Source organism: Homalodisca vitripennis, unplaced genomic scaffold (genome assembly GCF_021130785.1).
Source record: "Homalodisca vitripennis isolate AUS2020 unplaced genomic scaffold, UT_GWSS_2.1 ScUCBcl_6446;HRSCAF=13664, whole genome shotgun sequence".
NCBI lineage: Eukaryota > Metazoa > Arthropoda > Insecta > Hemiptera > Cicadellidae > Homalodisca > Homalodisca vitripennis.
Window position 1 is genome coordinate 1 of NW_025782567.1, and position 52,643 is coordinate 52,643.

At 35.4% G+C, this 52,643-nt stretch overlaps 1 protein-coding gene across 1 annotated transcript; it reads left to right on the forward strand.

Annotated features, from left to right (window-relative positions):
- Positions 1-1,286: 1,286 nt before the first annotated feature.
- LOC124373800 (eIF-2-alpha kinase activator GCN1-like) lies at positions 1,287-42,787 on the forward strand (the record flags this gene model as incomplete). The annotated part of the gene is given in 20 exon segments (XM_046832135.1): positions 1,287-1,515; positions 2,725-2,904; positions 3,516-3,805; positions 4,220-4,415; positions 6,127-6,266; positions 7,575-7,723; positions 9,291-9,402; positions 9,717-9,932; positions 10,899-11,101; positions 13,132-13,255; positions 14,005-14,238; positions 14,413-14,682; positions 18,440-18,553; positions 19,301-19,473; positions 20,799-21,050; positions 21,305-21,516; positions 23,506-23,654; positions 24,732-24,836; positions 41,146-41,361; positions 41,880-42,787. Coding segments are annotated over 20 exon segments (3,693 nt in total), but the record flags the coding sequence as incomplete, so codon positions are not given.
- Positions 42,788-52,643: the final 9,856 nt, after the last annotated feature.

A 52,643-nucleotide genomic window follows, 5' to 3' on the forward strand; every position in this document is an offset into this window, starting at 1 on the left:
AGCCTTCTCCAACATTAAAGCTCTGGTCAAAGATTGGGAAAAGAGGACAAGACACAAGAACTGGAGTAGAGCCTCAGGTTTAAGACTATCCAAATTGTTTATCTCTCCTTACGCTAAAGGGTGGACAGCTCTCCTAGACCAGAATAAAGGAGGATATAAGACTGATGTTAGGAATGTTGACAGGACATGGCCCTCTGAGGAAGCACCTTATGAAAGTAGGCCTTAGAGCAGCGAATGTAGACTCTGTGGAGAAGAGGAGGGGTCAGCGGAGCATATTTGGTTGGATTGTCCTGCCATCGTAGAGACTCGGAAAAGATACTTGGGAGCATATCTCTTAGTAGAGTTTTTTTAAGTTCCAGGATTTATTCTATATTGAAATGCAAAAGTGTTTGGAACAAATGAGTTTTAAGATTTATTACTTAAACATAGAAATTATTAGTTGTCTGAATAAATTATCTTGATATTTTAAGGTTCTAAGGATGGGTAAACTTAGATATCAGAAGTTCTTTATTCATTATCGTAAGATTAGAATACAAGTCAATTTTCTTCTTAAAATGTAATTAAATTTAATATACAAAAATAAAAATATTTTCTTCTTTAAGAGTTTCTCAAAGGTTCTCATGCTTTCATTGTCTTGGATGTAGCTCTGTATTGCCGATTCCGATGTGAGTTAGTACGTGGTAGGGACGTCCACAGGTATGATACTAGAGGTGGGGACAGCTACAGGATGCAACATCATAGAACACTGGCATTTGAATATTTCCTTCACAAGCTGATGTCAGATTAGTTAAAAAAACTCTCTGAGAGCATAAAAAATGTCAACAACTCAACCCTGTTTAAAGCTCGATTAAAGGACCTTTTAGTATCTGAAGTGTTTTACTCTGTAGATGAGTTCATGTTACGCCGCTGGCACCACTCATTTTTGTAACTTAGTTCCGATACTGAAGCCATGTATGAATGAGAGAGAGAACGTAATTTAATGTATGTATGCGTACAATCAATGAATCTTAGAATAGTAAACTACAGGCTTTTTAGCTGTATTTATTGATGTTAATGCAATGTAAAATAGTGGAAAGTGATAAAAATATGATAGATTGATTGTCCTTTCGATTGAAGGACTCACCCAGCCTGTTAAAGATTCTGTCCGGAGTCCTTCTTCATGGTCTATGGGCTGATGCTCTTTAAATTCTCAAGCATTGCATCGTACATCTTTATGAATTTTTGCACAAAGTATTTAGAAATTGTAAGATTCAATTTTGATACATTATATTGTGACAGGGGCACTTTTCGCATTTGAGATGCTGTGTCACGTGCTGGGCCGACTGTTTGAGCCGTACATCGTGCACGTCTTGCCGCACTTGCTGCTATGTTTTGGTGATGGCAGCCAGTATGTTCGCGACGCCACAGAAGACTGCGCACGTGTCGTCATGGGCAAGCTGTCGGCTCATGGAGTCAAGCTGGTGCTGCCCTCACTGCTGGCTGCACTGGAGGAGGACTCGTGGCGGACCAAAACTGGTGGGTTTAGGACACTTCCTCTGCCGTATGTGTCATAAGTATAACTTTGAGCAAACTACATTCGCAAAGCATTTATTAGTATAAATCCAACAGTTGTTTGATGAATGTCTTAAATCATAAAATATTCAGAAGTTGGTTTTTTTTTTTTTTGAAAATTAACTATCAATAATACGAGATGGACCATATTAACGCCTAGAACTCTGAGTTAAGTGAATGTCCTCTCCGCTCAGGGGTCACTATGGGTGGTCTAGGTGTTCTGACAGGTACAAAGTTTATGATCACACCTTGTCACTCAGCCCATCAGGCCACTTCTTGTGGGCCCATTATATTGTGCAGTTATACAATTTAATCCTCATCCTGTTGTTGCTGGAAAGTGCTGCAATCTCTTGACCAGATAACTAACTAAATTAAATTTCTCCATTTCCAGAAAAAAATACATCGGGTAGTTTTCTATCTAACTGTCACTGAAGCTGCTATAGTGTACTCTTCCAATTTATTGAAATATTAGTGCATTTAATGGAAACAAACCTCAAAATATGGAACTGAGTTCATATTCTATTGATATTAGAGACCCTACTAGAGACTGATTGTATTATTATTCTACAAATGAAAGTACTTTTAAATAAGATTAACCTATAACTTAAATTACATATTACTTGCAAATAATGAATAAAGAGTCGATACAGTTTTAACCTTGAAGCAAATAAAATTTTACCTTGAAGCAAATAAACAGACTACTGTCTGTCCTTGGTTTAGTTGGCAGAATGTGGCTTATGGGCAGCAGCCATGCTACTACCCTTCCAGAAGACATTTAGTCAAGTTGAAAGTATCATCGAAACATATAAATTCATTAATTAACCTTATTGCTATTAAAACAATGTTATAATAAGATATGAGGTTGTGAATATAACGTATGTAGTCCACTTGTTCAAATTGAAATAAAACAAAACTGATACTGATTAAAAGTACTATGGTACAGACAGAAACTGAACCTTTGCTATAATATCTAATTCAGATTCTAGTCCAACAGCTTTGACTCCCATAGTAACACCCAAAGAGCACCTGTCCAGGCTGAGATATAAATGTTTGATAATATACAGGTTCAGTGGAGCTACTAGGGGCCGTGGCGTTCTAGGCCCCAACCAGCTGTAGTCATGTCTGCCCAACATCATGGTCAAGCTGAGATATCAATGTTTGGTAATGTGACAGGTTCGGTGGAGCTGCTAGGAGCAATGGCGTTCTGCGCACCCAAGCAGCTGTCATCCTGCCTGCCCAACATCGTGCCCAAGCTAATAGAAGTGCTGAGCGACTCCCACATCAAGGTGCAGAAGGCAGGAGCTCAGGCACTCAAGCAGATCGGCTCAGTCATCCGTAATCCTGAGATCCAAGGTGAGACATATCGGTGTAGCTCTAGCTCTGAGTGTGACGATATACTCCACTGCAGTCTGCAAATATTTTAAAAGAAACTCAGACCCTCTCTAGTTCGTGACGTGATGTATGAATTTTTCATATTCAAATTGGGAATGAACATTATTATTTTTACTTCTCAAGTGTGGGTTTTTTTACCTTGATTAAATTAATGTCAGTTTTTGTGGTGATTTTTATACGTCTTACATTTTTCTAGAGTAAGTCTATCATATTTCAGATTGGTTTCAACATTATAAATGGAAAAATATTATTCTTAAATTTTAATTTTATCTTGAAAAGAAGTTTACAGTGTGGAAATATGGCACTCAAGAAATCATCCTTTAAAGTTTGCAGACAATTCTTGATGGTTTATCATCATAATGTTCTTAACATTTATTGGTGTTTATACCTATCAGAGACTTTTCACACCTCTTTTTTCTGTCAAAATATCTTGAACTAACTGTGTAATGTACTTCAAAAAATATTTTTGCAAATACCACTCTATTTAGTTATTGTATAATTATAGCGTGTTTATCTGGTTCAATAATTCAATAATGAAATGCGGCTAAGTAACGTGACATGTTGTTGTGCAGCGATCGTGCCCGTGCTGCTAGAAGCCCTACAAGATCCAAGCCACAAGACCGCTACCTGCCTACAAACGCTGCTGGATACACAGTTCGTGCACTTCATCGACGCACCGTCACTCGCGCTCATCATGCCTGTGGTGCAGCGTGCATTCATGGACCGGTCCACCGAGACACGTAAGATGGCGGCCCAGATCATCGGCAACATGTACTCACTTACAGACCAGAAGGACCTGACGCCGTACCTGCCCACTATCATTCCCGGGCTCAAGTCCTCCCTACTAGACCCTGTGCCTGAGGTCAGTTTAACCCTCCAGCTTGTACAACTACACATGAAAACCAAGACAGGTCTGACAAGGCATGCCATGCGCAGCATACAATAGCAATGAAGTTAGCTAAACGAAACATCTAAATTTAATCCACGATACTCTGCCCATCCCTTTTAAAAATAGTAACTTAACTCTTCTTGCAATAATATTTCAAGTTGAGCTTGAGCGTTTTTTATTGTAGTTACGATTCAAAATGTTAAAGGGGCGTATTGTTTGCAAAAGGATGTCTTACTGTCCAATTCACTTTATTACAAAGGCACTTCTGCATATATGAGAATTTACTATCTTTGTGGATTCTTCCCCAAATTTTTTTTGAAAAGAGGACAAAAAAATTAATTGTTTAGGTTTAAGATTCTTGAGGTGACCCCGTGACTATGTGTGCAGGTGCGCAGCGTGTCAGCGCGTGCCCTGGGCGCAATGGTGAGGGGCATGGGAGAGTCCAGTTTTGAGGATCTGCTGCCGTGGCTCATGCAGACACTCACCTCCGAGTCCTCATCTGTAGACAGATCGGGAGCGGCACAGGGCATCAGTGAGGTGGTAGGAGGCCTGGGAGTGGAGAAACTACGTAAACTGATGCCAGGTACAAACCACTATTCAGAGCTGTGCTCAATGTACCTGAATTTATCAAACTTCATTTTCTAAATTAATATATTTCTGTTTTCTGTTACCCTTTAATGATTTATAAAAAATGAACAAAATATTGCTCATTTTGTAATTACATATTTTAATTTATTGGTTAATTTTAATTTTAAAAAAAGCTTGTATTTAAGCACCTTATGACATTTTTCCTTCTTTGTTACATATTTTTTTAATGGATAAAAATGTAAGTTAAACACTTTTTTTACACATTATGTACAAACCCTTGTTGTGAATGTTGAGTTTGGTAGCCTTTTTTTTGACATTATGCTATATATTGCTAGGTGTGAATCCTTTAGGGTTGTCTGAGTGGGTTCACGCTGAACATAAGAGAAGGTGGAGGCTGCATCTGATTCTGAGAATGAGTAGAATGGTCCTACAATTAACTTTTCTCCATGGTGGCACCTGATCTTCATATCCTTCTCTCCTTAAGTAGATGAGTGTCTTCTTGGGTTATGGGTCCCATTACGGGACATGGTCACGTAAGGAAGCATCTTCACTGAGTTGGTATTCAGGAGGATCCGCTGAACAGGAGGAAACTGCTAAACATCTGCAATAGTAATGGAGCACTCCATCTTTGATAGTCTGGACAAGGTGGTGAATTTCCCCACAAGGATTTGATTGGTTGTTTTTGGCGGTTTGTAGAACTGCTGAAACTGTAGACTAGTAGGCCTCATGGTGTGCTTCCGGGGTGTGCAAAAGGCCCTTGAGGTTTAAGTGCATGCCCCATACAAGAAGAAGAAGTATTATAAATTATCAAAATATTTACACTAATGAAACAAAACTTTCTCAAAGTAATAAATAAAATGGACAGAACACAGTAAACTGGTGTAGGACAGTCACAGGAGCAGTAACGCATCCATTTATGGCTCTGTAGTAAGCTACTGGTGCTGCAGGGGTAACTTTGTACCAGTATATCTTCCCTGTCACAACATAGGTCGGTTGACAGCAATAAAATGTTGCTGGCGATCATGCACAACATGCTCCAGCACTCCTGGGATTTGAAGTATATTGGTTATATTAGTATTTGGTGTTTGCAGCAACATTCACTAACCGGATATATATTCATCTACAGCGTTCGGTTAAATGTTTTGGAGGCAGACAAATTGAAATATTAGTCAAAAAAGCCACACAATTTCCAAAAATTCATGTAAGACAAGTATTAATTGTGTTACTTATTGCTCAATCTTCTATCTTATTTAATTTTTTATTCAGAACTGTTTTAGACAAATTTTTATACACATTTAAAAAATTTCAAAAACAAATCATATTTTGAAAATTTCATTTGAATAATTTTCACGTACAATGCCTAATAGTGCATACAAGACCTACACATAAAATATCCTAGAACACTTTCTAATAAACTTGTCTATACATTTTTATCGAATCATCAACGAATATTAAAATTAATTATAGTGTTTTTATTGCTCTTTGAATTTCATCATTGCTGAGATTGATTAACTGTCTCTATGCTCATAAATATATAATATTTAGTAATATAATTATCAGAGGGAACGTTTATTTGTCATACAAATTTTTCAAATACGCATAAAAAATAAATAATTGGATGTTGATGTCTTAATATCTGTTTACCTGAACATAGTACTGAGAGTGTTGCATATGATACATGCTGAACGATGTACTGTTGATAACAGAAATCATCAGCACAGCGGAGAGGACTGACATAGCACCTCACGTGAAGGATGGTTACATCATGATGTTCATATACATGCCTGTCGTCTTCACCAACGAGTTCACCCCGTACATCGGACAGATCATCACACCCATACTTAAGGTGTGTGTTTAAACACAAGCAACAATTATGCTGCCTAAGTTATTGTTCTCATTGTCTCCAAACACAAATCTTTGTAACTAATCAAAATGTATGTGATTCATTAGGAATTTTTCCCAGTTCGCCTCTGGGCCTAAGGTCTCCAGAAGTTTTTTTTCCAAACATTCCAATTTCGTTGGTGAAAGAAATGTCATGCTTGATTCTATGAAAAAGTTGAGAATAATGATTGCATTGTGACAAAACAAGCTGAAAATTTGTTTTCATGTAATATGTAGATTTAGGTAACACATTTTATGTATGCTAATACTGCCAGACAAAATATTAGAATTTATATATTTGTATACATTTGCTGAAGTGATATGTATGATGTGGAAAATGTACTGGACTCATAATTTTAATCACAGTGGTATGAGGACCTATATGAGGGAAGCTAGGGATAAAACACATTTTATCGTTTAGGATGTCCAGGGAGCATGACAACCAGCTTGTTTACTTTATTTTAGAATCCTTATAACTACTAAGTTCTGGATGAGAGCTGGAAACAAAAAGAGTTATTTTAACTACCTGAAACAGGAAAGGTGAACTAAAACTCAAGCTACGAAGCTTCCAGAACAGGAAGTCGACTCCCAAAATTAATAGACGACATGAAATTCACTGAAATATGGTACAAAAGTAATCTTGACAAAGTTTGTTGGCCACATTGGTATGCCATTTCGTTCTGATTTGATGATTGTTCAATAATTTCTTTATTCACAACTTCGTTATTTATGGGCCTAGATAAAAAGTAAACATTTTGGAAAAAGACTTTTTTTGATTACCAAGAAGTGGTTAAAAGAATGCTGAAACAAGTTCAAACTAGGTACAGTGATCTTATATCCGGGCTAATTTCGTTGGTCAACTTGGTATTTCATTTCATTCCAAAATGGCTGCCATTCAAACTTAAAAAAATTCACAATTCTGTTATTTATGGACATGAAAATTTTTTTGTAGTTGAAAGTCTATATTTAAAAAAACTATATTAATATTTCAGTTGTTAAAAATTAACCTATTTATACCGACTCAGCCATGACTAGCGTAATTCGGAAACCTCTGTAGACACAAGCTGTCAAGAGGAAATGGAAAAAGGCCTTTTCCACACGAAAGAAATTACATTTTTAAAGTCAGTAATCTTTTCAATTTAATTAATTAGCTTTCATACAGTCCATTCTCATTACTGATAAAAAATCATGTCAGGTTGTTGATTATACATTAATCAGGATTTAATCTAATCATTACCATGTGCATGAGAGTATGTATGTATGCTCCTGGCAGGCGCTGGCGGATGAGAACGAGTACGTGAGAGACACGGCCCTGAAGGCTGGACAGAGGATAGTGAACCTGTACGCAGACTCTGCCATCATGCTGCTGTTGCCTGAACTAGAGCGTGGACTGTTTGATGACAACTGGAGGATCAGATACAGGTATGTAACTATTGAAAAATCAATATTTTCAGTTTTTGTCTCAATATTGAATACAATGTTGTTTGCTGTACGATTTTTTTTTTTCATTTTCATCATATAAATGAAAATTTTCCAAATTTATTGTATGCTGTGCTGGCCACAAATTGATTTTTAAATATCATACCGTAAGTTTTGTTTTGATCTTATATTTTTGTAAATGTTAATTAATTAAACCACCGAAAATCACCATATCATTGTGGAAACAATGTATTACTTTAAGGGTTTATATCTTTTTCCAATTTTTCCCTTCAAAAGAACTTTTTTTGGATTTTGATGAATATTAGAAATAAGTTGCCTGTGGTCGAGCCATCCTCAAATTTTAACACATTAGCAATTCATTTTGATTTGTGACTAACACTATTGCTATTATATAAATTGTACAATAATATAAATAAGGAATGTTTTCATTTTATTATTTTAATTGAATGTGATATCAAATTATATATGTTTATGAATAGTGGAAAGTGATACTCAAGTTGTATAATAACATAATGTGTTTTGGCTTATGTCTTTCATAGAGTAACAAACCTTTTAAATAGTGTGGTATCAATGTAATTTTAATTGTAATAAAAAATTTCAGCATTATGATGTTACTCTGTGTGCAATTGTACAAGGGTTGACCAGAAAGTAGTTGACATTTCGGGTAAAACTTTTCTACGCTCAGTATGCATCGAGTCGTAGTGGGCTGTATTGACTACTTCACTCATTGTAACTAGTTAAAATGTGCACTGCAATTTAGTTGTTAGTTATTTGTTGGTGTATTGATTTGAAGAAAAGCCGCACCAACATTCACAACAAGGATTAGTGTAGCCTGGTTACTAAAGACTTGATGGGGGAAATCAATGAAAATTGTCATGAAAATCACTGAACTTTCAGAACACTTGTCCCAAATGTCACAAAGTTTAGTTCATTAAATTATTGCGGAGAAGCTTGGCCACCATAGATTTTGTGCCAGGTGGATTACAAAAATCGTTACAGAAGACCACACAAAAACAAAGGCTTGCTGCATCACTGAATTTTCTTGAAGACTACGATAAACTCGATTGTATCATTTAACTGGTGATTAAAACATGGGTGAATGGTGTTAGTTGTGAAGTGTGGAGGCAGTTTATGGATTGGAGGAAATGTTTCCGAACATTTAGGAGCCAGAAAATTCATTTCAGCTGCTTTCTGGAAGAATGTAGGTGTGTTTCAGATTTATTCCCTTGGACAAGACTACAATAAATACAGTATCTGACAGCTCTTAGGTGATTGTCGATGGGAGATGTAATACTATGATAAGTGCCTTAATTTATATGGAGACTGCGTTGAAAAATAGCTGAAGAATTACTTTCTGGACAGCCCTCTTATATTTTTATGGTCAAGAGAATATTGCACTGATTTGCATACTAAAGAATGAAATAATAATTTGGGACTCGAACTGAATAACACATAACTATCGAATTTAAAATTATTATGGATATTTTCAAAGCCTATTGTTATATTATAAATTGTATCTATGTTTTTTACTTTAAATGCAATGTTTCAGCTCTGTACAACTGCTGGGAGACCTACTGTACCGTATTTCTGGTGTCTCTGGCAAGATGAGTACAGAGACGGCCAACGAGGATGACAACTTTGGTACAGAGCAGTCTCACAAGGTCAGTTATCTTATTCCTTCTTTATATACCTTGAATTAAATTCACAAAGTAATTTCTCCAAATTTAAGTCCTTCTCTATAATTTTACTAAGATCTTACTATCTCTTTGTATAGTTATTAGAAAACCAAATTTAAATATTCAAAAGATACTTTTAGAAGATAAACTTTGTGGGACTCTTGAAGTGTTGAAACAGCCAATACATTGGATTAAGTGAATGATCCCACATGAGTAACTAAAAACAATTATTTGATTTCTCATTCTTTCCTTCTTTTTGTGAAGAAATCACCAATACTTAAAATGAGACTTTCATACAGGCGATCATCGAGGCGCTGGGAGGAGAGAGGCGCAACCGTGTGCTGGCCGGACTGTACATGGGTCGCAGTGATGTGTCACTGATGGTGCGACAGGCGGCGCTACACGTGTGGAAGGTTGTGGTAACCAACACACCTCGCACATTGAGAGAGATCCTGCCGACACTCTTCGGCCTGTTGTTGGGTTGTCTCGCGTCTACCAGCTACGACAAGCGACAGGTCAGTTGTAATCTCTGTTATATTGTTATCTACCTCTTGTTTACTTTTACAGTCACTTTGTTTGTAAACGTTAGTTGGCTCACCAATTATACAGTTCACAAGTTGTCTACCAAAGTGGAAATAAGGAAAAATTTTGAAAACTAACAACTGGTGTCTTGCCTGCAAGTTGTTTGCCTCTCCTTAGGATGTTACAATTCCAATTACCCCGGTATACTACATTTTACCATAATGAGGCAGTAACATAATCCCTTCAGGTGATCTAACATTTAATGTAACTACCATGATTGTGCTTTAAGCTGGCAATACAATAATAGTTACAGAGCTGAAATTTGGTAGCTGAATACTCCACTTGTCTGTCAGACTGCATTTTTGCAGTAATATACACAGTTATATGTTCAGCTGAGAAGATAAAATTAATCAAGTTAAATGAAGAACCTTTTATATTTGCTCTTTATATAAATATGAAATTTTTTTCTGTCATGTAAAAAATCACATTCTTAAGGCCGTAACAAGACCAATGGCGTATTTTGGTAATTCCCAATGCAAAGAAATGTTTAACATGTTAATTTTATAGCTATTCTTTATAAAAGTGCAAGCAGGCTGGAATAACACAAACAAATGTAATTACAAAATCAGTAATAGGTTCTACTAAGAACTGAGTTATATTCAAATTCTTTCAATCGTACTAGGCTTTCTTTATTACAAATAATCAAAAGTTGCAACTTGGTGGTAAAGTACAAGAGTACTAGTACTGTTATCACAGAAACTTGCAATAATGATTCCACAAATAAATTTTTTCTGTGTATAAACAAGCTAAGTTGTAATTTTACTCTATCGTAACTGCTGTGGTTAGTGTGTATCGAACATTTCACCTCAGGCAGTAGTGCAATCTTGGCTTGTAGCCAACCATGTATATCAGATGTCCACTTGATGACAATAGAGACTGACAATGAAATGACTCTGCAGGTGGCAGCCAGGACTCTGGGTGACCTGGTCAGGAAGCTGGGAGAGCGAGTGCTGCCGGAGATTATACCCATACTGGAACGTGGCTTGGAGTCCGACCAGCCTGACCAGCGACAGGGAGTGTGTATCGGTCTGTCCGAGATCATGGCGTCCACCAGTCGAGACATGGTGCTCACCTTCGTCCACAGTCTTGTGCCCACTGTCAGGTAATCTCGTTATCCACTAAATTTTCCAGAGATCGTATTTGATACTCAGCATCGATACTTCTATCTCCAATTTGGTCCTATTTAGAGTGGCCCAAAGAACTGAAATGTTCTGGAACTGGAATGTTCCCTTAAAATTTCACTTCCCGGAACTCCCAAGTCCGGTCAGAACGTTTTTCTGAACGCGCCAAGAAGTTCTGGCTCTGCTAAATTAATGTTCCAGTTTCGATCTAGACCTATTTTACATTGTAAGTTACAACCTGTCGCTCTACTGGATTATTTGGAGGAACTTTAGAGCTACTGTAATTTGAGATTGACAGTAATACTACTTATCGTTCTTGTTTTGATATAAATAAAATATTTGTTTAGTGAAATTATTTAGTTACTTTGATCTCCAATACCGTAACTAACTTTGTGAGGGGATTAACAATTGTTCATTACAGTTATTGTACTGTATAAAATAATAACTATAATGAACAAAAATCAGTTGAGCAGAGACCTGTTTAAAATCCATTTGTAAATATCATTAAAACATCTACTGTATGAGGACCATCCAGAAAGTAGATTACGTTTGGATATAAAAAAGTACAAGAAAAAATTGTATTATATACATTTTAAAGTGACACTAAAATATTAATTTTCAACATAATCACTACTCAAATTTAGGCATATCATAGCGGTGAATTAGTTTTGAAATTCCAGCGTTAAAATTGTCCCACCTGAGACTTCAACCAGGTAGTCACACCCTCCCGCAGGTCCACGTCATCACCAAAGTGCTGCGGTCACAAGCCAGGTCTTCATTCCTGGAAACAGGTGGTAGTCGCAAGGTCCGGACTTAAAACACCTCCCACTTAAGCATCCAAGACTTCTGGAGTCCGATTTGCCGTGTGTCGTTGGTACCCATCTTGCACAGCATTTATGGTAACCGAACTTTTGCATAACAGTTTCGCGTAACAAGCTCCTTGAAATTTGAGGAAAGCTAAGGGTTCTGTTATTGTGAATCAGCGGTCTTCAATTATCTTCTCATCAACTTTAGAGACAATTTCATCGGTCACAGTGCTTGGCGGTCCACTTCATTCGTCATCATGCACATTAGTTCGGCCATTTTTAAACCTAATGCACCACTGACGTGCTCCACCTTCAGTAATCACATCGTTCCAATAAACTTCACAAGGTTGGCAATAAATCTCAATTGGTTTATTTAGCTTAGCCAACAAAAACCGTATTACCAACCGCACTTCATAACTCGCAGGATTTTCAATTGTGCCACATATTTAAAACTCTTGTTGTTAAACAACAAGGAGAGACAGTAACCTCTCACTAGCACAGGTGGATAGTCACTGAATGGAGATAAGCCCTGACATCAAAATGGCCACTATAGTCCCACCCCTAGCGGCTACAGAGTGAAACGTAAGCTACTTGCTAGGTAGTCCTTGTATGTAATTGAATATCTTACATCTCAAATATCAAAATATTCCAGGACGTAGTACGTACTATATCGTTCTGGTAAGAAATCAGCCAGGAAATAAATAGTAGCCAAGAACCTTTTGGGATGGAACAACATGTGTGGGTTTCATGACAGAGCTCCACTAAACTCTTCCCTGTCCTTTACTTCCCCCCTATTAATTTATTTGCTCGTTTGTGCACCAGAGACAACATTACCTTACATGGAGCAGTTTTTCACTCCAGTGATGATATCTAACTCTTCAGTACCGTATCAACTAAAGTTAGGTGGTGGGTGTTGTTTTCTTAAATATATTTATTTTTGCCTATTGATATATTTAAAAGCATCTCATTAATTTAAATTATCTACATTTGGTTTGTTATTTAATTTTGCTCAATACCCATAAAAAATGGATATGTACTTGTCGTTGTGAAATCTTACATGAAGAAATGTGTTCATAAAGTTTTAAAAAGCAGATTCAACAGTCTTCTAAAAGTTCTAATGTAAGAATGGCGTTTGATGAAAATAAAGTAATAATATTGTACCCAAAAACAATTGAGAGGGATCTAAGGTATTGAATGGTTGGCAGGCGTGCGCTGTGTGACCCGTTACCGGAGGTGCGACAAGCTGCAGCCAAGACGTTCGACAGCCTGCACTCGACTGTGGGCAACAGAGCTCTGGATGACATCCTACCTTCTATGCTGAACCAGCTGGTGAGTAGAGTAGACTGCTTGGAACTCGACCCAGTCATTGCTGACATTGCTTATACAGGTCACTCTTTACGCAAGTTATTTTGTTGTTCTTTTTGAAGTTAAAGTAATTTTAACTTTCCCTTATTGTTTTCGCGAATTCATTGGCTAACAGACCAATAAATCGAAAACTGGTATTAATCAGTTCATTGTAACTTATCGAATGCAGCTGTATCGTTTACTTGGATATTCAGCTGTGTATTGTATTAGAATACGGATTATCAAGCCGATCGACGCCAGAAATTTACTAGTTTATTACTGTGTCAGATATGACAACGGCGTGGTGTTCTAAGAATTATAGAAGAAAAAGGTTTAGACAGGTATATAAGCATTCTTTATATATTATGTGTAATAGTCATTTACTAATTTTTTGAAAATTACTTGATATGCCCAGCATTCGATAAATTAGCATGTGATTTAGAGTCAACATTTAAAGTGCTAAATAAACGTTATTGAAACAAACTTGAAGCTTACACTGAACAAAATAACATTTATTTTTCAGCTTGAAAATTTTAGAATCTAAAATGAAATATAGAAATCTTATACTTTTTTACAAATACTTCACAATTTAATTTTGTTATGTTTTGCGTTTCTTAAATTTGTTGCAACATACCCCATTCTGAAAGTTTCAGTTCTCACGGTCCACAGAAGATACTAGCAAACGACAGGTCTCGTAGATGGTACATTGTTTGTGACACTATCTAACATTCCAGACCAACCCAGAGCCAGGAATAGCCGAGTGCGCGCTGGACGGTCTGCGCCAAGTGATGGCTATCAAGTCACGGGTGGTGCTTCCGTACCTGGTGCCTCAGCTGACTGCCACTCCAGTCAACACCAAGGCACTGTCTATCCTGGCGGCTGTGGCAGGCGAGGCTCTCACCAAGTACCTGCACAAGATACTGCCAGCCCTGCTCTCCGTACTGGCCTCCAACCCTGCCAGCACTCAGGTGAACAAATTCACAGCAAACATTAAAATACTGGATTTTTAATACAATTTTATTTTACAACCAATGTTTATTAAGTTATACATAGTTTTGGATGTTATCATTTGGGTGATTTTTCCGGATGTTTAGATTTCCCATTGTTACCATGAGATAATGATTGATTGTGTATGTGTGCAGGAGTTGGAGTACTGTCAGGCTGTTGTATTGTCAGTAACGGACGAGGTGGGCGTGCGAGCCATCATGGATCAGCTGATGGAGGTGACGCGCAGTGAGGACGTGTGTATGCGCCGTGCAGCCGCAACACTGCTCTGTGCGTTCTGCTCGCACACGCGTGCGGACTACAGCCAGTACGTGCCACAGCTGCTGCGCGGGTTGATACACCTGTTTACAGACCAGGACCGCGAGGTGCTGCAGATCTCTTGGGAAGCTTTGAGCGCCGTTACTAAGGTCAGTTTCTCAAGGTGTCTTAACGATTCTTTCCAAACAATAATTGGTTAAGGTAGACTCAAATGCCTCTTTCAGAATTTGTTACTCTTTTACTCATTGCAGAAATTATATTGAGTAAATATATACGAGTTTAGTTGTTTGTTGTACAGCAATTAAATTTAAGACATTGTTTAAAAAATACTTCTATATACTAGAGCCATTCTATGTTTAATCAAAACATTTTAGATAAGCATTTTACGTCACCATTTTAGATTTTAGAAATTTAGTACTCAAATAGTTAATTCTGAGACATTTTAAGATTTTATCCCAAAAGTTTTAAAAAACTAACTAACATTAACAGACATTTCTGAAATTGCTCTAGGAGCTCATTTTTCATTTTGTTGACAATGAACCCACTATCTTCCTTTATTTTTATTTATTTAGCCAGTACATTTAATAAACACATTTATTGAAATGTTTTTGAATAGTCTACTTTCAATTATGTACCTTTTAGAAAAACCTCTCCCAACACTCTAGGTAATTAGAGCTCCTAGAGCAAAATCTGTGAAATTTATTGTAATAATTTGACATGGAATAATGTCATAATGATTTTTAATAAAAATTCAAAACCAAAATTTAAAGTAATATAATAAACAAAAATTTAAAATTGGACGCAGCTTAGTATTTTTTTATCAATATTGCTTTAAAGGACTATTTAAACTTTTTATGAAAGATCATACCAGTTTTTATGCAGAAAATATTATCGATGTATCTAAAAAAAGGGATTAAAATAAATTTGTCTAATCTATACCAATTCAGCAGGAAATCACACTCACGGCAGGACAAGCAACTGATACAGGCGCATGCATGTGATGATTTGTTCTTACTGAGGAGGTGGTGTTTGCAGAATAAAATGATAGTCAATACTAATAAAACTAAGTATATAAACTTTGATTTTAGAGGATTTTGCTTTGACACTCCATTGATTTATCATTCAGAAGTTTGTAAAATAAATAACTGTAAATGTACACCTTTAGAAAAAGTAAATTCATTTAAGTATCTGGGGATTATTTTAGATGAGAAAGTTACATGGGAAAAACAACATATATTTGAACTTCACAACAAGATTAAATTCTCGATTAGAAAGTTTTTTTATCTAAGAAATTTTTGTGATCCATCCTTATTGAGAAATTTATACTTTGCGTTAGCACATTCTCGTTTACAATACGGTATAAAGTTGTTGGGGTGGAACTTTTAAAGTGCATATAGATAAACTAAGAATATCACAAAATAAACTTATACGCGTCATAGCAAGTAAAAGCTTCAGAGAGAGTTCTTTTCCTCTTTATTCGCAAACTAACAATTTTGCCAATACAACATCTTTATGTTTTTAAAGTTTTGAGGGAGTTTTACTTGAGAAGTGGTAATAGAGGTACCAATTTAATTTATTCTACCAGAGGTTTAAATCTTAAACTGTTTAGATTACCAAAAGTCAATAAATCACAATTCAGACAATCTTTTTCCTACGCTGGTCCAAAAATATTTAATCAGTTGCCTTTGCACATTAAGCAGATAGAAAACTTTAAGGCATTCTGTGCACAAGTAAAAAAGTGGCTTTTTAGAAAACCAGAATTAAGTTGTTTATTTAGAATACTATCATAACTATATCAGTAAACTTTTGACATGTTAATAACTGTATAATTTAATATATTTTAATTAGATATCAAGAAAAATTAGTGTAAATAATTAACTATTAGTAAAATATAATAATTGATTTAAGTTCGAAGAATGGTTGTGGACGCTGCAGAAGCTCATATTTTTAGATATGTTTTTAAGAAGCTAGACATAGAAATTTATTTTGTTTTAAACCTGTAAATAGGATATTAATTGTTTTATATATTTTAGATTTTTATTTTTTTTTTCTCTCGCTGACCTCACTACTTGTAAAAGAGGTCAGTGTATTTTTCCTATCATTGTTAAGTTAATTCAATTTTGTAAGTTTATAGGAAAATAAATCATTTATTCATTTATTCATAATTGTTACGGATGATTTGTTTTTTAGTTTTATCGTTCATGAGTGGTACACACTAAGAACATAAGTAAGAGGGGTAACTCAAATATAAACAGTAATTTTTTAACCTTTTTTGATAACCTTATACATTTATTATTGTTTAAACATTTTTCAATACAATCTCCTGTGTGATCTACACTTTTGCCACAGATTTGGAAGTTTCAGTATTCCCTGGTCATAGAAAGTTTAAGGTCAAATTGTAAGCCAATTGCGCAAGTGCTCCTCAACTTCTTCATTTCTCTCAAATTGTTTTCCTCACAGTGATTCTTTCATAGGGCCGAACAAAAAATAGTCACAGGGAACAAGTAATGGCTAATAGGAGGGTGCTCAGAGGTTTAACAGACAATTTTTCCCAGTGTATCTCTTGTCAAAGTCGCGATGTGAGGCCTGGCATTGTTAAAGAAATCTCTTAAGATTATCGTAGAACAATAGTTGCAAAGTCTTTTCCAGCAGAGAGATGTTTTGGCTTATCACAGAGCAGCCTTCATCCTTTCTCCCCTTTATACTTAAATTGATCCAGAAGCCTTCCAGCGATCTCCGATTGACCTGTTTTTGGTTTCAGAACCCATTGAGCACTAATTTTTCAAAAACCGAGTTGATCATATGGATTGACCACTCTCATAGCTAATACGCACTTCTGATGGAATTTATTTCGTGGTTAAACGGCGATCACGTTCAATAATCTCTCAAGAGCCTTTAGTCATCTGAAAGGCTTATTCTTGGGTGCCAATCCATTAGCTTTCTTTTCAACTTGTTCTTGTCCACCCTTAAATTCTCTTGCCCACATAACACATGGTTCTGAGACAGTGCCAAGCGTCAAGCGACACAGACAGAAAAAAGGCGCTAGACAGTGGTCAAGCATCTTAAGACATTGGATGTGGAGTCTGAGTTAGAAATAGCACAGGTTTGAATCCTGTCTGTGGCTCTTGCACTATTTATCAGTACCATGGACCTTGTACTCTCCCCCTTATTCTGTTTAATAAGATCCTTGCACAGGCCAGTGGTCCATAAGGACGGGCAGAATAAGGCTTAAAAGAAGATCGGCTTCTCCTTTACAAATTTTAAAATAAAGTGTACTGTCTCCAAACTGTGCCTGAGTTAAAATTTCCGGAGGTTTAACGCCTACATTGGTTAAAAAACTTAATGATAATTCGTTGTGCAACAGACAAGGGAATTCTTGCTCGGTCATGCCTGTACTGACAGCAATGCTGAGCTTGAGCACTAACTAGAACGGTTCCCCCTCTTCTCATAAACCATACATCTACTCCACACAACATTATCTAAGTAGGACCTTCAGTCTGAGAACAATAGCAAAATTACCGTTAATATTTGATTTAGTCTTTTACAATAATTCAGATGTATCCAACATTTGATTCCACTGACAAGTAAACATGTAAAGTGATTTATTTAATTGGATATTGGTAAATCAATCAGTCAGTGTCAATTTACATTAATTTCTGTTATTTTGTACAATTATTAGCTCACAATCAAATTGAGTTTCATCTACAATTTTTTTTTTGCTTTTATTTTGTAAAAAAGTAAATTTTAGACTCCAAAATGTGTAAAAAACATGTTTTAAGTTCTGCGTTGTTTTCCTAGAAAGGGACTATGGCCATAATGATCAATATTATTTTCTAAGTTTTTATAGTGATGGTGAGAAATGTGCGATTGTTGAGATTCACTAAGAATATTTTGACTTTATTTCAGACACTAGACACAGAGCAACAGATAAACCATGTTAATGACATCAGACAGGCTGTTCGCTTTGCTGTAAGCGATCTGAAGGGCAGTGACCTGCTACCAGGATTCTGTTTGCCCAAGGTGAGTAACGTTTTACATTACCTATACCTCTAAATATTTACAATGTCACTGTCATGTAGCGCATATTGTTGCATAAAACGAATAGAATTATTTAGCAGAAAACGCAGTTGCTGCTTCTAAATTGATTTAACCGTTTGAGGTATCATAAGAAAACATTAACTCGTAGGTATGTACAAAGGTGATAAGTTAGCAAGTCTTTCACTTCCATTTTCTTCATTCAGGACAAGAAACTGAGGAACCTCTCATTGCACCTAGTCTTAGAAGGATATATTTGAATTTACTTCCGAAGTGACAGGATATTCAGGATGGGTAAGGTTGGGGGTAGGGACCACCTCCTGTGAAGTCCCTATTGGGAGAGATAATGGTCACCGTATCTCGGTCATGTCACCTTGGTAGATTCTTTCCCACTATCCCTCTTTTGGGTTTGTATAAATGTAATTGTATCTAAATTGATATTTGATGATTAATTTTAGTTTCATCATTGGACAAGTCCAGTGAAGAATTTTATTTAATTCATTGTCAAAAAGGTGTGCAATTAATGGTCTTGAAGAATATGTTTATAAAAACTGGTATTACGTTAAAAATATACAAAACTGCTTTTAATTTTAAAATCTCAATAAGTGTCAAAATACAAGAGAGAGTTCTATAAACCTATTCAGCAAGTCTGTGACAGATGGAATGTCGGTACTGAGAATGCAGCAATGATAAACTATATTGTACAATAGTAACAGAGGAAGTGTTGTGCAGGGAATAACTCCGATCCTGCCACTGTTCCGAGAAGCGATCCTGAACGGAGTGCCGGAGGTGAAGGAGCAGGCCGCCCAGGGACTGGGGGAGGTCATCAAGCTGACTTCTGCCGAGGCTCTGCAGCCTTCAGTAGTCCACATCACTGGGCCTCTCATCAGGATTCTGGGAGACAGGTAACCCCAATCCTTCCTGGCAGTCCTTGTGTGTTACAATGTTCTTGGAGGTTCTTAGCACATGTGTAATAAACTCTGTTTAGTTTTCAATGGATAAAGATGAAGGGATTAGTCACTGCTATTAAAAGACGGCACCTCATTTGAAAGGTCGTGATAAAAGAAGAACAGCGGAAACAAGAGCTTTCTATCTCCAACCCAGTACAAAATGGTAGCTCATTGAAATTTAACTAAAAAGCATGGATGGATCCTGCTATACTGTTTGTGTGACAGATGACCTTAGGGACGGAATAGTAGTGAATTTTTAAAAAATCCTGTGTGAATCAATACAGCATGCCGTTTAAAGTTTCTACAACAGACCTGGACATTGTCAAACTGTCCTGGGACTGCAACTTGAGCATTGATAAAAAACACAGGTTAGTAAGTCTTAATTGGTTTATTGCTAAAGCCCATTTTGGGGAAATGGTTTGCTTTTGATTCCTAGAGGGTTGTTCTGAGTTTCATTTTTCTATCTTTGTCCATTTAAGGTTGAGCAGGATCCATCCATGCTTTTAACTCAATTAATTCACTGTAAAATTGTGATGGGTTGAGATAGAAAGCTCTAGTTTCCACTGTTCTTTTTTTTATCAAGACCTTTCAAGGTTCTTTACATTTAAAATTGTTGAGCCGCCCTATCAAAATCCCGATTTGGAGAAATGGGCAAAGTTGTAACAGTCACTAAAAACTTCACTTCTACTTTTTTAGAATGGTCCTTCCCTCCATCTTTATCCATCAAAAACTAAACAGAGTGTATCCATACTTTTAACTCACACTGTACATGTTGTATTGTTTTCTTTCAATCACACGTATTACGACTTATGGGCTTTTATGTACATGCTATGCAACATGCATAATTGATAACAAACACGTATAGTTCAAAAAGGAGAATTTCAATTATAAATACTGTTTAGAATAATTAATTGATTTATGTTATCAAACCATTACAAACTCAATTCCTGTATTTATCACTGTAAATGATGATGGCTTTTCCTGGGTGTACATATGTCATTATTACTCTCAGATTTATTGTCATAGTAGTATATATTGTCAAAGACAGTAGTTTATATTTTATTTATATTTAATGTAGTACATATTTGTACACATTACAATTCGTAATAAAAATTTTGTAAACAAAAATTAAACATCATTTGTCCTTTTAAACACCTTTAATTCTCTATTCAATATAAACGTCCTACAAAATAGCTTTTCTTGGTGGTCATGTCAGACTGTCACATATTGTAGTGACGTATCAGTGCCTGTCAGATAGTTGACATTTGTGTCACTTGCAGGTTCAACTGGAGTGTGAAGGCCGCAGTCCTGGAGACTCTGGCTCTGCTCCTGGCCAAGGTGGGAGTTATGCTGAAACAGTTCCTGCCGCAACTACAGACCACGTTCCTCAAGGCTCTCAACGACGCAAATCGCCAAGTCAGGCTGAAGGCTGCGGCTGCATTGGGCCACCTTATCGTCATACACACTCGGGCGGACCCCCTCTTCTCCGAGCTGCACACCGGCGTCAAGTCTGCAGAGGATCCGGCCATCAGGTACACCTTGTGAATGTTGCTTGGAATTTGGAGCATAAAACTTTTTAATATTTGGGAAAAGTACATGTCGATTTTAAGTTTGTATTCCTTTCAGAATCTTTTCAGGCAGATTTATATTCTTTCTGATTAGCGAATAGAGCAAGTACTAAGTGTAGCCTTTGAATCAAACCTTCTTGCTTCCTTCCTTGATCCTGTCAGGCAATGATTCCGCAAGTTAATTCAAAAAGTTAAGGAAGGGTTTTTGCTTGTTGCAGAGAGACAATGCTGCAAGCGCTGCGAGGAGTGATCAGTCCGGCGGGAGACAAGATGTCCGAGGCTCTACGCAAGTCTGTGTACCAGACCCTAACGAACATGCTGTCCCACCCGGAGGATGTCACTCGGTCTGCAGCCGCTGGGTGTCTGGGGGCTCTGGCGCGCTGGCTCAACCCTGACCAGCTCTGTGCTACACTCACTGACAACCTCCTGCGTAAGTACCGCAGTGCATCATTGCTATCTCCTATTAAACTATTGAGCTCTTTCAATGCGATAGCCTTGCTATCGAAAGGCTTCACAGAATAAATAGCTTTAAATATTAGGTGTTGTGAATTTTCACTATAGTGATTACATATCTTGCCATGTCTATCTGTACAATTTGTAACAGCTGTCTCCCAATTGTCTTTTTCTCTCTCTTGCTATACTCAATTTTATACCAATTTTATTCAGTGGATGGATCATTCAAAAAAATTCCTGTATTGTTTCTAAGAAATTAAGACTTGTATTACCATTTTTGTTAGAGATGAGTCAATGCCAAAAATATTTCATTCTAATTCCCTTACCAAAATTTGCAAACAAAATATTATTTACAAAAATATAATAATTTATTAATTACGTTGACCTATGTTTAAAAAAAAAACAGTAGCAGTCGTGGGACTGCCGATAGAAGTGAAAACGGAACTATTAAGTTGAGAGTAATTAACAATACGTTATAGTAGCAGTACATCTGTAATTGTAAATGTGACGCGTTTTTAATTTTCCAATTTTAAAATCCACGAAAAAATATTATCAAATAACTAGAAATCTATTTTACTACGCTAGTAAGATAAATCTTATACCGTAATAATACTCATTTCATGATGAAGAGGTTAAATATTAAAAACATAATTAACGTGAATTATGCTAAATTTTAATTACAAATATTCGTACAAATATTAAAAATGTTTAAAAATATATTCGTTGTTTTCATTATTCATTTATCTGTATAAAAATATGTTGTAATTGCTCAATATTTATAATAGTTAGTTAAACATAGAATACAAGTGAGTAAACACCGAGTGAACAACAGTGAGTTGAACACCGTTGTAAATAATACAGTTATTGCTACGGATAAAGTATATAATTGCAATAACAATTAAACCCACAATATTTTTAAAACTAATAAATTAGTTAAATTAACTTGGTTCTTTCGTAAAGGTATTTTTATTGCACAATAAACTAATTTATTGAGTTAATACGGTATCAGTGAGCCAATGATAAATTACACAAAAAATATTCATCTATTTTCACACAACTTTCTCGCTGACAAATTTTGTCTGACAAAAAATAAAAAAGATCCTCGCTTACTACTTTTTTCTTGTCATTGTAAACGCTATGTAAAATGTAAACAATAATCAAAATTATTTCGAAATTTTTTTAATATTTAAAAATGTAACCAATAGATTGCCAATATTAAGAGCTTTAATTTGACCCATCTTACAGAATTGTACGACATTGGCTTCACTTTTAAATCGCGAGAGGAAGCCGTAAAGGTCACTGATTTTCGCAGTCTGTTTTCATACTCCGCCGGGACAGTTTTAACACAGCGAGACTGACTTTTTCATGCAGGTTAGTATCATTAGCATGTCGGTGACGCGAACCGAGGATTTTACCCTCTACCAAAACGCTCAACGCGCCTAAAGAAGTTTTCACTTCAAAAATCTTACTGGGCTTGCAGTGATGCATGAAAATAAATATAGAAAATGCAGATTGTAACCAAATTATTGTTGAAAAAACTTTATTTAATCTATTTACATTTTTTCGTACACAAAGTACAAAAATATCACTAGCAGTAGACTCGTATAATGTGCAGATAAAAGTCTCAGTAATGTGGGGATCTTAAATTTAAATTACAAACTGAGTAAAATATTATTTATTAAATTGCTGTAATTATTTTATCTGTCCATATTTTTCCATTCAGAAATCACAACATTAACACAAATTTTACTAATTGGTAATTTGCGTACTGTTTATCAGCTGTTGTTCGTACACTTATTTAGAATTTAGATTCATCTTTGACATTTCAGTTGTGATAATGTGAAACAATAACATTTCAGGTGTATTTTAAGCACTTCTGTTGATTTTATTCATTATTATGTACTAAATTACTTTGAAAATATTACTATGTTAATATGTGATGTTATCAAACACTGTATTGTCTCAGAGGACGATGTATCCGTGGACTGGACGCTGAGGCACGGTCGTAGTGCAGCTCTGATGGTAGCACTGAAAGAAGGACCTTCCTCTGTGTACACCGACGACTACGCGGAGAAGATCAACAGGACACTTCTGGGCTACCTGGTCGCCGACAGGGTGAGTCTTGTTATCCGTTACGTATATTTCAGTGTTTGTAGAATTTGTCAACATCGGAAAATTCTATTATTTGTTTTCCTGTAAGGAAACTAGCTTTATATGTGAGGTCAAAGTTCCATGGGTTTTGTAAGCAATTTATCTTTTATCATAGCAAAAATTTATGTTCATAGTTAGTGATTGAACAGCTGATAGTGATCGTCAGAAACTATCAATAGTTTATACAATGGTCATTCAGAAAGGAATTTGCTTGCTTTAACAAATAAAAAAATTACACATAACTTTTATACCTTTTTTTTAATTACATACATCTGAAAGAACAACTCTTAAACTATTTTTTAACATACATAACATTTGTAAGCTCTGATCGTATCAAGTTGCAGCTTTTCAATATCAGTTGATTAAATTCTGCTGCTGGTGCACGGTCAGTGTGACCCCACTCCATTGATCGTTATATTTGTTTGACACTGACATAAGAAACCCATGTTTCACACCAATGGGTATGTGGTTTAAAATAATTCATTACCTTCTACACAGTACCAGATAAGAAACTTCAAAGCTGGTTCTATTCTTTGTTTTGAGTTCGTCAGTGTAAGAGTCTGGGTACCCTTTAGGCACAAAATTTACTCTTCTGAGTCACAATTTCGTACACTAGATTCGTGACCTTAAAAACCTTTTGATATCCTTAACGTTATGGTTGATTTGTTCGGCGACATCACAAGTAGGGACAAATGCTCAGCCACTTCGCTTTTCATTGTGAACATTTGTTTCGATTTGCACCATTGTTAACTTGAATATAATGCTTAATGTCTTCATACACAGAACTCAATTCACAATCAATTTCCACCTGTTGGATTTTGTTTACCAAAAGAAATCTTATGACACTTCACAGTGGGCCATTTTGAACACTAGTTCAGAGCGTTTAGAATGGCGTAGCAACATTCACTGTAACGCTACTTGACGTAGCTACACAAGGTTACCTCCACCTGCTTCGGCAACTTGGCTCTTGTATGTTAAACAATCACTGTACAAGGTTTAGTTTTCTTACACAGCTGACTACTTCCTCGTTGTGCTGTACAGGTTCCCATCGTGATGAATGGTGTGAGAGGCCTCGGCTACCTGTTCCAGCACATGATGAGAAACTCTGTCAAAATACCACAGACCCTCCTCTCTCCCTTCTGTAGGGTAAGTGTTTTATTATTGTGAACTACTTAAATGTTTCAGCTCAGTTGCACAAATCCATATATATATATATATATATATATATATATATATATATATATATATATATAGGCTATATATATATATTTTCTTCATGCAGAAATAAAAATAAAAAACCAAATATTGGTAAACTCTTTATGAATTTTCGTGTGACTTAAACATACTTCTTCAGATAACAATAAATAGTGTATACATATTTACAAGATTAAATAATTTAACTAACTAAATATAAACAAGAAAAAGAACTGAAATAGAATAATAAACAGTGGGAAATACCTCACTGCTGATGTTTCATCAGAAATACCAAAGAGTAAAAAACTAAAATTTAAATTTAAAATTCGAAAGAAAAATTTTAACGGTTTTAAACCCTGTCATAAACCACGTTGTGGTACATGCAAAATTATGTCCTCCAGTCAACATTTTAGCAGTAACATAACCAATAAAACGTATCCAATTAAAGTAACTATTGATTGTAATTCAACTGATTATCAGCTAAATTATAATTTTTGTAATAAACGATATATTGGCCAAACCTCTAACCCTCTTTGTATCAGAATGACAGGTCACCACCATTACAGTATTGTTCATGGAGATGACAAACCCCCTCGCTGTAAATTCCAGGGAACATAATCAGGACAAAAGTGAAAACTGTTTAGATTAAAAGGCATCAATAATGTTCCATTGCATGCCAACTAAAATATAAATAGGTTTAATTTGAGAAAGAGAGAAACTTCTCATCAACTTGTTTTGAAATGAAAATTTCCTTTAGGTTTGAACATTCGATAATGTCTAAAATTAGTTTTTTTACTTTTTGGTATTTCTGAAGAAACATCAATTGTGAGGTATTTTCCACTGTTTATTATTCTATTTCAGTTCTTTTCTTGTTTAAATTTAGTTCAATTATTTAATCTTGTAAATATTTATACACTATTTATTGTTATCTGAAGAAGTATGCTAAAGTCATACGAAAATTCATAAAGAGTTTACCAATATTTGGATTTTATTTTTATTTCTGCATGAAAAGAATACATATTCAGGGTCCCCACCCGACCGTGAAAACCGTGAAACCGGGAATAAGCCGTGAATTTCGTTCACCGTGAAAAAACCTTAAATAAGCCGTGAATTTTGTTTACATACCGTGAAAATCTCTACAACTTTTGAATAAATAAAATCAACACGGGTCGTCGTCAGACGATAATATTGGAAAGTTGACCTTCGCTATTGCAAAGTAAAAAGTAGCACGCAATGTAGGGGATAGACCACGAAGTTTGACAGGTGCTGCTATCTGAGCGATTTTACTGATAATATGGTTTATAAACAAATGAGGAAAAGGAAGGGCCGATGGGAGATGACGCTTCCGGCTCAAATCACGTGAGGCCTGTCTTTGTCTGTCGCCAGGTTCCGGGCCTTGGCTACGCTACGCGGCTGTAAACAAGGCATTCTCTGATTGAACGCGAGATTAATAACACAATTTAATTACTTGATAGATTGTCGTTTAATGTAAACACTTTTCGTATTGGAGTTTTATTGTATCAGATATAGTCTATTATTGTTTTCATAAAATAAAAAAAGTATACAAATCCTTAATCTAATGTAAGGAATTTAAATTACATTTTAACTTAATTTCATTCTATTAAATCCCTTATTTTATTTAAATATTAATGAGAAAAATGCTATTCAGTACAATATCTATATCGTTGTGTGTAATGACTGTTAACACAATGTAATAATTATAAAAAATTTTAATTTATGGTGGACAATAAATTGAATTAATTTAGGGTCTTGCGTAAATAAATAGTATAATAATGTGACGGAGCAGAACCTACACGACACATATCAATTAACGCAGCGAGACCATAACTTTATAGGCCTATATAACTGTTTTAATTACCAGTAAGGTCGTTTGAGAAAACAATTTTATTTTTCATCTCTTTAGATATTAAACGGTAGTGATATGCGTTTTCCTTATCAATAATATTTTTTATGATTCCTAAGCTGCATGGATATTACGAGTGTACACGGTTTAAATCTTTTATGGTGAATGTGTGTTTAAATTGTATAATGTATTAGTAAAATATTACAAATGAAACGTCATGTTATAAAAACGTTAGAAAAAAACCATTGCATTTTTCCTAACCAGGAAACAACAAACGTCAAGTAACTTTGTAGTGTTAAGCTTTATTACTACAAATCGAGGAAGTCGTCCAAGTATAATTTTGTCGGGTTCCATACGACTACGTTAACGCTATTAATCATTTCATGCAGATGAAAAATATATCGTACAAGGTTCATTTATTGTAATGTGGTGCAGCGATGTTATGGTAAAAATAACCTTTGTTGTCTACTGTCAATGAGAGTGGAAGGGGAGGGGTATATCGTGTACTCCACTCCCCCATCCTCGGACAACAGCTGGTTTCATGTCTCAACATGAAAGATTTGTTTCCCCAGCTCGGCACTCCAATCTTATTCTTATTGTGAGAATTGAGTTAGATTTCATTTGGTGTGTCAGTTATTACGTCAAATATTTATTAGTTACGAACTGTATTGTGAAAATTTAATTTCTTCTGTCTTGTTGTTTGTTCTTTGTTTGTCCTTCAGAAGAAGCAGTAACCAGTACACGAGGTAAGAAAATGTTCATTCATTTAGTTTGTAGCCTCCGGTAGCAGCATTAATAGACACTTCTTTTTCTTGCAAGATAATCAGTTTTATGATCGTGATCACTGATCAGTGGCGGATTGGCCGTTGGATACAAGGAGGTTTGCAAACTTAACTATAAATAAAGCTTTTATAATTATCAAAAAGGCGAGTTCTTGTAAATTTTCGGTAGCGTAATGTAATAATTAAATTTATTTTATTTTATATTATATAAAATCTATTTATTTTAAATTATAGAATCAACCATGTTTAAATTTTAAACCAGATTCTAACAATTTAGGAAAGGATTTTGAACTAAAGAAGCCGACGGCGGCACGGAGGGTTGTCAATGCCAGCCAGCTCCATTGAGAGAGTATTAATCGTAATGGTAGGACGACAGCGATGCAACGTTTCTTTTAAAATTTATTTATAATCAAACTTATAAAACTATAACATTTTTCATATCCATGTTATAAGAACATGTACTCTGTTAAAAAAAATAATATATAAATCAAGCAATATTTTTTTAAAGTAGTTTAATTATGACTAGATCACTTTTTTGATTTCATCATATGGCTGTGCCCCATTACCAATATTAAATAAAATTAATTATTTAAGCTGTAAGGATTCAGATTCACAGAACCATGGGGGGGGGGCAGGAAACAGCCAAGGTATCAAATGATGCAATCCGAAACTGATCGTGATTCGTTCTCATTGCAGTAGGAATGAATAAGTATTAAATCTAACGTAATAAAATGAACACTTTAAAGTATGTAATGTTTTTAAAATGTAAAATTTATTGGAAAATGTTATTTTACTAACGCTTAATGTTTATTTTTATAAATAGTATATAACCTGTAAACTATTTCCTCAATTCCACAATTTGGTACTATTCGATGTTTATAACATTTTATTTCCCATGTATTCAATTTTCATTTTTATTTTGTCACACAGATTATGATGTTCGTACAAAAAGTTGTGAAATACTGTTGCCTACCTTAAACGTAAACACTGCTGACAATCTAATCAGAGGTCCTGTTGCGGAGCCGGTCCCCTCGTCTTTGTGGGCTATAAATAACTCACCTCGTAGATCTCTTATCTATTATACGTGACAACCTCTCTTCGTCTTTTATTTAACGAATCAATGATTTAGAAAATCTACAATATCTCACATTCTTTTTATTGTGTTTGATATATATATATATGGAGAAGATTAATTTGTAAGTTAAATATCTCTAGACTGACCTTTTGAAAACCTTTTTTACTTGTTCATGTGACCAAGTTCCTCCGGAGACCTCATTTTGCAAACTCAATTATCATTACATTATTTAATGTTGAAAGATTATTTTGAACGTCAGGAAGTGTAAAATAAATAGACAGTGTACGTTTTGATATTCTTTATAATTTATTATGATTCAATGTATGTGTGTGTGCGAGCACAGGATTTCTAGATTGAGTCTAGTGCAAATAAAATATTCATACTTACGTTACTTTTCAAAACCAGTATATTTTATTTTTTATCGTAAAATGCTTTTGCAAGAATAATTCAAATATTGAATTTTTATACAATGTACATTTTGTAGTAATTAACAAAAATGTCAGCAATATTCTCATAATTATAAAAAACGCTAGAAAATGAGAATGAATGGGTAATATTCTTAAAATAATTGATGAAAGGGTTGTAATGTGTTAAAATTTTTTGTTCAAATGTTTTATTAGGGGCGATTTCGTAAAATAAATATGCTAACTCCATTTAATTGTATATGTGTGATCTTGAACAGAGAAGCATTGTTTATTTCCGGTGCATTGTTTGATTAACGACGACTCTCTTCATCAGTCTAGTCACTGGCTTTGTCCGTGTCTTACACAGATTATGCAGTAGTCGTCGGGATTAGATTTTAGTAAAATGCTAAAATACAAAATAAAAAAAATCTGCTGTTTTTTTTTTATTTTATAGAAATAAATAAAATCCACATATAAAATTAATCCTTTGACTTTAAATAAATTGTTACCGATTAACAATATATTGTACAGTTATGAAACACTCTTAATTTCTCATTTATTTGTTCAAATGTGAAAACTTTAACACGAACCCAAATAAGAGACTTTATGTTTTTGTTTATCAGAACAATTACAAAAATATTTCAAATAACTAAAAACGTCTTAAGATATAACTTATTGAAGATAAGAAGCAATATCTTCTTTGTCATTTTCAATATTTACGTCCGTTGTGGTAAATATAATAGACGCGATGTGGGATGCTTTAGCCTTTGAATCGCCTGTCTCCCTTATGTCAGTGTGTCCACTGCAGACTTCGCAACTTATAATGTAAAGTTAGGTCACCAGTTGTTTTCTCTTCATCATCACTTATGCGTTATTTTTCTGTTGGTTAAAATTAGGTTATATTTGTGCCAGATTCAATTCCTTATCTTCTAAAAGTTCAAAATATCGATACAGCACTTAACTCGAACTAGAAATTTCCAGTACTCGCACACTTGTACAATGTAAGTTTAACTGACTGTAATACGGGGTTTCCTTATTTTCAGGCCAAAATACCACTTCATTCAAAACCGAGCTCAACAAGTTTTCAACCATCGTACCTCCTTGAATTTCCTTGGGTCAAGGAACACCCTTCTATTAAAACAATGGCAATCTGTTCGTGGTGCAATAAAGGCATAAGCATCAGTGGGATGGGTAAAACGGCTTTAAAAAGCCATTCTAAGTCCGCCAAACACATTTTAAACGAGAAAAACAGACAGAAAAGCCTTCCATTAAATATGTTTTTTAAAGACAATGTTGCTGACAGCATTTCTCTATCAGGAGAACCTAGTAGCAGCCGAGATCAAGGGGCTATTGGGATCCAATTAGCGCAGGCTTCTGGTACGGAAAGCTCCCTCAGACAGCCGAGTCACACAACTGTTTCGACATCACGTCCCCAATCCACAGTGAAGCAATATGTTATTTCTGAATCCGTGACAAGATCAGAAATATTCTGGTGTTTACAAATAGTTGTTAATCATATTCCCTTTGCAGTTGCAGCTCGCTGTGCTAAAAGTTTCAAGTTTCAATTTCCTGATAGTGAGATAGCATCAAAACTAAAGTTGGATTATACCAAAGTAGGATATTTGATCGTGTTTGGTTTGGCACCACATTTCGAGAGACAAATAGAAAAGAAACTCAAAGAATGTTCTCATATTGTTCTCTGCTTCGACGAATCTTTAAATAAAGTTAGTCAACGGCAACAAATGGACGTTCATATTCGTTGGTGGGATCCAGCCAACAATCATATTGAAACAATATATTTTACATCAATATTTTTAGGTCATACCAAAGCGGAAGATCTTCTCCGAGGAATCAAAAGCGCCATTTCGCCTGACACTTTAAATAAAATAGTTCAGGTTTCTATGGACGGACCTAACGTAAATAAAAAAATGTTCAATGATTTCGAGCAAGAACTGCTAGATTCACCAAATGGCCATGGCCTGTTAAATATTGGTAGTTGTGGTCTCCACACTCTTCACGGCGCCTTTAAAACTGGCATGAAAGCAACAAAATGGGATGTTGTGGGATTCCTTAGAGCATTGTATAACTTATTTAAAAATTCACCAGCTCGTAGAGCAGATTTCACCTACTACAGCTCGTCTGATACATTCCCTTTAAAGTTTTGTGCTGTCAGATGGGTGGAGAGCGGCCGTGTGGCTCAAAGGGCCTTGTTGATACTGCCTTGCGTTAGGAAATATGTAGATGGTGTTGTTAAAAATAAAAAAGAGCCTGCATGTCGCAGTTTTGAAGTAGTCAAAGATAATTTAAATGATAAGCTTTTGGCAGCCAAATTGGCATTTTTTATGTCAATTTGTGGTCTATTTGAACCATTCCTCAGAGAATTTCAAAATGATGCCCCAATGGCTCCTTTGATAAATAATGAGATTAGCTCATTAGCTTTGAATCTCATCGAAAAGGTTGTAAAACAGGACCATCTGGATACGGTAAGAAATCAGATAGATAAAATGGACTTATCGCCCAGCAATCTTATCCCAACCAAACATTTCGATTTGGGGTTTGCCACTAAAGATGCTCTCAGGACATGTGAACCAACATCAGATTTGGAAAAATTAAATCTTAAGAGAAACGCAAGGGAAGCTGTACTTGCTATGGTGAAAAAAATAATCGAAAAATCACCCATAAAGTACCCTTTGTCAAAAGCCATCACCTATCACCTGTCTAGATCCGAATGTAATTAAAAATAATTCGGGAGAAAAACATCTTACTTCATGTTTAGAGCAATTAGTTGCGAAAAAATGGATGACTGGTATAAAGGCAGATAGTGTGAAACGACAGTACCTCAAACTGTTCTCAAATGAGCACGTATTAAATCAGTGCAAAATGTATCAAAGACATGAAAAACGACTTGATGATTTCTTTGTAGAAATAATAAAAGTTGAAGGTGTGGAGGAGTATAAAGATTTAAAGCTTTTCATTCAACTCATTCTGACACTTTCTCACGGAAATTCTTCTGTTGAAAGAGGCTTCTCTGTCAACAAACAGTGTATAGTTGAAAACTTGAAGGAGGAGAGTTTAGTCGCGTTGAGAAAAGTTTGTGACGGCGTATCAGCAGCAGGAGGATTGGAGGCAATGGAAATCACTAATGAATTAGTTCATGCTGCCAAAAATTCCCACGCCCACTACTCGGAGCACTTGGCAAAACAACGAGAAGAAATGAAAGACAAAATTAATTCTGAGAAAGAGAGGAAGCAAGCTGCAATAGAAAAAAAAGAATTGGAAGCACAAAAATTCCAGGTTTTGTCCGACGCCAGGAAAAGGGCAGCTGAGTTAGACGATAAGATACAGGAACTTAGCAAAAAGTGCAAATCGTAATTCACTTTTATTCTAGACATTTTTATCAATTTCTTTATTTATGTGTACAAATATAATTTTTTTTGTATAAACTGGTACCAAATAACTTTTCTTATAACAAGTTGTATATAATTTTTATACATTTAACGTTTATATGTTATTTTAATTTCAATAAAATTGCCTTTTCTTATGTACTAATTAAAATGTGAACCTGTGATTATGTGAAAATTTTCCTGTGGAAGAAATCGATCGAAATAATAATAATAATGTGTTAAACAAGAAAATAATTTAATAATCACGCAAGTGTACTTCATGGACTCAAACGAGTTAGCCTTAGCCAACGTACGAATCCTGTCACCCTGCATCTTGTCTAACCTGTGTCAACAAAGTTCTCTTCAGATTTCAACAAACTTGTAAGTTAAAGAAAATTATGAGCTATGTGCATGCTAATTATATTGAAATTTGTCTTTGTCATTGCTTTGATGACTGTTATGATGATGTTTTGTAAAAATAATATGCCTTGTTATATTCATTATGTAGCAAATCGCACATAAAATCGGGCGCTCGCCGCTCATTGCTTGCGTCGTAACCGAAGCCTATTGTTATTTCGTTCTTTTAGACGTTTCCGTCAATTCCTGCACGACCAATGACATCGTTAGTCAAATGGGAAGAAGTTTTATATTGTATTTTACCGCTCCGCCGCGTCTGTAGTGTTTACGTCTCAACTTCGCCCCTCTCCAACACGATTTTGTTTGTACCGGTAACGTTGTTTATGAAAACTTTCCGACCTTGAATTTTAATTTTTTTAACCGTGAAAACCGTGAATTAGCCGTGAATTTGAGTATTTAGATTGAGTGGGAACCCTGATATTGATACATAAGCCATTTGATATATATATATATACCGGGTGTCCGAAAAGTCCCATCCCCCTCTTCTAACTTCTAACTTTCGAACAGAATTAAACAAACCAATATCTTTTGGGGGGTAGTTATATAATGACATACGATTTTTGCGCTACATGAGAACTTAGCCCTTCAACCCAAAATAGGGGGTTGGGGGTCAAGTCAAAAGTTTTAAATGCAAACCCCCATGAAATGACACTACATTTTTAAGGTCTAGAGACTAGAGGTCTCTATCTCAATCCAGTAGGAAACAATGGCTTGTCAAAGTTTTATTGAAAAGTTACGCTAAAATACACTATTTTTCTTATCTCATCTGTTCAGACTTATTCTTAATACTAAGTAGTGCTAAATTAAACTTAAAATAATACAACTTAATTTTGAAATTTTACCTAAACTTTTTTTAAGCTCAAAGTAAATTGCATTTAAAATTTTTGACTTCACCCCCAACCCCCCATTTTGGGTTGGGGGCTAAGTTCTCATGTAGCGCAAAAATCTTCATTTGTCATTATATAACTACCCCCTAAAGGATATTGGTTTGTTTAATTCCGTTCAAAAGTTAGAAGTTAGAAGAGGGGGATGGGACTTTTCGGACACCCGGTATATATATATATATCAAATGGCTTATGTATCAATATGTATTCTCTTCATGCAGAAATAAAAATAAAATATATAGTATATATATATAGTATATATATATATATATATATATATATATATATATATATATATTACTATAATATATATAATATAGTATCTAGTATATTTATATCAATATTTAACTTTAGTATATTTAACCCTTAAATGAGCGCGCGGGGGCCTCAACGACCCCACAAGTAGATATATTGCTCTATTTTTCGAAGTAGGTTGGCTAGACTGCTGTGACCCTAGATACCTTCCGGGTAGACGATGAGTAATCGCGCCCTACAGTCAGTTTGGCTGTGACCGTCGCGGGTGAATCGTACAGTCCGTTCCAAACAAACATTACATGTTTGGGTCGTCTAGACCCCCGCGCGCGTACTCACGTTACCTACTAGTGTTGCAATTACCGGGTCATTTTTACCCCCGCGCGCGTACTTGTGTTATTTGATATGTGCATTGAAAGTTAATATTTTTATATGTGATACAGAAGGAGAATTTGTATGTATATACTCGTACATTGCTAACGGATTTTGAATATAGATTGTGTCTACATATTCTGTTTTTGTGTTGACAATATTTATTTATTCCGAGAATGGGTTCTGAAGATTTCAAAGTGGCTAGAATTAGAAATTTTTTACTTGAAACCGAAGAAGATGGGGACATATTTGAGGATGAGAATGCTCAGTCGGATCATGACGAAACTGATCATGTGAGTGAGTCGGACCACAACACTGATACTGAAGCTGATAACACAGATGAAGATCCAGACTTTGACCCACAGACCGAGAGAAGAGATGAAGATAGTGATTTTGACTCCGATATTGTACTGATGAGTGATAATGAAGAACTACCCGTACCGACAGCCAACGAATATCTTGAAAATATAGACTTAGACGAAGTTGAAAATGTTATTGAAAATCATATGACTGTAGAGAGAGTCATAGAAGAAGTTGTACAGGGGTCTGGAAGTATAGTGCAAGAATTTATTGGAAAGGATAGAGAAACTGTATGGAAAAAAGACCCAATTGTTGCAGATACTGCTCGCGCTCGGCCTGCAAATATGATAAGATGTTTGCCTGGCCCAAAAAATGCAGGTAAGCATGCAAAAACTCCTTTGGAATGCTACAGTCTATTTATAGATGATGAAATACTAGATATAATTGTAACGTGTACTAATATCTACATTGAAAGAAAAGGACAGAGTTTCCCTAGTTCCAGAGATGTAAAAAGTACTGACAAACATGAAAAGAATGTATTTCTAGGTCTTGTACTATTGGCAGGAGTTATGAGATCTAATCACCAAAATCTTTCTGAGCTGTGGGAAAGGGATGGATTTGGAATCGAAATGTTTTATTGCACAATGAGTTTGAAGCGGTTCCACTTTTTATTGCAATCTAAAAGATTTGATAATAAAAATGATCGAGCATCTAGACTTGCTTTAGACAAACTAGCTGCACTCAGGGTTGTATTTGAAAATTTTAACCGAAAATGTGCTGAAAATTACGTTCCATGTCCTTTCATTACTATATATGAGCAATTGGTAGCCTTCAGAGGAAAATGTGGCTTCAAACAATTTATGAAAAGTAAACCAGCAAAGTATGGTATTAAAATATTCACAGCAACAGATTCCAAATGTTTTATGTACACAAGATGGAGATTTACCCTGGTGTCCAACCACAGAACAGCCCATTTGAACAGTCAAATAGACCTAAGGACGTTGTTTTACGCCTTATAAGCAATCTTGAAAATTCCGGCAGGAACATCACAGCAGACAACTGGTTCTCAAGTGTGCCATTGGTGAGGGAACTCCTAGAAAGAGGCATTACTTATATAGGAACACTAAGCAAGAACAAAATAGAACTACCACCAGAACTTCTTTCTAAGAAACGAATTGCCTATTCGAGTATCTTTGCTTTTCGTGATGAATTGACTGTAGTTTCATATGCACCAAAAAGAAACCGCTGTGTTATTCTCGTATCATTAATGCATTTTGATGCTGCTATCGGCCCTGACACACTAGACAAGTCTAAACCAGACATAATTACTTTCTACAACTCTACCAAGTCTGGGGTTGATGTTGTAGATGAAAAATGTGGTACTTCCACTTCTAGGAGATGCCAAAGGTGGCCCCTTGTTTTATTTTACCGCTTGCTTGACATCGCAGGCATCAATGGGCAAGTTATTTTCTTGAGCAACTGTCAAGAAGAAAAAGTAATGGAAAGAAGGAAGTTTCTGAGGCTGAGGGAAGTCGGCATAGAGATGATAAAGCCTCATGTAGCGAAAAGGGCAACTATTTCTTCGCTTCCAAAGACGCTGTAAGGTAATCATCGATCCTCAAGGTTGCTAATATGCAAGAGATTCCTCATCGAGAATCAGCACTCAATCGGCCAGCGGGTTCGAGAGTAAGATGTGTTGTTTGCTGTAGAACACATTTTTCACGTGTTTAATTGTGAGGTATATTTCTCATATAATTCAAGTTTTCTATACTGCATATCTAATGTCATCTGAGGTGTGTTCAATATTCAATAAATAATTTTTTCTTTATCAGTGATTTTTTTCCAACGTTTACTAGTCCTACTTTTATCTCCCCAAAACAAAGTCTTGGTAAGTTCAACAAACACTATATAGTATTTATATTTATATAATACTTTAAAAGCAAATATAACTTATTTTACAAAATAAAAATAAATAAAAAAACTGAATTGTATTTTTATTTTTATTATTAAATTTTACTACAAGATCGTGGAATTACAGTTTTATTTAAATCGAATAATTCAGTATGTATATAGTTATTCTTATAATAATAATTTTATATCATAGTATAGTATAGCACATATATATATATATATATATATATATATATATAAATATGGCGATTTATGCAAATACAATTTTCTTAAAACTATAATTTAATACTTTTAACGTAAAAATGAATAAAAAATATAAAAATCATAATAACTATAGTTATCTTTAATTAAATAGGTATTAGACATACGCAATAATGTAATTAACTATAGTTAATAACACAAAGAAGGTAAGAATGCATTCATATTTATTATTTTCTTAATGGGGGTCTAGAAGACCCCACGCGAGCACTCACGTAACTTTAGGAGCAATGTTTGTGTATGTATGACCGGTGTCATTTAAATGATTAGTATATTTTGAATTTGATGACGTCTGCAATGCTTTTATATTTTCATTAAATCTAATTTTGAAGGATCGGCCGGTTTGTCCTATATAGTGGTTTTGAAAATCATTGCAATTTAATTTCTATACTCCACTATTTTTATTTCAGTTTGTTGAATTGCTCTTGTTTTTGATTATAAGGCTGAGGTTGTTAGAATTTTGAAGCCAATTGATACAATTGTTTATAAAATTATTTGTTGTTGTGTTTGTGGCAATTCTTTTCAAGGTAGTGTAATTGAATGTATTTGATATAGCTTTCTTCTTATTTTCTTTCTTTGTGTTTTTCTTCGATAATACATTAATCATGCTTGGCTTATATCCATCATTTTGGGCGATGTATTTAATATAATATTTCATTCTTTATCAAAATGTTTAGTTTTTATTGAAATTTCATATAATCTGTCGATCACTGATTTGAATGCAGCCATATTTTTAGTAACATGGTTGATTCGATGAGGAAAGAATAACTAAATCTGGTTTTCTGTAAATTTTGAAGTTGTGCTTTATGTTGATGTTGGTTATAATCAAATCAAGGTAGTTTATTGCAGTATTTTCTTTAATTTGACTAGTAAATTTTAGATTAGGGTGGATTTGGTTTAATTATTTTTTGAACATATCTATTTGTCTTTAATTTCCTTTGAATAGACAAATTATACGAGGGTCGTCCACAAAGTAACCTCCGTTTTGAAATAAAAAATAAACCAGTTGAGATACAAAAAGTTTATTATATAAATGTTAAAACTACAGCTTTTCTCTACTTTTCTACATATTCACCATACAAATTCAAGCACTTATCATATCTTTTAACAGTTTTTTAAATTCCGTCTTTGAAAAAATCTGCCGCCTGAGAACGTAGCTAACCTGTCACAGCGTTTTGAAGCTCTTCATCACTCGCAAACCTCTGATATGCAAGCCACCGCTTCATGTACGGGAAAAGATAGAAATCACTGGGAACCAGGTCCGGGCTGTAGGGGGGTGGGTCAAAAACGTCTCATTTGAACTTTTCCAAAAGTTCTGTAGTTCTTTGAGCTGTATGAGGGCGGGCGTTGTCATGGACAAACACAACACCAGATGTCAGAAGACCATGACGCTTGTTTTGAATCGCTCGTCATAGCCATTTTAAGGTTTCACAGTAAAAGGTTTCAGGAAAATGATCCGAAAGTTCCGAGATTGTGAAGCGACGGTTCTTGCGAATTTTCTCATCCACTTTGTATACCCAGTCATCACTGACGAGAGATGGCCTACCACTCCGGTCTTCATCGTGAACGTTCGTTCTTCCATTTTTTAAAAAACGAACCCATTGATGGACTATACCTTCCCTCATAATGTTTGGGCCATACACCGCACTCAATTCACGATGCATTTCAGCTGCTGTGTAAATTTTCGACCACAGAAATCTTATTACACCACGTACTTCACACTTGGCGGGATTTTCTATCATGGCGCTCATGTTTTTACGTTGTAACAAGAGAACGCGCGATCGCACGATGCTCTCCCTTGCACAGCTAGAAGCGTACTGAACGGCTGCGCACACCGATGTGAGAATGGCGGCGCTAACCCCACTACTTATCGCGCCACACCCAAACGGCGGTTACTTTATGGACGACCCTCATATCATCAACATACCTGTAAAAATAAATTATTGTGCTAGATGTTTGTTTTTATAACTTAATATGAATTTGTCTTCTACGTTGTCGAGAAACATATCAGCCAATAATCCAGATAGTGGTACTCTCATTGGTAATCCTTCATGTTGGACGTAGTAATTGTTGTTAAATGTAAATTAATTATGTTTTAGAGTTACTTTTGTGAGTTCAAGTATTTTGTTTATGCATTGCTTGACATCTTATCTGGATTATAGGCTGATATGTTTCTCAACAACATAGAAGACAAATTCATATCAAGTTATAAAAACAAACATCTAGCACAATAATTTATTTTTACAGGTATGTTGATGATATAATTTGTCTATTCAAAGGAAATGAAACGAAAGACGAATATAAGACATGTTAAAAAAAGAATTAAACCAATGCACTAATCTAAATTTTACTAGTGCAATTGAAGAAAATAATGCAATAAACTACCTTGATTTGACTATAACCAACATCAACAAAAAGCACAATTAATTTCATAATTTACAGAAAACCAGATTTAGTTATTCCTTCCCCATCGAATCACCCAAGTCACCGAAAAATGGCTGCATTCATATCAATGATCAACAGATTACACAAAATTCCAATGAAAACTGAACATTTTGATAGAGAATGAAATATTATTAAAAACATCACCCAAAATGATGGATAAAAGCCAAGCATGATTGATGTATTATCGAAGAACTACATAATGAAAGAAAATAAGAAGAAAGAGATATCAAATTCATTCAATCAGACTACCTTAAAAACATTGCCACAAAATTAACAAATAATGTAATAAATAAGGATATCAATTGGGTTTCAAAACTTCTAACAATCTAAGCCTTATAATAAAAAAAAGTAATTCAACAAACCAAAATCAAAATTCAAAATTTAACAAACATGAGAGTATAGAAATTAAATTGCAATGATTGTCAAAACATATTGGACAAATCAGCTGATCCTTCAAAATTAGATTTAATGAAAATATAAAAGCATCGAAGACATCATCAAATTCAAAATATGTTGACCATTTAAATGACACCGTCCATCCATACAAACATCGAAAACAATCTTGAAATTTTATATATATGCAAAAAGTCTCTTATTGTTTGTTAACTTTAGAACATTTTGAAATGTACAAAAGTGCCAAAATTAATCCAAATGTATTATTTATTATTTACTGACAAGTATTTTCTAATAAAAAAATGTATTATTGAATAGACTTTTAAACGATATAAATTGGTCACATATAAAATTAAATAAAAAAATTATGCCACTAAGGTAGTTAAAAACATATGACAATTTCGTTTCAATTATTTATTTACTTTATTTACCTTAACCCTACAAGTACCTGATGATGAATTCATTATCAAACACTTTTCAAGGCTACATATCAAATATATTTAAATTCGATAGTATTGTTCATAATCAGTTATTGATGGGCAACAAATCCAGAATTATCGAACCTCAAATCCGATTCCAAATCTTAAAATCCTAATAAGTTTTTTTAGCTCGAATATGATTTAAACATAATCAATACTAATTGAATTCACCAATAGGGTGCGAAGTGGCGGGGTCTTCACACCCCTACATATGCCAAGTCGGTGTGTACACTCAGCACAATCACAGACACCTTCTAGTGCTGTACATCCATGTGCGCACACCTGGGTACTGACTGATCCAACTCTTGTCTTCTATAAAAATCCGAATATTGCCACTGAAATGGTCGTATTTTTTAAAATAATATTTTGCTTGCAGTTAGTACAGGTATTTCCTACATTAACATTTGTGCAGTGAGTCTGCATGTGTATTAAAAAACAGCAACTGAATGGCAATGACTCTCTAACTATGAATGCGAAAACTTATTTTGTTGCAATATTTTGCTTGCAGTTCTGTATTAACGTGTGATGTGATGAATCTGATATGTATCTGCGCGGACAGCATCTCAGTTCTGTACATTACATTGCCAACGTTCCCTCCCACGCTACAAGGAAAACAAAACTTAGTTATTTCACATTCAATTTGACATTTAAATTGTCTAATTAGCTTAAATAGTTTTTTAAATAATGGTCATTTAATATTAAAACTTAATCGGCCGCCATTTTGTACAGGATTAATTACATACTAAAGTGCTCTATATGTTTAATTAGATGCACAGCACGAACACAAGCAATTCATATGATAGCAAAAAAGCATCAAAGTGCAATAACATTACGATAATTAAACAAACCGATTGGTCATAATTGCATGTTTGGGCCCAATACATGTCTAAGATGAATGCTGTACTCTTACAAAGTGAAACTTAAATAATTTGTAAAATGCTGTTATCTCAGGAGTTAAAAATCAAACTTTGTCATAATTTACATGTATTTACCAGTTTTTTTAGTTGACACTGACGTTTACCTCTTCTGTTTGTTGACACAGACGATGAACCACACGAACAATGAGGTGAAGCAGCTGGTGGCGCGGGTCTGCTCGTATCTGGCGCGCACCGAGCCGGCGCTGTCCCCCGAGTTCCTGAAGGCCGCTCTGCCCATGCTGGTCAACGGCACCAAGGAGAAGAATGGCTATGTCAAGGCCAACAGTGAGCTGTCATTGGTCACAGTGTTGAGGTTGCGGCAGGGCGATACCACGCAGCAGGTTTGTCCACTTAGTCCTGTAGATAACACAGAGTTAGTGCAAGAGGAAATAAATGTTTAATGAAATATAAATTTATTGGTCTAAATCAAAATAATGCACTAACATGGAATGTTGGAAAAATCTTTCCATCTGTCACTATTTTAAAATCTGTGTATTTTGCTTTAACGCGCTCATTTACAGGGTGTTTTAAACTCTCTGGTAATATTTTGGAAATTTGATCTCGTGTCAAAACTAATTTATTTTTTTATTAGATACAAAATTAATTTTTTTATTGATCAGAAATGCTTAGTTTACCATCTATCTGTCTTTATGGAGTCTTTTTTTTTATTTAAGAAATCAGTACAAATAATATCAAATTTGGCACAATTATTATTATTATATTATCAAATCACATTTCAAGATGGCTAACTGACTGTTGTAGTGATGCTGTAAATGTGGAAACACTCAATAAAGGCTTTACAATATATTTCTTAACCAGTTTTAATGTTTTAGTTGTTAATATGTATTATCTGTTGCAGCAATGTCTGAACTTGCTGGACGGAGGCGCCAGAGATGCTCTGAGTGATGTCATTACCAAGAACCTGCGCAAGGTGGCCAACCAGCCCGAGGGCAAGGAAGAGGAGCTGGACGATACACTGCTGACTTGATTACACCCCCGACCCCCCTCCGCCCCTCCTCCCCCTAGATGGGGGGCCGACTGGTCCCTGTCACCACAATCACTTGCACAAATCGTTCTTCTCGTGAACTCCTCCCATCACAGAAATACAAGTTTACACTTTCCGTCAGCAAATTTACAATTATACTGTCAGTCCTTACGTCAAACCGTTCAGTATTGCTGTTTAGAACCGTAGGCCTACAACGTCTTCTTTGCCACTAATATTTAAGCCGATATTTATTTGTGATACTGAAGGGGGGTTTATACTGAAATATTTGTCTGAACTGTTTTAGTTAGTAAATATATATTTCTGCGGTTAATTTTTATTCGGATTTAATACCGCCCAATTATATTTTTCACCTGTAAAAGGTGTCTAAAAAGTAAAAACTAAGTATATAACTCGTATAGTTATGTTAATTTATTCTTGTCACCATTGTAATCTGTTTTATTTTAACATTTTTGTTGAATTTTGTTTATACATTTTCGACTGCGAAGCTTTAATATGTGTGATACTCGACCTAATGGAAATCCTTGTTAGAAAAGGTTTTGAACAGCGACGCGCACATAACCACGGTCTTGTGTGTTGAGCATGACAGGACCAGTCGGCCTGTGACGCTGAGGGGAACATTACCATACTGTAATCTATGTGTGATCCAGTAATGTAGCTCATATTTGTTATTGAGATTCAAACTTTATCCTCGCCAAGGGACTTATTAAGTTACATTAAGCATTCTTTGTGTTTTGTAAGAGTAAATATAGTTATGGTGATAACAACTGTGTTTTAATCTCCTTCTGAACACTCCATGAGAAACACATCGTTGGTTTGATGATTCTTTTACTGAGAAATTCACACTTTTTGTATTTCAGGAGCTGAGACCCAATTTGCACCATATAAACACACAGCCTGGGTTTTCTTGAAATCGATAAAGGAATTTTTATAAGATTGAAAACAAATTTTAAGCGGTACTAGTTTTAGTAGAGGGTGGAATAAGTGTATCAAAAGCGTTAAAAATGTAAAACTACAATTTTTTCTCAGATTATATTTTGCTTAGCTTGACATGTATAAACCAGTATAAACAAATACAACATTTTCCAATATAATTTTTATTTTGTGCAAGCCCTTTCTGAATCAAAGAATAGATTCAATCATCAGGCACTTTACAAATTATCAAATGTTTACATTTTTTAAATAATAATTAATTTTGTAATAACATATGGTAAACAATTTCGATTTACGGTTAGCCAATATAAAATATTTAAATTTAATCAGAATTACATTTTAATTTCTTTATAAATTGAGATGAGAGTAAAACTGAATTTTGAATTGGTCCGTCTTCATTATTGATAAGTTTTCCTTGATTTGTGTTAATGTAAAATGTTTCCCAAGCATTTTAAATGTATTGTGTTAGTAACTTCTTTTAATAATCGTAAATTTTTATTAGAGATGTTGTGTCCAGATTCAATACAATGATTCGCCACAAGAAATTTTTCATTTCTTCCATATTTTATATGTGCAAAGTGTTCTTTGAATCGTGTCTTAATGTTCCTTTTAGTTTGGCCAATGTACAATTTATCACAGTCGTTGCATACTTAAATGCTTGGGACTCCTTTTGTAGAGTAGGCCTCATTTCTAATCCATTTCTCCCTTCCTTCAATACTTTCTTAACCATTGCTTCTGACACATTGGTTAGCATTTCAGCCACAGGAAATTCCTGCATTATCTTCACGTGACCTTCTGAGAAGGATTACCTTTGTTCCTAAAAGATTCATTGCACTTAGAGCGACTCTCCTCATCACCTCCTGCCCCAGAGGAGTGTATCCCAAGACCACTTCTTCAATTGCCAGGGTTGGGCAGGAGCTCATCGTTTGAGCCTTTGAAGACTCTATAGCCTCTTGGCAGCTGTTGTTGTTCTGCTTTTGGCCACCACACTAAAGAAGCATATGTGACCATTGGTTTTATTACAGTTTCATAAATCCAGTATATCATTTTAGGTTTCAATCCCCATTTAAATCCAAAGAGTCTCTTACAGGCCTCAAGGGCCAATGTCGCATTAGATTTTATGTTCTCGAAATGTAGGTTCCAAGTCAGCCTCTCATCCAGGACTGTACCCTGTAGATATTTGACTTCCTTTGATAGTTTTATTCTGATTCTTTCCAGGACTGGTTGTGTAAGCTGGAACTTTCTTTTCCTGGTAAAGGTTATCATATTGGCTATGGACACTCGGTAATTGAGATTAATCATATTGCTCTCCTATTGGGCAGGTCCGAAATTAAAACAAAAGTAGATCACATAGAGGTCATTATTAAAACTTTAACTAATCAAAGACAAAGCAACACCTTGACCATACCTATGACTGAACCAAACCAAACTACAACCCCAGGAGTCAGTCAAAAACTGGGCCATTCAACGACTACAACTTTATCACTGACCACAGGAAAACAGACAAACCTGTAATAAAACACTGAACAACACCTTGACTATGCCAACAACAGTATTAGGCCAAACTATGACTACAGGAGACAGCCAAACCTGCATTCAAAAACTGGATCATTTAATGACTACACCTTTATCACTGACCACTGGAAACAGACAAACCTGTAATAAAACACTGAACAACACCTCGACCATGCCAATGACAGTATTAGGCCTAACTATGACTACAGGAGACAGCCAAACCTGCAACAAAAAACTGATCACACCTTCAAAGAAAAAAAACCAACCCCTAAAAAAATAAACACTCTCTCCATTTTGAAACAGGCAAGAAGGCAAATAGAAATAAGTTTAGTGTCTCTCTGCAAGTTGCAAAAGCTACAAAAAAGTCAAACAACCTGCTAACAACTGCTTACACAATACAACTGGAAGTGAGATTGACAAAAATAATGCAGCTCAATTAAAAAAAGAATATGACCTTAGGCTGAAACATCCGAGACGGCAAGAAAACATTGATGTGATAACAGTGGCAGATAAAAAATCAAAGGCAATATGGCAAATCATAAATTCAGAGAGATAGTCAAAAGAGGATAACCCCCTGCCCTTAGCATTAGACATACAGGGAGAACTGATAAGTGACCCAGTCAAAATTTCAAAACATTTTACCAATGTTTTCATAAACATAGCCGAAGACACAATACATCGAAACCAAGACAGTGTTCAAAGAATACTATCAGACGTAAATCCAGATATTCCAAATTTAATACTACAACCGACATCCCTAGAAGAGGTAGACAAACTAATCCGATCATTGAAAACCAAAACCTCAGCTGGATATGACAGTGTCTCTACAAAATTGTTGAAAATATGTAAAGAAGAAATAGTTGGTCCTCTAGTGAATGTCATTAACAAATCTTTCACTTCTGGAACACTTCCATCTGCTTTAAAAATATCTAAAGTTTATCTGAAGCTCAAACGAGGAAACACCAAACAACTTGCTAACTATCGCCGATATCACTGATACCAACTGTTTCTAAAGTTATGGAAAAATTATTTTTGAGCAGATTCCTACAACACTTGTCAATCAACCAACTGCTTACATCACAACAACACGGTTTTCAGACTGGAAGATCAACAACAACAGCACTTATTAGCCTTGTTGAATTCCTAACAGATCAACTGGAAGAAGGCAACACAGTTACTACTGTCCTGCTCAACTACTCTAAGGCCTTCGACTGCCTTAGCCATACACATCTTTTAGACAAACTGACAAATCTTGGAGTGAAAGGACAATCATACAACTGGATAAAAAGCTACCTAACAGAACGATGACAAATTGTCGAAATAAACCACACCAGCAACGGATTAACACAACAGATAAAATCACTTCCACAGATCATTAATCGCAGTTACCACAAGGATCTGTACTATGGCCTATTTTGTTTATTTATACACAAATGACTTCCCTAGCTACATGCAAGACTACAGCCATACACTGATGTATGCTGATGATACGGTCCTCATCCTTGGTCAAAAAGAACCAGAACAACTTGAAATCGCAGCATACACCACACTAAACATGGCAATACAATACAGCCAAGGAAATGATCTTGTTATAAATGAGAATAAAACAAAGCAGGTCCTAGGAAGATACAAATAAACAATAGGAAGACTACCAAATCTGGAGGAAACTACTACTTTAAAGTACCTGGCTATAATAATTGATGACAGTCTTGCATGGACTGACCACATAGATTCCCTTTGCAAGAAGTTCAGCACAGCACTGTATTTAATCTGCAGAATAAAAAATATTGGTGACACAGCAACAGCAAAGATAGCTTACTACGCCCTCTATGAAGCTAACCTCCGGTACGGGATTGCGGCTTGGGGGGGGGGGCACTACAACAAGCAACTTGCAGCGGCTTCTTGTCCACCAAAAAAGAGCAATCAGGGTTCTAAAGGGTCTCCAGCCTAAAGAATCCTGTCGTCAAGCCTTTGCAGAGTTGAAAATACTCACTGTAGTGAATCTTTACATCCTGGAAGCAGTCTCTTTTCTCCACCTCAAGTCACCCGAAGCAGCAAGAACGTGCCCAAATTCATAGCTACAACACCAGAGATGCCTCTAGCTACCAACTCCCTGTACACAGACTGACAGCCACAGAAAGGAAACCGACTTACGCTGGAGCCAAGTTATGGAATGCCCTTCCAGAGGACCTGAAGAAGACCAGCAGGCTGCAGTTTGGACAACTCCTGAAGTGCTGGCTACAAGAACATCCTTTCTACCAACTTGATGAATTTTATAAATGGACTGACAATGCCTAACCACTGAATTTTAACATGTATTTCTATGGCCCTTGTTCTTATCTCTATGATAATGCACAAAAGAATGTCAATAAACAATAATAATATGAGATTACCAACCTGAATCGTCAATCTTCTGATGTAACCTCTGTTGGTCCAAGGTTTCGGGATTAGGGTGATATCCAAGCCTGTTGTGATTGACCTCCTACCCACGATATCAGTTGTATGAGGTGTACATTCAAGCCTTTTCACCACCTCCTCCTGGTGGTCCATCCCTGTCCGACCTCTTGGAGTGTTTGGGGACACTGCCCCCTTTTTTCCCCTAGCCGAGACTGATGGTCCTTACAGAGAGGGTCTCTTCTTCAGGCAGAGGAAGCAAGTTGGTTTATCTTTGTAGACCGCCGCGCTGGCTACAGGAGTAGAAGGTATGTTCAGATACCTCTGATACCTTTTTGGTCTCTTCCACTTCCATTTCGTCAGCGGTGCTTTTTTCCTTGGTAACTCTTATCCATATTCCTGTTGCTCTACAAAAATGATCAATGTTTGTGAAAAAAATTCCAAAAACAAATGAATCACAGCAGATAATTTAGTTCTAGAGAGAAACTAAAATTTTTCTATGAAATTTACAAAACACTTAAATGAACAATTTACAATTTTTTCAAGAATTATAAAAAACATATAGGAAAGTGATACCAAGCTGCAAAAGTATATGATGTCTTAAAATCAATTCCCTCTTCCAAAAACAACTTGGGGTGCAATTCAAAATAAAACAAAAGCTCACAAACCAATCAAAATTTAAATTGGGTCTAGGCTTGTGAAAGATGAAACAGATTCCCAATCAGTTTAACGACTTTTCGAACCCGTTCCTGTTGGGCAAGGTCTTCGGCCATCTGAACCTTAAGTACGCCCCTCGCGAAGACAGCCCCATATCGTCAATGGTGTTGTCGCCTGTCGTTGAGGATGAGCTTCACCGAATTATTCAGCAGCTCCCATTCAAAAACCCAAACGACATCAATCTAATGTCTCCATGGCTCATAATAAAATGCTGCAAGCTTTTAGTGAGAATTAACTAAAATTGCCAAAGTTATTAAAATTTTCAAGAAGGACGACCCAGTTTCAATTACCATCAGCCTGCCTCAATTTTGCCAGTGCTAAGCAACATTTTTGAACAGCTTTAATAGGGATGTTTCACTTTTTGAACAAATGCAATCAGCTATCAAGTGAAAAATTTTGTTTCAGGAAGGGCAAATAGACAACAAAGTAGTAGTGAGTCTTGTCAATATGATTGTAGAGGGAATTAAATGTCAAAACCACACAATGAGTGTGTTCCTAGACCTATCCAAAGCATTCGACTGTGTTGACCATGGCACACTGCACGAACGACAAACTTGAGTTCTATGGCATTATTATTAAAAATTGTTGAACGATGTATTGATAGTAATGTAGCTCCCCTTCTTAAAGGTCGTTCACTAATATCAGAGATAAATTTGAAGTGATCGGGCAGATAAACAGGATATTTGGTTTTGATGATAAAATGTAGAATAGAACACAATAGTTTTGATTGAGTATTTAAATAATTTTAAGATAGTAATTTTTACTTCATAAATTTAAACATTACTGATAGAAAAATTGTAAAATAAAAGCCTTTTTACTTCACTAAATCGTGTGTCTTTTCAAGCTTATGGTTGTGAAACACTGCAAGTAGTTAGTATTTTATTAAAAACTGACGCTCTTTCCAGTGTCTCAATAAGGAAATAGTAGTATTAACAATCTCCTAGTTTTATCTTTGACAGTAAGTTGTAACCTACATTTTCCTGTGCATTATAACTGTGGTATTTTCCTGTTGGAGACTATTCCACCCTCAACCACAGCACAACCTAACTTTGACATTGACAACTGATTGGCTCTTATCTTGATTGTTGACCTTGAAACTTGACTGAGGTTGTTTGATACATCTGTGCTATCTGAGAACGAATAAGTTTGCTTACTTGCAATGCTATAGTTTAATTAATAAAATACTGTTCTGTGTTTTTAAAAAAATACAAAGGGTAAATTGATTAAATTGAAATCAAAATACTAGGATTACCCTCTTATATTCATACAGACAGTGGCTCATCTTTCATGTCAAAAGATCTTACAGACTTTCTTAACTCCAAAGGCACAGCAACAAGTAGAACTACACCATATAATCCTCAAGGAAATGGCCAGATCGAACGTTACAACGGCATAGTCTGGAAGGCTATCACACTGTTGCTAAAAAGTCGCAATTTAAGAATAAATGAATGGGAGTACGTCTTAAATGATTCCTTACATTCTATTAGGTCTTTACTAAGCACTGCTACAATATTGTGACACCGCATGAACGAATGTTTATTAATTCCAGAAATTCTTCAAACGGCCAATTTTTACCAAACTGGCTACTTGAATCTGAAAAAGGGTTCTTGAAGAGAAATGTAAGACAGAGCAAGTACAATCCGCTGGTAGACGAGGTCGAACTAATAGATGTAAATCCCAATTATGCAACTATACGTCTCAATAACGGAGATGAGAAGACAAGTTTCCCTGAATCAGCTAGCTCCAAAATTGAGGCAATGCCACTGTACTATCAAAAGATAACACAGATCAATCTGTTTTGGTAGTGGACCAACCGGACACTAATATCTCTGAAGATTCACAAATATCAAACCAGGGAATATCTATGATGGATGAGAGAATTAGCTTGATGTATTTCAGATTTGATGAAGGCCCCTCGTTGCTGCCCCAATTTGATATATGTCCCCCGGTTGCAGCGCCTTTTTGATGAATGTAAATTTGAAGTGATGTCAATTTGATGAGAGTCCCAGGTTATAACGCCAATTTGCTGTGTGTCACCTTCACTTTGGTTGCGATAATTTGCTGAAAGTCAGTTCTTTAGAGTTATTGACTCACCATGTAGTTGTACGCCCCTTGTCACTAGTGGCACGTTGTTGTACCATGTTCCTCATCATGGTATCGGTCGCCATCTTGCCCAATGCTAGCTGTATTCCCTCGGTATTACTCAAAAATTATTAGATTTGAACGTCTCTGGTGTTATCACCAGAGACAAGTCTGTGTGTATGTCAGGGTTCCAAAATGTGGTAAGTAATGATTACAAAATTTAACATCACTCCACACTTTTTATAAAAGGGATATTTAAAGAAAGTCAAAGCAAGTGACCACGAGATTAATTTATTAAATGTCACACTCTCAACACATATTATAACTTCACTCACCTTGCAGTGCTTTGATAATTTTAAAAGTCTAAACAATATCCCATCCTTGATTAAATTTCAATATACTATACAACAGATCATTACTATCCCAGGAGAACTAACACAACCTCCTTGCTTCGAGTCTGGTGAAAGAAGAAGGAATCTCCGTATAAAACGACGGATACCGACTCAAAACAATAGTCATCCCTTCCTTCTCTCGTTCAAATCAGCGTCTTCACGAATAAATATAATTTGATTCTTTCTTTATAATTGTCGAAATTTATTACGTTTACTATAATTAATCAATTTAAGTATTTCTATTTTCTTTTTATTATTTTTTCAAAGCTTTTTATTTAAATTTTTAGCAACATGTGCTTTATGACGTCATCAATATACAAGTCATTCATACCACAATTGGCTTTTCTGCGTAATTCTATTTAATGTTTTTGTAAAACACGAATTTTGGTTATGTTTACTTCATTTTAATTAATCAAATTTTTTCCCGAATAAAGTTCAATAAATTTCTTCGTTATTAAATAAATCTCAATTCCGACAACATGTGATTCACTGACGTCACAGTCTGCCGATTCATTGACGTCACAGTCTGCCAATTCCCCGCGAATATTCAAATGTCGTAATTTGACCTGTTACAAGCTCTTCGCTGGATCGTGATCGTCTTGCACCACTTTCTTATTCATCTAAACCAAGTTAATTCATACGCTCCGTCACAAAACATTGATTCCCCTCAACCAACTAAACACATTCATAATTCTGATTACCCACTTTTAAGACGAACTACAAGAAATAGACATCTTCCGAAATACCTAGAAGACTATTCCCTACCAAGGTGGGGGTAAATGTGGTGAATAATTAATACAAACTATCATATGTTTACATCACATGTCTTTTTGTCCAAACTTATTTTATTTTTCTGTATTGTTTGGCTGTATTAATTTTTCTACGGTTTATATTGAGATGATTAAAACCTTTGTTCTGCTACTTTACTAAGTGGATTTTAGTTTCCATTACAATACTATTGTACAACATTTATTTAATTTTTACCTGTTTTCATTGTTCTTAATTTTGTGGATGTAAATGTTAACTATGTCTAACTATTTATTTGTGAATGTGTGAGTCTTTTTAATCTGTTATGTTCTTGCCATAACAAATTTTTCAACATTTATTAGTATTTATAATGTTATTCTATATTTATTAAAATGTTTACTTAAATATAATAGTTCCAAACAGAATGCAACTTATGAAAAGGTAAAATTGTGTTATATTTCTATTGACAAAATCTATTGCATCACTGTATGTTTAATGATGAATAAAATCTTGAATCTACTTCCACAGCCTCAATCTCACAACAAACTCTTCAAAAATCAACGTTTTGAATTTTGTCTTGCACACTGTGGGCCTGCCACCTTTTTTGGCTGACTCCAAGCTGTAAGAAGTCAGCTCTTTAAAATACCTAGGAATGCGTTGATTGAGGAATGCACAATGATGAGAACATTCACCATGTTTGTGCCAAAATCTGCTCAGACATTTTTGTTTTGAGATCTTAAGCCAAATACTGCTCGAGTCAGGTACTAATTACGGCGTATTGTGGCTTGATTTTACCCAATGTGTAGTACGGAGTGGTCCTTTGGTTAACTTGTGCAAACACTCAGTTTCAAAGAGCATTCAGACTCCAAAAAAAGCAATTAGAATAATCGCTAAAATCAAATTTAGAGAGTTGTGCAGGCAAGCTTTCAAGGAATTGCAGGTGTTGGCTATGCAGTGGTTCTACATTTTAGAAACTACTTTGTTTTGTGTGAGTAAATCCTGCCTTAACCAGAGGCCGAGACATACACATGTATGAGACACGTGGCAGAGCGAACTACCCGAATTGGGAGACACAGAACAGCAAATTTTGAACGCTTGCCCTTGTAAGCGGGTGTGCATTTCCTCAACAGACTGCCCAATTCAATTAAAGATGCTCCAACGCCTAAGGCATTAAAGACTCGCCTCAAACGCTTCTTGGTGTCTCAAGCATTCTATAATGCGGGTGAGTTTTAGGCAATTCAAACTGGGGAGATCCGCCCAATTAGAAGACTGACTCCGCTGTATTAAGCGAATAGAATTGGCAATGAATGAAAGAGGGGTGATTGATTGTAAAATTATATGTATTAATGTCCTATTGTTTGTATGAATTCTGGAATTTTAGAAAACCCGCATTGATGTTTGCCATACAATGTACATATTGTTGCTGCACTAAAAAAGATTTTGATTTTGAGTTGTCTTTGCAGTATACACTGTTATTTGCGTGTCAAGCGGTTTTGAGTGTCTAACAAAAAATGTTTTTGAGTGTTTTCATACTTTTTATTCCTTTTGATATCCTCTCGGGTATTTTGCGGGTGAAGCAATTACAGTGGAACACTGTGATAGGTGTATAGGATTTGAAATGGCTCTCAACACACTTGTCTGCTGGACCACATTGGTGTGTCAGCCCTTACTTATCACTGGGGGTTTACTCAGTTTTGCTGTGAGCATGCTCATTATCTAGTCCAGACTGACACTCGTGTCTGATCTTCACCATGGCTCACAACTAGACTTTTTGAGAAAACAAAATTTTTTGAAAACTTAACATTTAAATTTAAATACAAAATAATATTAAAGAGGGTTT